Here is a 72089-nt window from a genome sequence, read left to right as displayed (position 1 = left end):
AGATGTGAAACCAACTGCACACGAACGGAGGAAGCGCAGCAATACACAAGGGCCGTCTCCACGTTTCAGGGAGCGTGTGCCCAGTGCACAGCAAGTACACTGCCGTCCCCCATTTCTCTGTAAACACGCTGTTCAAGTACTTTGGCAAGACATGATAGTTTTTGTTTTGTTTTTCAATTTCGCAGTGTACCAACCTGAAAAACCTAATGAAAAAGTAAGTTTAACTTCAGTATTAATATGCTGAAGTTACTTACCGCAAGTGAAATTTCAACACATCTAACTGATCTGAAAGGCTTGACTGGTATGTGGGAACAGCCTCAGTGGAGTATTTGTAACAAAACAGTCTTTCCTAGTTGAGCTGCACACCCAAATCCAGCCCACACGAGAAGACTTCTATTTAAATAGTCTTAGTCTCATGATGGCTCATAGCAAATCCCCATACAAGACGGAGATGAGAATCACTTCTCTCTTAACACAGGTGGGTTTAGAAGATTTCTTTTAAACGTAGAAGAACGGCCTGTGTATCACTGCCTAGCTCTAATGCTATCAACAGAAGATCTCTCCAAACGCTTCACAGACAGCAAGCTGCTATCGTTATCGGCATTAAGATGGCAAACTGAGGCCCAGAGATGGCAATGAACTGCTACGGTCTCGTGGCGAACGGAGAGCGACCTGGCGCCTTCTGCCCACTGCCTCACACGCTTCAGCGTTACTATAAAGCAACCCAACCTCAAGCAGGAACCAAACGCAAGCAGCTGGCCCTGTACCAGCCCCGTGCTCTGTACCTGCCCGCGTGTCCCTGTTGCTACAGGGCTATCTGTCCTGCCCTGCTACTGCTGCAATGCCTCCAGCACAGCAGGGCGAGCCTCTGCTCCGTGCTCCGCTTGGGTCGGGAGAGAAAACCCAAACAGCTGTGCGTGCAAAGAAAATAAATCCTTTAGAAAAAATTAATTTAGCTCAGAGCTGGATTAATTCCATGAGAAGCTCTTAGCTAAGAAGGTCACTGAATCTGGATTTTAATTTCCTACTGTGTCCTGCTTCCTGAGAGCGCTCCCCCCCCCAATTTCTTTGAAAACATTACAGAATTTGCAGTCTAAAAAAATATTACTTCCAACTTTACTGTTTCTCCAGGTGGCTGAGGAATACAGTCAAGCCCAATAGTTTAAAATGGTGCTGCTAAAGGCAATACAAACAAGAATAAGCAAACAACTCCCCCTAATCTTTCCAATGCTCTTTACATGATGTTTAGGGACAATGCCACAGGTTAGCCTTCAAAAAAGATGTTCAAAATATTAGGGGGAAGAAAAGGTTGTTTGGATGCATATTGTTTCTCAAGAACTTTGCCATATCTGAACTTTACTATGCACCAGACATTAAAAAGTGGGGAAAAAAAAGAGATAGTAGAGCTAGTTGAGAAAAAACAGCCACCACTCTTCTGTCATGTCTCATTTTTTGTGCTTAAAATGGGACGCAATGTTTCCTTTTGAGAACCCTGCCCTCCTGGCCAACCCTCTTGAAGAACAAAGTTGTAAACGCTCCCCTGCACAGCACAGAGGCGTGGAGATAGATCAGGATATAAACTTCAGCTCTTGCAGCTCAGGACTTCCCTAACAACAAGCAACTGTCATGCTGACCCCAGGTCCTGATGCACTGGGATGTCAGAGCGGGTCCCAGATAAGCAAGGCTCTTGGTGCCTGATGCCCCACCACCCGGTCTCCTGACAAACGCTCCCAGCTGCACTGTAGGAGACCTGCACTGAAATGGGACCAAAGCTCTGCCGCTCTTCACCAGCGCAGAATACACCGGAGAAATCAGACCAACTTGTCTGGAAGCGTCTCTGAGGCACGGTTCTCCACACCACTAAAACCTACCAACGCTGCAGCACAGTTAATCTGCATTTATGACACCTTGGCTATCTTCCTTTGGCACCGGCACCAACAACCAAGGACGGCGCAGCCCAATTTCCCTATTTATACGAAAAGTCTGACAGATGTTATTTCAAAACTGCGGATCCTGGCAACACCTTGTTACGACCAGGAGACAGATGAGCGCGCAAAGCGCTCGGGTAATTTCTCTGATGCGGTCCAGGCTCTCTCCTCACCCCGCTGAAGGCCACCCCTGTTTGGCAGCTAGCTCACGCCGACACCCCGAACACATCAGCAGAGGCCCCGCTTGCCGAGAGATCCCCCGCGCCGACAGGCCTGCCGCAGCCGCTGCCGTACGTGCTGAGCTTGCGCGCCCATTGTTAACGGCACACGGCATCGCTAAGCCGGCTCAGCGCCGGATTAACTCTGACGTGCAAAAAATAGATTTTTAAGCTGTCTAAGGTGAGTGTGTGTCTAGTGGACAAGGATGAACGTTTCATGCTGGGAAGAGACCAACTACTATAAACTCTTCCTATTCTCCTGACGTTTGCAAATGACCAAGTACTGAGAAGCAAGGCAGGAGCAAGGAGTTTACACGAGCCAAGAGGGACTGCACAAAGTAATAAAAGCTCCAAAATCAACAGAAATTCAACTTCACAGTAACACTGTTCTGCTACTTTTCCTAAAGCTGATCCCCTGATGCGGGTCATCTGAGTACGTAGCAAAAAGCAATCATTCCTCCTGCTCACTGGAAAAAATTTTCTAGACGCATATTTTATCAATGGAAAAAAATTCCTGAAATCTAAGATGCCAATATAAATTCTGAAACAGCAGCGGTGACCTATAAAACCCAGAAAAAGTAAATCTAGAGCACAAATTAAACCATTTAGTCATCCAGTTTTTACACATTGAACTTGTAATTCAACTATGCTGAAGCACAGCCTATAGATAACTTTCTCCCTGCATGTAAGGTTTCAAAATAAAATTGAAAAACGAAACAAAACTAAAACAAACCTGCTCAAAATGAATTCTGAAGCTTCAATTTTGAAATTAAACCTAGAATGCAAGTAGTCCCTGAAAGGACAAAAATAAACCACGGATGAATCTCAAAGAGGAACGCAGGTGTCTGACACTAGACAGGAACACTTATTTTAAAAATTGGCCATTTTCGTATTTACAATTAATTTTTAATAAACTGGAAGCTGCTCTCCAGAGTCCACTGACAAGGCTAGTGTTGGGGGAAAAAAAAAAAAAAAAATCACTGTTCAAGTCTAAAAGAGACAGCCACAGTTTTCCTTTAAAATACCATTCCTCAATATGAAGGTAAGCTGAATTTTGTAGGGAAAGAAATCTCAATCGCAAGTCAGTATCTTTGCAACTGAGCTTCTCCTTTGTTTCCCATGAAATAAAGTTATTACCTAAGGGTAAGTAAAACATTTACTTTTAAAAGTAAAAACTAAGACTGAACCGGAAACAAATAACCAACCAAAACAATATGGGTTTGTCAAAAGCACTGCAGTATTACTCTGTCCTCCCACTGAAGTTTCTTAAGCTTTTAAAACTGCTAGTTTTCAGTCTGACACAAAGAGATCTCTGTAACATCCAGCGTACTGGAAGGACTGAAACTGGTATTTAGATGTCCACAGTGCCAGTGCTGGAGAAGTGCACGTGTAACACCTCTCATGCAGAGACCTCCAAGCAGAGCTACGCATTACCTCCATTTCACAGCTGAGATGGGAAGGTCCGTGTTTACCCGCGTGCCCCACGCCACTGCAAGCAGCCTGCCAGGATACAACACCCAAACTTAAGCGCTGTGGTTTTATTCACCGAACCCCAGACTAGTTTAGGTGCCACCCAGGTGAGGGCCAGCTCAGAAGCGGTCTCAGAGCTCACCTGGTGAGGTTCTGCCCCTGCGTACTCCTAGGGATGGACAGTCCCTGAAGACACTCTAAGCAGCCTCTGGATTAAGCCACAACATTACCGTATCCTACAGAAAACTAACAGTTACATAAGAAAAGATAATTTCTCTAAATATTTTTGCATGCTTCAGAAAGTTCAGTCTTTTGGCTTGAGTAAGAGTGATCAACAGACCACACCTGCCTCTACAGCAACCTAACGCCAACTGCCTCTAACAGAGCCTCCTGCCCCGACTTTAAATGAACACAAGGCTCGCAAGAAGTTTATAAAGTTAGAATTCCTTGGGAAAGTCTTTGTTCCCATTATACTATAAATAATTAGAGGATATGTGAATAAATTCATGCATACACTTACACGCATTAATGACATACAGAAATATTTGAAAACACAAACAAGGCTAGCTGTTCCATAAAACTTCCATTTCTTCTTCAGGACTTTCTCCCCCACCTCTTTAGCTTATTTCCTGCACTATTGATCTTTGTTTCCTCATGTAAGTTGAGGAAAATGCAAAAATAACTCTAGAATCTGCAAATATTTACTCTTCCATGTTTTGAAACTAACACAGGAAGCAAGATTTTGTCAATTTTTTTTCTCCAGTCCATTTTCTAACGCATCAGCTACTATTTCTTTTCCTCTAGATGGTGCAAGCTCATCTCCACAGCTCAGGGCAGAGGATGATACCCAGCTCCTTTAGTTTTACGTGCTGTGGGTGCAGCATTTATTTTTGGAGTCAAAGCGGCAACAGTAACTTTCAAAGCTGCTACCACGGAGTTTATTTTTGGAGTCTCCCTGGTGGAATTAACTGGAAATGCGGCTTGCACAGCAATTATTCACGTAGCTTGTGCTGTTGGAAGAAAACTAACAGACTCATAAAACACTTATTTATTCCTCAGTAACTGCCTCACAGTTTTCAGCAGCCACGTTCAAACACAATTCGTGTATATACTGAAAGCTTCTCCTCCCATGAGTTATGTCTAGACTGCAGCCACACAAGAGGCTGTATTTTCATATATACATACACACAGCAGCTTTAAACCAACTGTACTCCTATAGCTGCAAAAACCTCAGCCAAGCCAGCAAGCCAGTTAGTTATTTACGCAGGTTCACAGAAGAGCTTCTCAGTCTCCTCTTGGCCAGATCAGACGGCAATGCAGTACTAACAGCCTTCAGTCTGGAATCGCGTAGATGAGTTAGCTGCATTTATGACCACAACGAAGACCTGTGCTCTGCAACCTACATACAGACCCTTACTGCACCTGGATAGTTGAGCTGATTACACAGAAACACAAAGAACACGTTGTTTTAAATAATTATTTTAAAAAGCAGTAATATTACTGCTTTTTTGTGAATTTATACTTTATTAAAAATGAGACAAGTGTGCTGGATAATTTTGTAAATTGAAAGGTTTTTTTGACCTTTAAATTACTGATCTAACTACAGATGAGGACAGCAGCAGGCAGCAGCTGCTAAGAGCGGCTAGGTAAGCTACGGGAAATGAACCGCTGCTCAGCTAGCAGTCACCAAGTCAGCCTAGGAGAGAGAATTTCAAGGGCAGCCCCCGAAGGGCTAGCGCTGCGGCTGCTGCCTCTCACCTCAGCACCGTCAGACTGCACTTCGGACAGAGCGAGAAGGAAGGTGGGAAAAGTTACGAGGCAGGCGTTACTGTTTGCTAACAAACAGCTCAATTCAGCAGAAAAATTATGTGACCCTGAGAAATTTTTTTTTTTTTTTAAATTGTGTATCAAGCTGGACAAAATCCCAGTAGGATTTTAGATGTCTGATTGCAATTCAACTTTTAAAATTGTTTCAAACCCAAATTCAATCTTTTAGAATAAAGCTGGTCATTTTCTTCTTCTGACTTCCTACATTTTTGAACTAGCTGGTACATACTGACAAAAAAATTTTCTATGGTCCTATCCATTCAAAATTTGAAAACAGAGGAAGGAGTTTTGACTAGGTTCAATTCAGACACAGGAGCACTAACATACAAACAAGCTTGTACCCGTAGCTCAATCTCAGGACTTGTCACAGAAGCTGTGCATGTAGCCGAATGCAAGAAACATTTCATTAAACCAAATATATACTTCGAAGATTTCTCTTGACACCAGGAAAAAAGAAAAAAAAAATCATAAACCCCTTCCTTCAACCTAAGAACAACTGTCAGTCTCCTTTACTGGAAAACATACAGGCTAAAGTCGCAAAAGGAAAAGGGCAGCCTCCCTGGAGGTGAAGGCTGAGCAGAGATGGTTTCCCTCTCTCCCCACCCCCCCATCTACTGGTTTCACATGGATTTCTACCATTCATACTTCCTTCAGATTCAAACCTGTCTGATTAAAAAAGTCTGAAGTACTAGATTATGCCACCCAAAATTGCAAATAATTAAAGTATCAATACTGCACTTTACAGTAAACTGAGTTTCTTTGCCCATCTCTGCCTGAAGTCCTTTTTTCATCAGAATACTTTAAACTAATCTAGGTATTTAAAAGCATCTAAAAATGATACTTGCTACAAACTAGCACAATACCATAACTGTTTGTCTGTCTTTTCTGGTCTGTTACCGTACTATTTTGCATTAAATTTTAAAAGCCTAACAAGGACACTGGAAGCAGTAACTGGGAGCAGAAGGTACTTTCTCTTCCGATCACATTTAGAGCCATGAAAGACAGACTAAACCAGACTTCACCTCTTCCAATACCAACCTCTTGCTCATAAGATGACCATCAAATGGACACAAATTTCTGGAAAGAGTCTGTCTCACTGGTATTCCTCAAAACATCTCTCTACCTGTGAAAAGGCTAATACATCTTAAATACTAACAGGCAAGAGGTGCAAGCTCTTCCAGGAGTCAAAAAAATATCCTTTAACTCATACGGAAAAAAGCAAGAGTCATAGATAGGACTGAGCTCAGTTCTACAACTAATTCAGCCACTGCATGCTCAGAGATTATTACATGTAATTCTTCTAATTTTAAAATTATAAATGAGATTTAGTATTTTGCAAATGAAATTTAAAATACTATATATTTCCAATACGGTTTGTGAATCCGTAAGTAACACTCTACTTCATACTATGTTTGTTTTTGCGCAAGTGCCTGAAAGACAGTAACAACGGCACTGATTGAACTGTCCTTGAAGATGGCAAGCTATGGAAGCAGAGACCTTATTTCATGACAACAAACACTGTGAATTTGCAACGGCTTATTATTTACAATTCTGGCTATTAATTAATTCTAAAGTATTAGTAAACTGATTCTGTTTAAATTACAGATAAGACTATTTAATTAAAATTAATTAAGAGTTAAATAATTAAACAAAATGTTTACTAGATTAAGTGAAACATCTACTTACCTTCAGTAACTGAGATTCTTTCAGAAAGACCATGCCCATCTATTCCACTCCTGAGATGTGTGAACCCCACGGGGTGAGCCGAGGCCGTTTTGGCCAGCCATGTTTCTCAACTCCCACACTCCCACCACTGCCTCCCCCAATGGAGGCAGAAGAATCAATCCTTCACCAATACTGCCTCCAGAACGTGAGCTCCAGAGGCAGAGAGTGGGTCACACAAACCAAAATTTAGCTGAATCCCTGCATACAAGCCTCTCCCCCGAGAATCGGGGCATTCAAACTAGTTTTTACTAGAAAATATTACATAGTATCATAACAATGTCCAGGGTGCATGGATGGGGCAGTACCACCATGAGGGGCAGGAGGTACTCAGCATGACTGCAGGAAACGCTGTGGGAAGAGCAGTGCATGATTGGTTTTGTCTTTCCCCTTTCTAGCAGATAAAACCACCGTTAAAGATGAACTGGTTCAAGGGGTACAGAGAAAAATCCCCACAAGTCAGCGCTCAAGGTTCAGAGCCATCTACTCCATCAGTATTAGATTACAAGATCCCAGGAACAGAAACTTCTCTAGTTGGAAGACAATTCCTGCAAAAAGGCCTCAAGATTCCCTTATACACAACTATGGTACGCAGTATTAAGAACAAGTACTAGGATGGACACAGCCAATATTGCTCTGTCATAGATACCCCTGAACAACGCACAGATGATCCTAAATTTTTCAACACAGGAGGCCTTTAGTAACTAATGCTGAAGCTTCACCAGGGCTTAGATGATGATGTAAGTGCCTAGAGAGCTTCCCTCCTTGTGCACAAATAGCGAAGTCTGGTAGAAGAGTAGCTAATCTCAAGTGCTACTCACTAACAGTTACTTACAGATGTCTTATCCTTTGCTTCATACACATGACCTTTGTTTTGGGGATGATTACGTTGATTTCAAAAGGTATGAATACTGGGGAGAGAAACTTGAGTACCAGAACTGCCTTGACTAGATTACAATGAGCATGGTCATGCTTGGTTCCACCTGCTGTTTCTGATTTCTTCTGCTATCAATGAATTAACACACTTTTTACTTTTGGAGACAACAGAATTAAGCGTATCACTGACAAAACTCCCAAAATATGAAGTAAAAATTTAATCATCTTTCACCAGACTTAAGACCTAAAGTTGGCCAATTCCACATTCATTAAAAAAAAAAAAAACAAAACAAAACAAACCTTTCATGGACATTCATAAACTCATAAATCATGCCAGCAAGCAAAATTTTTGAAGACCTAATAAGGAAAACCAAGTTAGAATAACTATAGTGAACCAGGCAGTTCCAGAGAACCGTGATTTAACAAGAGGGAGTAACAGAAAAAGCCAACCTGGCTCCTGTCCTGATGACAAAAGGTGTTACTGCTGTGTTGTTTGCCATGAACGGGATGACAAAGGAATAGTAGGCAGACAAATCATTTCAACAAAAAGTTTACTAGATCGAGTGAAACATTTAAGGCATAAAGAGGCATAAAGACTTTCACCCTTCAAGCCAGAAGATGAAGACCAGGCAAATTTTCAGGTTTAGGTGGTATGCATTTGCCATCAGTAGTTTGGATGGAAATACTTGAATCTTGCTGCCATGTCCAAAGCATCAAAGTTACATGGAAAAAAAAGAATGACCCTCTCAAAGGCTTTAACTTACTCTGCTGTCAAACTCTTTCAGCGTTTCTTATCAGCAATGAAATAATGTTTTGTCAGTAAAGTATGGTGACTAGAAGTTCCAAAATGGTAAAATAATAATTCTTGCAGTAAACTATTACAGGAATCTTAGGGTCGTCATCCATCTCATGATACAGACTTCAGTAGTTCCTGTTCAGTCCTTTCATAGGCTAACCCCTGCAAACTCTTCTGCAACTAAAAGCATACAGAACATACACAGAAATGTTAACAAGGGGAATGACCACTGACCAGTTGACTCTGGATGCAGGAAAAAAAACAAGAGCCTTTGAAGTCGTGGATACAGACATTACTAACACTGCAAGATTTGGGACCAAAGGACTGGGATCAACAATAGTCACATGAATAAAGCAGAATGCTGATGGGTGCTTTAGTGATGCTAGCTGTATGAAGCAGACAGGACAAAAGGACGTCTGCCTTTTCAAGGACTTATTGACTACGACTGATGTCCACACAACCGAGTAGAGTAATGCTCCCGCTTCCCAGCCTGTAGGTACTTCGCAATTTATGGACGACAGTTTACTCTTAACTACAGGACTTGGAGCTGGAATTATTCCCAAAATAAAGGAGGATGTTCTCAAAAGATATTTACTGAAACTTCACTAGCAGGAGACTGACTACACCCTACAGGCTGAAAGCAGAATAGGGGAAATCTTACCAGAAATTTGCACTCTACTCTTGTTGGGAGGGTTGTTTCTAAACTATTAGGAACAAGTTTCTAGAAACCTTCTTCTACTTTTTAGCCTATTTATTCAGTACCTGCTTTTCTTGCATCGGAAATATTTATTAGCTTAAACAGATCTTCCGCCTCCACGGTTTTGTCTCCAAACCCTAGAACAGTCATATTAGTCCCCATCAGCCTTTGGAATATGGGGCAAAACGTACTCAGCTGTTTTAGCCTGCTTCTCCATGTCCTCAATCATAATTCTTAATCCTTTTCCGCAACAGCATGGGTGGGGTTTTTTTTTAAACACATTTGATCAGAACAGTTTATTCTCAGATCGAGATTACATTTTAATGAGTTGTCTGGCAACAATTACAGGTTGGAGAAGTTTAAAAGACAAGTCCTTTAAAAGAAGTGTGAAATGCACTTGCCATACAGAAAGCCAAAGCTACACAAATAATCAAAAGAAGGTCTACCAGTCCAAAAAAATTGATATTGAATGAGTAATTCCTGAACAAACAATAAAGTTGCCTGCCTCAAGGAAAAAGCTGGACTAGTGAATGACATCAACAGGAAGCAAGCAACATTATCTCTTCCTATCACTCCACTTGTGTTCTCAGTTCATTGTTTTGATAATAAGCACTCTGATCACAAGTGGTCCTGATAGTAACATGCTGTCCCTCAGCAAATAACATACTTCCACGTTTGCATTTGGCCTGTTACGCTTTAATAGAAAAATAAAGGGAACATGGCATTTTCAAATCCTTACATCACTTTATTTTCAATGATATAATGAAAAAAAAATATTTAGGATCCAGTAGAAAAATACAGCAGGAGGTGAAAATGTTAGTTATTGCTGACCAAAAGCCATTTTTACCTATGCCACCTCTAGGACTCCCTAAAGGCCAACAGATTTCCATATGCTGGTAAGCTCATCATGTACAGTGAAAAGACAGGAGTCACCATCTCAAGCTGCAGAAAGGGAAAATTTCAACTGGAGGTTAGGAAAAAAAAAAAAATTCTTCAATGGAAGTGGTAAAGCACGGGAACAGGTTACCCAGTGAGATTACAGAAATCCCATCCTCGGAGGTTTTCAACACTTGACCAGCAAAGTCCCTGAGCAACATGATCTAATTGATGTTAGATCCTGCTTTGAGCAGGAGGTTAGACTAGCTGATCTCCAGAGATCCCTTCCAAGCTTTACAACCTTATGGTTTCCTTCTTAGGTTGCTTACATTCACTAGAATCTCCTGCACTTTATACAAATGGGTTATGGTGATTGCACCCTGGTAAGTAAAATTGACCTGATTTAAAAAAAGATATAGTATGAAGATAAATTCCCAATTTACAGTGTGCACAAGAATTTTGTAATAACACATGAACACTTCAAATTCTGTATACCAGCTGTTTCGCAACTTCAATGAAAAGACTACTTAACAATAGCACTTAGCTATTACAGAACCTTCCAAAGAAAATAACAGGTATTTGTTGACTGTATTATCAAAACAATTACTTCAAATTTTCAGAATGTTCAACAATGTAAAAATAAGAATCAAATTCAAGCAATTTCACTGAAAAATCATGATGCCAAACAGATTAACAGAAGTGCAAATACGGGGGGGGGGGGGGGGGGGGGGGGGGGGGGGGGGGGGGGGGGGGAAGTCAGACTTTATTCCAAGTCTGACCAAATAACAATGAAATTGAGGTACACTGATCTCTAACAGTAGAAGCACTACCAACTGCCCATAATTTACCAAATAATAGTGCTACTTAACTGGAGAAGATCTGCTGCAACTGATCAGATAAAGGGGTCAGAAGAAATCTGGAAAGAAGATATGCAGAAGACAGCTTTTTTCCTCCTGCAAGTATAACTGGTATCAGGAAAGTATGCGGAGAACACTACAGAAGGCACCAGCTATGTGCCAGCGAGGTCAAAACCAGAGCAGAGCAGCAGCTAAAACAGGAAGCGTTACCTTCCAACAGATATGCTCCCTGGCATGCCCGCTGCATAAATGAAGTACATGAAAGTATGGCTGGCTGGAACATTTTTGAGGGTAGAAAAGCATCCTAGAGTTCTTTCCTTTTCCTCTTGTCGTTCCTTCCACCCTGTTTTCTCATCAGCCTTAGTGCCACGGTGTCAAAGCGTCTATTATTCTCCCAACGTGTAAACACGCCTGTCTCTTCCTTTTTAAAAATCCACATGGTCCAAGTAACTCTAACAGCCTTACTCTAGGTCATGCATCCATGTCAGCTTCATCACCTACATTAAGTTCTGTTTAAATTACTTAAAAGGGGGGGGGAACAACAACAAAACACCAAACCAAAAAACCCAACCAAAACCAACAAACTTGCCACCACCACACTTTTGCCAGCCTAAACTCCATTGGTAGGGCTTGCTTTAGTTAAACTGCAGCTTCAGACATAGCTATCATGTAAGGCCTGCTACACACAGAAGAAAAGCATGTGCATTTTCAGAAGTAACTGAACTATGTGCAGAGCTGTGCCACTCTTAAGTCTTGCAAAAACTTTTAAACGCTAAGTGTTCAAGGGGTATCAAAAGCCTGCATAAGGCAGTATTAGATGCCAATAATAAAATTAACTTCTACTTGCATGAGAACCAAAAGGAAACAGGGCATTTCTATTTTGCGCACAATATTCTCTAGAAGGAGCGAATGGTAAATAGGAAACCACACTTGATTCAAAGTAGGTAGTTTAATAATTTAGACTGCAACAAACTATTCAACATACCAGGACATAAATTCCTGAAAGAAAATGGGGCTGTGCATGACCCATCCTTTAAAAGCACATCATTAACGTACACTAGTTACTCATGCGTTTTCTAGACTGGACAAGAAGTGTGGAACAGACAAGATACTAGCATGATAAAAAAACAATTAAGCTTTAGTTAGATTTCTACCTGATTTAAAGCGTCTTGCCATCCCTGCAACTACTATAGACATCTGTGACATTCAAATTCCTCAAAGAGACTCTGCACTGAAGATAAATTATTAGGTGTATTTAGTCATCCCAGTAAGAACTCCACTGAAAAAAGTCTATTCTTCTTTCACTGGAATAACTGCTTCTGAACTCCCACCAGAAAACTACAGAAATATTTAAAGGAAATTTAAAAAAAAAAAAAAAAAATAGTAAAAGCCTACAATGTTTAGGATACTAAAACATTATATATAAATTATGAAGCTCATAATTAACTACTTCGCTCACAGCTAACTGCTGTGCATCAATGACATGTATGTATCAAGACCAAGAGAAATAAGAACAATGAAAAAACAACATACTCTATCCCCCTCCCGCCCACCCTCTTCTGACTCCATTACCTTTTTATTCATCTACCCACCCACTGGTCTTTTGACACAAATGCACAAGGAAAACCAAAATATAAGAGCCAAAATAATTCTACAGTAAATCACCTGTGGTTCTCTCTTTGTATCTACTACTCTTCCACCTTTCCTCGTCTTTATGACTTTTAGAGAATAAACTCTTTTGATATTTTATGTACAATGAACACACAGCTAATTTTAAAAACATAGTACAAGTAACTGCAGTTTATAAACCAATCTACAGAAAAGCTAAATTAATAATTACGGCCCTCCTCAGTATAGGCATGCCTCCAGTGACAAAATCTTGCCTTGGAATCATCACATTATAAATACATCTACTATTTAGTATCTCGAATAAATTTTCACGGAAAAAAAGTAAGCCTGTGACAACAGGCAAGTGCTTTGCCAGGAACCCAGATTCAACCAACCGTTGTTCAGACCCCACTGTTGCTACTACAAGGATGTGGGTTTTGGACCACCTTCCTTGCTATGTGTGATTTATTACAAGCTATATTTTTCACTTCAGAACGCTCAGGATTAACAGTTACTACCCTGGCACTGGTGCCATTAACCACATATTTTCCAAGTGACTGAATCAGGGTCTTCAAAACCACACAAATACACAGTGACATTAACATCCTACTGCACCATGACATTTTTATTAGAAAAGTCATGGTCAGAAAGTTTTGCTACTTTGATTTTTGCTTTCAACTTTCTAAGATAACAGTTCAAAGAGAATTGGATTATTGTACAAAATGTTTAAGAAATCTTAGGAAGGTTTTCAATGACTGGTTTAACTAAATCTGCTTATTCCACCTACTTTTCCAGAACTTTATCTTTTTTAGAATGGAGCGCTCACTATCTCACTTCAGTCTCAAAACAAATCTGTTCTCCATTGAGAGAAAAAAAATACAATAAAAATCAGCTTAAAATAAATTTATTAAACAATACAAAAATAAGCATGCTGGAAATCGAGATACATAAATAACATACAATGCAAATGAAAAATGGAAAACGAGACAGGAAACTTAACAACTGAGCCAAAAGGTACAACACAAATGCTAAAATAAAATTTTTAAAAGCATTTACATTTCTAATGAAATGTTAATGATGCTGACAAAGAAAAACAAACAAACAGCTAAAATGCTTGAATATCAAGAATTGCTATTACTGTAGCACAGGTGAACACTAAAACCGTTGCAGACTTCAAACATTCAATGACTAGCCTCTATCACCGCAGTCTTTCAGACCCGCTCACCAAACACAATGCAGGCATGGGTAAGTCGGCATGGCAGACCTAACTGTGGTCCCAGCTATCTGCGTACCCTGCCATGAACAAGAGCCACCTGCAGACATGGCAGGCCAGAAGAAGAAACTGTGAGTGTAGGCAAGTTACAAAGTAATTGGTCCAAAGCAGTCTCCTCCTGACCCCTCCTAACTACAGGCTGGCTTAAATTCTGAGACAGGCTTCAAAAGCATATATTACAAAACTGTAATATATATAGCTAAAGTAAAGATGTGTAAGCTGTACCCTAAATATTCTTATTATGCATATTAAAGATCTAGTAGTTTCCTTAATTTTGTATTTCCCATGCAGGACTTGCCTCTACCACAAGTTTTGTATGTAACTGACAAACATAAATAGAGTAAAGATTTTTATTTTCAAGTTGAAACCCAGAGGGAACAATTTTCCATCTTCAACCATGTTTTTAGAATTAGCTTCAAATAGTACTAAAAATCAGAAACTAACGTGTGTGGAATTAGATCAAGCAAGTCCTGCATCATACATTTTCCTTTTTCAATTAAATCCGTAATTTAACCAGCAACATATCATCACTGTAAATACTTTTCATTAGCAGCACAAACACATTATGTTCCCTTTGCAATTGAGGGTATTTCAGGTAAAGACATGTAGTTTTGCGGGATCTGAATACTTGTTATGTCTCTGTAACTACTAGTTTACTGTAAAATCCTCAAACAGGTGAGACATTTTTATAATTCAAGACTTTGCCTTTACTTATTTTACTTTATTTTCAAGATAAGCACTGACAAACCTTATCGTGATAAGATTATAAAACAGCCATTATTCAGCAATTTGTGACTGACATTTATTACTGACATCTGCACCACAGATTTACCTCTTCATCCCAGTAGGACTTCCAATTTACTGAAAATTGATGTTCTGTATTGTTTTGCTTAAACATTTTAATCCCAGGCTTCAAAGACAGGAAGCCCATCCTTTTAGAATACGCTGCTAGATGAAGATTATTTAGGGTTTAGTCAGAGCTTATTTCAAATGTTTCTGCAAAACTAACAATACCTAAACAGAGTAATTAAGAACAGCTTGCTTTCTCAGAGAACATCAGCTTTGCTTTATGCATCTTCCTGAATTCATAAACATGCAGATGGGTCAAAAACCGGGCAGGAAAAACCTAACTCTCCCCGTATGCAAAACTGACATATGAACACACTTTGGCGTTTTAGATGAACTACAAAGGGAGAGGGACTGGGGGAAGGGGCAGGGAGAAGGTGTGGAGGTGTTACTAAGAAATTATCTGTCATCGTCTCTTAAAATCCTTGATGAGCTAACACCATTTATCATTACTTGGACAAGTTTTCCACAGCTTTATAAACCAGGACGCTGCATGATGTGTACTGGGGGTGGGATGTATCAAATTATCTGCAAACTTATAAAGGGGAAAACTTTATAGAAAGTAATTTTCTAAGATTTTTAGCATCATTAAGAATCTAATATATATTATTAGCTATAAGTGTCAAGAATTTAGCAAGTCTGTGCCCTCTGTTCAGCACTGCTTATTGAGCCTGTTCGAAGCTTACATACACCATTTCAAGCTACACCCTACTCAAGACACTCAAAATTATCAAATTATGCAGATGAACAGATGCAGTTGCCTGTAGAAGAATGCAAATCCTGTTTCTTAGCAAGCTGACAGAGGTGCAAACTCACTATCATTTTAAAAAGTAGCAATTAATGATAACTTTTAAAAAATTTGCTCACGTGTAAATAAATGAAACCTCTGATCATATATATGAACATGTACACACATTAGCGGTTGAAAAATAAGTTAATTGTAAACAGTTTTAGTACTATCTACCCATCTGCTTTACTCTGAATATATTTCCTGCTCACTACTCAAGTTGGTTACCACTCAAAACCCAAGATTGCTTACATTCCTCTCTAGGGTGGAGCACAGCATTATTAGTAAGGCAGACTTCTGAGTCATAACTACCAGCTGGCAGTACAAGCAGCTAGCAAGACACTCAAAATAGTCTGGTAAGAAATCTTTCTGCCGCATTAGTTAACTTGCAAACAAGGCAGGGTTTCTCCCCCCCCTTCTCCCAGTCCTCCCCAGCCATTTTTGCTCTGTTTATTTAAATGTTAGCATTAGTAATTAAAGGTCTGATAAAAAAAAAAAAAATATATATATGTAATCTTCACTAGCATGGCATATCCAAAGGATCCATTTCTGTTCAAAGCAATTTGAAAGCTCATATTAAAAAAAAGGATATGGTAATAACATGACTCAGAACCTATCTCCACTTAATATACAATTATTTAGAGATTCATGAATTTGCCTTATTTTGCTGACACTATTTTACTTTATATTTTAATTAAAATTCTTCTATCTTTACATGCTGACCCTGATCAGAGGACACATCCTAAGTTCTTGCTGAGCTCTAAAGTGAGTTTTACTTAAAATTCTCAGACAAAACCAAAAATAAAGATATACACAGAAGTGGTATATCTTTGAAAACATTCAGATTTACCTTTTTCTTTTTTTTAAAGTAAATGTGTTTTAAGTAACTACAAAAGTCAGTTAACAGTTTTGAGTTTTGTTGTTTGCATGTGCCTCCCCCCCCCCCCCCCAACTTTGACAGTCTTTTTGGTATAGCATACAGAATTTACACAAAATATATATAAATGAAACACCAGGCAAACAATATTCAAATCAAAGTTAAATCTAGAGATGCTTGAGGGTTTTTAAAATGAAGAATTTAATGAAACTAGAACCCATTCGTTTAGTTTTGCTCTCCCCGACCTTCCATTCTATACACTACGGTTCTGGAGATGTCCTCGTTTGATTCAGGTGACACTTTTTTCCATACTGTTTCTTTTAAAGCAAGTTCTTGCTGGAGATTCTCATAGTCCATTGGTCCAAAGGAATGCTAGTTGTTCAAGCAACATACATTATTTATTAGTGTATTTGAAGGAAAAAAATCCCTACCTGCAGTCAATGCTAACAGACTCAAGTTTTTCACCTCTTCACATAAACTGTCATTTTCTCTTTTCCAGTTACAAAAAATTGAAATTCCAAATTGGGTATTTTTTTAGACGTATACATGCAAATAGAAGCACTTTAAAAATCATTCTACTGTACCTTCTCCTATTGAAATCTTCATGCCTTAGTTAAAACATTAATGATAATAAAAGCAAAGAGGTTTTCCTTATCTCAAGCACCCTCGCACTTTTATCTTTTGCACATGTAGCTGGAGTGGATTCAGTTCATTCCCACAGATTGCTTATACTGCTTCCTTAGTAACAGGCACTTGTCTACAGCACTATAAGGCCTGAATTCACTGCCTGTGCAACTCTTAGCAAGTCATATGGTCTCAGAGATACCACTGTGAAAAAATGCTAAACATACATCTCATGCACTGCAGCACAGAACAGAAAGGCTAAGTCCACCAGCTGGCCAAATCTTTAATAAAGGCAACCAGTACAGTAAAACTCTGCAACTTTTATCAGACACCATACACTTAGTCTAGCAAGGGAGATGAACTGCATGAAATGGAGTTACAAATCTAGTATGAAATTCTACTATACAAAACCCTGTGATAGTGTGGTCCACACAAGTAAGTGTCCACTAATAACGTAAACTAACTAGTTGATCTGAAAGCTTTGATGCAATACATGTCATTGAGCAGTTTTGCATTTAGAGAAGAACTTTCCATATTCTTCTGATGTCTACAAGCAATACTCACTAAACACACATATTAACTTACCCGCTGATCACCACCTTCTCTGCGAGGATCAAGCTTTTTTGCAAAGTGTCTCAAATTATCGTAGTTATGGAAATTGCACAAAGAAACCAGATCCTGCAAATATGTAGAGAACATACATTATTATTCACATATGATAATCAAATGCATATGAGATTATAATAATACTACCACTTATGTTTTACATCATATCCTAGTAACTTAAACCAGTAATAAGAGAAGCTTATTTAAGAAATCAATACCAATGTCTGTAAGGCCCTTTGAACATAATACAATGATATGATTAAGTTCTAATAACACCTTTGAACTCCTTTTTAAAGAAGTACAAAACAAGTAGCAATTTGCAAAATATCTATTTAATATATTTCTACTCCAGCTGTATGAAACACTTCAGGAACAGGAAGAATAGTCTGGGCTAGTCTAGCACACAAAACTTCAATCAAAAGGATGAAACAAGAAAAGGTGTGACATAATGGATTTTAATTCAGTTTGAATTACAACATGAAAGGTTATAATTACAGAACTTTGCTATGCTGTTGTATTTTTAAAAGTGAATGTAACATTCATGTTACTTGTATGCCATGATCATCTATCAGGTTTTAGGTCTCATAACACAGAATAAATGCAGTAATCCTTCACCTACCTGTTGTTCTATGATTTTATATTTAAATTACCAAGACTATTTTATATGAAACTTTAAAGTATTTCAACTAGAATTAGTAACTTCTTAGTACTCTTAATTTGCAGCTGTACAGATGTTAGATAAATAGAAGTATGAGAAGTTTTAACTGCTGCTCATCAACAGGAACTAAACCCTTCCATACTGTAAATCCCATGCTGTTGTCGATAAGCTAAGCGAAGACTAGTCATACAAGCATTCACCCTAGGAACTGAAGTCCATCCACACTAGTATCACTGCAGCTTAACTGTCATCACTACTTTTAAAAAAGGGGGGGAAGAAAGAAGAGCCTAGTTATGCCTTCAACTTCCAAAGCATTACCAATAATCTTACATTTCCTATGAAGCTCTAGAGAGCCTTCTAGTCTCTTTTTTGAGACTTTTTTCCTCCCATTTATAATTAATCGGTATTACAAGGTAGTTTTAGGGAGAAAACAAAAAAGGAAGACTTTTTTTACATTCTCCTCTTCTACAAAACATCTTTATTAATCATTACAAAGTACTCTACAAAATCTCTCCCGCTTCTAATGCTGCTATCAATAGCCCTTTCGAAAGCAAGAAACAAAGCTAGGAAGAGCCTGCCCAACAACTGGGTCTGATCGATAACGACATGTTTTATGTCAGCTTATTTACAAAATTGGTTTAAAAAAATACATCCGAACAGTAATATTTCATTAGAATCTCTTTCTTTTATTGTAATGAAATAAGAATTGCATTTCCAATGTTTTGAAAATTGTTTAGTTTATGACTGGAGAGGAAAAGAAGTCTATAAATAGAGCTCTACAGCTTCTAACGCAGTATACAAGAGACCAGCTCTTTCACTACTTCATGAAGCGTTCCTTTTCAAAGCTTTTCCACAATAAATTTCTCCACACTAAGTTTTCCACAATAAGTTTCTGGCATCATATTTTCTTAATGCTCACTGCATTAAAGTGTTATTTATTACTAAAATGCAAGTGTCTCTTCTTGGACTTTCACCCTTGGATCAGGTGAAACTTGCTATGTATGGAAGAGTAATGAATCACTATTTAATTCACTTAGATCTCAGCTATACTAACTGAAGCTCAGTAAACATCAACTGCAAAAGAAAAAAAAAACCAAAAAAATAAAAAAACCCCACTAAAGGCAATGGTGCTTACATGACAAAAGTGAATTCCTTTAACGCTGTTGCCCATCTTGTCCAAAGGAGGCGACCAGCACATCAAGCCCATGACATTAGGAACAACCAGAAGAATCCCACCAGCAACTCCAGATTTTGCAGGAAGACCAACCTATAGAATAATTAGAGAATTACTGTCCTCCGCAAACATTCTTCACTATTGTAACACAATGCATTAGCATTTTACTGAAGATTATTATGCAGCATTTATAAAATGTAGATCTGGAAAGCACTGTAAGCTGGGAAAGCATTATTACTTCTCTCTTTTTAGACAGACAATAACCTGAAGCACAGTTTGTGGCAATCCAAGGTACGCGATCATAAAGTTATTTGCTGTCAGTAACACAGAGAGTCAGTAATACAGTGGAAAAGATAATTTAAATCTGTTATAAAAAAGCAATTATGACTAAGCAGTAGCACACAAGTGTATCTGTCATGAACAGTTTGCAACAAGGTAGTAGTACAAAGCTATATACATAAAAAAAATCTTGACCAGAAAAGGTAAAAAACAAAAACCCAAGAAAACACAAGAGTCTGTACGTATTTACAATCTGGATAAAGGTATTGCTTTTTTCCAACAGGAACTAACACAGCACATATCCTCATAGCTCTGTAAGCAATAACGTTTAGGTCATGCAAAGTATCATAATCAACTTTACGTGTATGCAATAAGGAAAAACTAAAAATGCTCAAAACAAAATGCTGAAAACACAAATAAGATGCAGTACATCTTGAAATACTCACATGTAAGAAACATACTGCTGGAAAATAGAAGCATGGTACATATGCTGTGTATGACAGCCACTTTTACAACACATGAGGACAATTCATGAGCCTGAGTTAGTGAAGAAAAAGCTACTGTCTGCAAAGGCTTTCTGCTATCCTTTACTCTCATATAGCAGGATTTCTTCTGTTATGCTGTTTCCAGTTACATCTGCAACATGACCTGTTTCTCTCATGAGCAGCCTTTCTTAAGGGACAGTATTTATGTTTCAACACGAAAATGATTCCCAAACGTGAAGTGGCAGAGAATAGTAAGTGCTGTAAGGTATGTTGTACTAGTAGTGCCATGAATCCTAGGTGAGATTTTCCCACATGCTGTGTTCAATTTCTAAACAATTCATGTAACACCCTTCTCTTCTCCCCCAGAAGCAAGCAAGCAAGCCCTGGAACATGGAAAACAATAGCACAGATTAATCTTCCTGGTCAGCTATAATTAATATCTGAAAACTACTTACATGGAAGGCAAACTGCCCTGAAAAGTCATACATGCCACAGGAATGCATTAAACTCAAGGTATTCCGGACTGCTTCAGGACTCAGTACTCTTTCACCAGTGATTGGGCAAAAGCCACCATTAGCCAGAGTTGCTGCCATCACACTTGCTGATTCACATGTTACTTCTATTGAGCAAAGCTTATGAAAAAGAAATAGAGATTATAAGAACTGATACTTCTAGCACAGTAAGGCCAATTATAGTAGGATCAACAATATGTCTCTATAGAAATAACATCTCATAAAATAACCTGTAGCATACATCCATTACAGATGACGCTAGTAGCATCAATTAATATGGTCTGAATCTTCCTACTATAAAGATCCCAGCGACAGTGTTTGTAAGCCCTCTTAATAGTTTGGGACAGTATTTTTCATGGGTTAGTGTCTCTGCTTGACTCCTCCCCCCACCCCCCTTATGTTCCTTTGAGAGGAAGAGGTCTGGAAAACAATCTCAGTATTTTTGCATCTGCTTAAATGGCAAAGCCACAGAATGACTGTTTTTTTCAATTTGAGTTTGTTTTGTGTGGGGGGTTTTTTTAAGCCTTAGAAGACCCCACACATTATTAAAAGTACATTTTAACGCTACAAACTCTAGCACATGCAAGTCTTAACGCCAGCACTTCCTGCTGATGCAGCCTTATTTCACCTTTCTCTCATATATACTTTATGATATATTAATGATACGACCACATGATAGTTTCTCCCAGGATCCCTGCTTCAGTACAGACTATACATACTTTGGTGACACATCAGGAAATGTGATATGATGCCATCACCTGATGCTGCCTCATTTCTGCAGAAACCAAAAGATAAGCTGGTTTCAACCTGAAGCTGAAATGCTACTCTGAAAAGTAAACAAACTAGTGCTTGTATTCTTGCTTTTGCCAAACAGTCATTACATGATACTTCATGAAGTTACCTAAGCCAAGTTTGCATGAGTAGTTACTACCTGGAATTCTTATTTTCCGGGTGCCAAACTCAATACATCCTAGTCCAATCAACTGGAGTTGCAAATCAAGAGATTGTCAGAGACGCATCTAAAATGGCAACTGTGTTTTAAACATATGAAGTATTACATAATATCACCTACTTTGAAAAAAGTGTTTCTAGGTTCTCAGTTTAAGCACCTGCATTTTGTACCTTGGTTCTCTAAAATGAGATTAATCCATCCTCACTTTAGAGAGATAATAGGAAAATAAGCTTATTCCTGTTCAGAAAGTTCCCAATTACAAAAGGGAGGAAGGAGCATTTCAGAAAACCCAAAGAAAAGAAATAACTAGCCTTTTAAGTAGAATCTGAGTGTTGAAAATTAAGTGTTGTACAGTGAGAAGAAAAGAAAACAGAATTGCCGCTCGTGTATGAGCTGCCCTTTTTCTGAGTACGGAGTGAAAAGGGGATTTTGCAAGGGGGGGAAAAAAAAAAAAAAGAATGACACATAGTCATGAAATTAGAGATCATAATGCACGAAAATGAGGCCAAATTAAAATACATCAGAAAAGTTAGTTTTGGCATTTCTTAACTTATGAATAGCTTTGCACTCAGAAGCATATCAGGACTTGAGGCAGTGGGATAGGAAGCATTTAAAAAGCATGTTTAAACAGTAAATTCAAATAAATTATCAGGTTTTTTCTGTAATAACAGAAGTTCAGAGTAGACTATTAGCTTGTACCTAGTTTCCAACTCAACAAGAGGTCAACTAAGGCTAATCACATATACCTTACTTCATAAACAGTCATTCGATCTAAAGATTAGAGCAGGTGCATCCCAATACAAAAAAAACTCAGATAAAATTTGTCTTTAAAAAAATATTATTTATAATTTGCATAAGTAAGAGCAAGTCTCATGAATCAAAAACAGATTCATTTTGAGAAGTAAACTTTGGATTTTTTTTTTAAACTATCCCAGATGGACTGAATCAGTAACACAACTTGAACTGCCTCTTGAGAACTATATGCAGCAGAGCTGAGTTGCGAATGTTTTAACATCAGGAAACCCTTACTGCGGAAATACCTCACACTTGCCAAGTTCTCATTTTGTGACAGTTGCAAAACTTGCTGAAAGTGAAAAAGAAAAAAAAAAATGGAGGAGGGGAGAATATATGTGACTAGATTCTTTGTTTTACTCATAAGCACCGAATCAAACAAAAAGGAGATATTCATATTTCATTTATAACACTACCCTTGAGCTTACAATACAGCATGCATATACTATTTTAGTTACATATGGAGTTTAAAAGTACTTCACAGTACAATAAAGAGCAGCAACCAAAAGAAGCAGAAATATTTTGTCAAAACTCACTGAAGTAATACAAGACATTTTAAGCTTCTAACTACTAGTGTTTCAAAGACTATTGCTAGTTTGCATTAGCAATAAAGGCACCTAAGTACATCACCTAAACAAAAGCAAATCTGGATACATCAAATGTACATCATTCATTTCCAGAGTTTAACAGAAGCTGACAAGTTTAACTATGAGCCATTAAAGCCTTCATATCTATGAACAAATCAGCTTCTACTGCTTACAATAGTAATTCTAAGTCTATAATGAGTCTCAATTTTGAAGTCAGTTACCTGAAAATAGAAGTCTAGTATAGCAACCATATCCGTGCCTTCAGGAAAGCACTAAGAAAAATAAAGAGAGTCTTTAGGTAAAATTTTTTTTTTTTTAAATATCGCTTTTAGAGAGACATGAATTAAGCTATATTCTTGTCAGCATATTAAGCATTAGGCAGATTTTAAATTAAATATTTACTTAAATGTAACAAGTAGAAATATTAAATCACATCAGACTTAAAAATAACACAGTGCAGTGAAGTGAATAAGCTGGGTATTAAAATATTTTTCAGTACAGCTTTCAACACCTTTAAGTCAGCAAACTGCAAAATGCATCCAGGAGTTTTATAAAGTCATCTGTACAGCACAGATTATGCATTTTATGATAAATAAAACAAATTATCATGGCTATGATACAGAAAAAAGATTACAGGTGTTCTATTAGAATGGCATAAGTATCACACTTTCTAAATGACAGCATTTTGAGTAACAGTATGAACACTTACACAGTATTAGAATAGTTTATGTCATACTGTACATTAAATAAATTTAAAATCTTCACAGACTGAAAAAACCCCACCAAACAGTCTTCAAAATACAACAAACAAAAGAGATCAACCTTTTTTTCTTTCAAGTAATAGCCGATCGCAAAGTTTCTATCTCCACTCTCTCTTTCGGACTGGAACCTTAAAATAAATAAATAAATTAAAAAAAAAAACCAAACCACACACCAACACGTCAAACTTTCAAAAAAATGCTGAACTTCAGAGACGCATAACGTAATTCAATAAAACTGCATGTAAAGGATACATTACTTCTGAACACAAACATTCTACTAACAGGACAGAGGTTGCCATAGAAGCTCATCCCAGTACACCCAGTTGGAGTGAATTAGCTTTGACATCCGAATATACACAGTACCGGTTACCTACACATACATAAGCTGACTTGGACATAATGCAAGAAAGTGTAAGGTCCTACTCTTGGAAGCGTTTCTAAAAAGGCCATAGTGGAATGAAATATCCCACAACCAGCCACAGTGAAAGGGTCATTCCCTGACAACACCGACCAAACTAGAGAGCAGCCTGAGGATCAAGTTGCAGGTCAGGTAACGACCAGACTGATGGCTGCACTGTTCATCCTGATGATTAAGTTAAGGATGAAACCTAAAGGAGGAATCTGTATGATACAAGGGTAGGTAATTCTCTCCTGTCTCGTTCCTTCCACGGTAAAGACTTTTACGTTAACAAAGCTCAGGAAAAACTCTAGTTAGCTCATTCTGCTTCTCTACCCATGCATGCCAACTAGCAACCTGAAAGCAACTCTGCTATATGGAATCTTTATGATTTTCCCAGTGCTGCCTCAAAAAGGTCTCAAGAATTTTGGAATGCTGTACATTGAGTTAATGAGGGGAACTGTTTTAGAAAAGAATTTAAGTATGCAAAATAAAAAAGCATAAAGAGTCCCAATCGTATAAAGTATGCTTTCTAAACATTTGATACGCCACCATCAATGTGCAGAGTTTAATTTTTAACATGAATGCCAGGAAGATAAGAGTTGCACTTACAGCCCTCTGCCATAGCACCAACAGAGCACCAAGACAGAATAATGAAATTTGAAAGACTTTTGTTAACCAACACTTTTATGTGAGGTTTAGCCACACTGATGTCAGAGACATGCACAACTTTAGTTCTTGTAAATTTTAAGCCAAAGACACCCTCTAATATTAGGGATGAAATGATGGTTTCAATGAAAATAACTAAACTTTGCCATAAGCTCAATATGCCAACTATCAGTTGAGGCATCTTCCACCTAACTTCATTAACTAAATAAAAGAATACTTACGTAGCATTACTGAATCCAACATACTCATTACCAGCCATTTTATTCATGAATTGCATCACCTGTTAGAGACAGAGAGGAGGGGGGGAAAAGCATGCTAACATTTTCAGACATTAAAAAGCTGTAACTGATGAACTTTCAATCCAGCCTTACCCTAAATCTTGTAACACAATTTTACCAATGCAATCCAAATCACTAAATGTTTAAACAACCAAGTACAGATAAAAAGACAAAACATTTGAAATTACTCAAATTTCACTTGCAATTCCCTTGCCATCTTGAGACTTTTACCACTGAATTTAGTTAAAAAAGGAATGTTATAACATTAACTTACGTAGTCAAATTTTTCTGCATTATTTGCTCCTTGCTGCAAGAAAAGAAAAAATAATTTACAAAAATTGTTAACATAAGAAAGAACTTAGTTCACTTAACAGTATTAGGATTTTTAATGCATATAACTAAGGTATGAGGCTAATTAAGAATAAGGTACTACAATCATTTCATATATTAATGAAAAAATTAAAGTGTTAGATAAGTAAATCTTTAATTATTATTTAAATTAAATAATCCTGTAAAAGTCTTATCAAACACCTGTATGTTGGAAATGAATTTAAACTGAAAAAGGTATGCTTTATTTTAAGTGCTCTCTATTCAACTTTACGTGTTTAGCGTAAGTAAATGTAGTAGTTAAAGCAAAAAATACAAAAGTAACTACAATCAGGATAATTATAATGAAAACACTAACTTTTTATAGATTAGTAACTCAAAGGTATTCTTATATTACCAACAGAGCTGAGCGTAGGAAAGTTCAGGCTACTGAAGTTAAAATATTTCCACAGCTAGCGCCCATACTAAGAATTTAGATTGAAGACTTAAAATAAAGTGTTACCCCTTGCTATGAAAATAATTGCATTTAATCAAAAATATCTGATTTGATTAATATCTGATTCATGTCCTACCTATTAAATATTAAACAGAAAAATAGAATTTCACATCAGAGAGTACATCATTGTGCTAACAGTGTAAGGAAAAATCTAAATCCAACTTAATAAGGATGCTAGTGAAACTTAATTCTTAGGGTTGGTTGGTTTGGTTTTTTGGGGAGGACAAGGGGTGTTATTTGGGGGCTTCTGCCCCCCGCCCCCCCGTTTAAGAATATTCTCAAATTTAATAGCTGCCAGTTAAAGATGTATTAATTCTTTACAGGTCTCTGACAGGCGACCTTTCACAAATTCCTAGAGCAAGACATTGAAAGAGGGGTGGGAGGTAAAAAATATCGCATGGTCTACTGGGGGGATTTTTTAATTTTTTGAAGTAGCCAAGTAGAATTTTTTGAGGCAGTTTAAAAAACAATGGCATCACATACACAAGTGGAAACAATGTATCTAGAGAAGATGTTTTTATAAATAATTTTAGTATCAAAGATACTCTATTTAGATAACAAAACTCTGTTTAACATATCTCAAACAATTCAAGACACTACTTGCACTGTGTTTAGTATGGGAACAGGGAAGGAAGTGGAAAAAACTGAAGCTTTATATCAACCAGTATTTTACTTAATGAAATGCGTAAAGCCAGCCTCATTTCCTACTCTGTATGTGGATTAGGGTGTTGCAGATAATCTTTGAAGCCCTTGCATCAGCTCATCTACAAGAGGATGTGCAGTCATACATATACGATCACTAGCTGAAAGGAACACCACGCTGTTTTGTCAAAATTACGCGCCAGTGGTTACCTTATGCTTAAAGGCTAATAACCTTACTCTTAAAGGCAATAATCTCTAGCTAATTTGCAATAAGATAAAAAAATTCATGATACATTTCATCAAAATGTTCCTGTATAATATACCAGAACACAAGTCTTAAAAATTTAACTCCAAATCTGTTCAATGAAAAATAATTAAAAGAAGAAATTACCAACTTCATTGAACTGTTGCAGTTGTCAAAATATTCCATAGATCCTAATGCTGTAAAATATGTAACAACATTTAAACCACAAAAACCTTTTCAACCTTTCAAATGCACAATGAACATCTTTTTCTGGGAAAGTGGGTCAGCATTAGTTATGGGATGCTGCATTGATAATTGTATGGTTAGACATGTATAATAAATTGAAACAAGTTGTTTTGTTAAAAAAAGAAAGAGGGAGAAAGGGATCATGCTTTCTGCAAAAATATAAATACATAATACTTCACTCTTTTTTTTTGTCCAGTTGAAAAAAAATTCCTAGTCCAACAAAAACCTGGCTTTACTAGCAGCTTAGAAAATCGGTGGGCAAAAGACTCAATGCAAACTTCTTCCACATCAACTTGTTATAAAAAAGGTTTCTTTTTAAAATTTACATCTAATCTCATATTTTGGGAAGAAAATCTTCTGTATACTAACTCAGATGATGCATTTTTAGTCCTTGATGTTCCACACACTTGTATAGGTACTTTAAATCAAACACAAAAGCATTGTTACTGAAATTAGACTGCTCGTATACCTAAAATATTTGCCTACATAATCATATGACCAAGACCTCAGTAGGGATAACTAAAACAGAAAACTTTGCTTTCATACACATGATGACTAAAAAGCCCAACATATTAGTTTCCCTCTTTCAGCAGCTGACAGACGTATGCTGCTCCTCCTAGAAAGCTGAAGAGACACAGAGGCAACACACATTCTAGGATTAAAATTCAATTGCAAATATAAAAACCTAACATTCAGAATACTGAGCAATTTTTCCATAATAATTTAAACAAATATAAGAGACAAGAAAACTTCCGTTCTTGCACAAGTGCTTCTTATTTTTAGCTTGATTGTGTAAGCCTATCAGGTTGGGGGCACTGCAACAATATTTCTTAAAAAGCATTTTTATTTAAGTTTCGATGCAATTCATCTGTCTAGAACACCAAAGGAAACGTTCCATGCACTAACTCCACAAACAGTACATTTACTGGAACATATGTTCATATACACACTTACTGTATACATGCTTGTGTGTATATACATATGAAAAAACACTTCTAAATGAATACAAAATGAAACTGAAAATGTTAAGATTGAAGCAGTTTGATAGGCAGAAAATTCAAACTTGCAGAAGACAGCTCAATACAATTTTGTAAACACTTAAAACCACAATGGACACTATGGCTGTCAATCGTAAATTTGAATTTTTTGACTGTGTCAGGTTTTAGTGATCTTCCCTTTTTTTTTTTTTTAAAAACAAAAAACAAGGTACTTTCATTATCTGTATTTCTACTAGAAAAATATAAGTAGTTGCATAGGTTCCATGCCTACGTGTACACAGGAAAGAAGAGACCCATGGATACTTACCAGAGCTTGCAACAACAAAATTAGGCAATATTTATTAGATAAGTAGTTAATATTAGCCACTTTTCATTGATCAACATTCAGTGTTTATACAATTAGACCACATAAGCTCTTACCATGTGTCTCTTGTTAAAATAATTTTTCAATTTTGAATCTAAGCCAAGCTAATAAAAACATCTGGATCATGAGAAGTTTATAATCTTCTAATAACAGAAGATTATTTAAAAATTAATTTCTGCGATTTTTTTAAGCCAAATTTATAACCTAACACTATACTGTGATGAAAGCATCCAGGGGGAAAAAAAAAAATCATAACAGTATGTCAGAGTGCAAGAAAACATTTTTTTTACATTTGTGCATTTTACATTAACTTAACTATTAATGTCTTTATTTTAGTTTTCTGTACTTACACATGTTTTTAATTTTATTTGTTAATCTGGGCCTGTTCTGTGAGAACTGGTGTCTTGACTGCTTAGCGTGCCATTTTCAGCTCTGAAATACTTGAGAGCACACTGTCACAGACAGAATTTGACCCACTAAGACCAATACTATTACTATTTCAAATACATGTAAGAATTACTTTTGTGTCCTTCAAGTATTAAATACTTGCATATGTGACCACTGAATACATGTCATTTCAAATATCACTACTACATATTCTGTGTCAAATAACATCCAATATATTTGAGTTATAATAAAAAGCAAGTGCAGAATAACATGAACATACGTTCTATCCAAAATTAGTTACTACAAGAAAATTAATAACCCAGGAAGAGAGGAAACTTCACCAAAATAAAGACAAGTATCTGGCAGAGAAGATCACAATGCCAACACATGTTTTAAAGTGGTATGTACGTACTTTTACACATCAGCCTATCAGGAAGGATAACTGGAGTGGGCAGCATAGAGCAATTACGCTAAATCGTACTATTTATTGTAACTATATTGTCAAATAAACCCAATTAACCATGCATTTTCCCACCCCTCAAGTACTAGACCATAACTGTATAGGTTTCCTAATAACTGTATCCTGACAGCAAACAGACACTTGGCACAGCTGGACAGGTTTTTCCATCACTCTTTGCCTCATTTATTTTATGACATCAGCATATTTAGAAAGCTCTTAAGTATATCGGATACGCCTCTTTATGTTTTATACAAAAAAGAAAAGCTTTCATTGAATTAAGTTTTTTCAGGGTCAGTAAGATCAGCATTTTCATTTTCTTGTACACCAAATTTTTTGCAAGGACTATGAATATTGCTATGCCCCTCCAACATGTCTAAATGTTTCCCCACATTAATTCATCACCATAGAATACCTCCCTTCACCGAGCATTCAAGGCTATCGTCACTCTCTGTGTAAGATTCTGCACGTGGTTGTCAGCACCTAGAGGATTTATATACACTGTATTTGCCTAAACCTTTGCTGTTATACTAGGAAAGCTTTTATCTACCGATGGAATCTTGACGCATACAATAAAAATTACTTAAGATTAATCCCTTGTCCTCTGGTGATTCCTTCCACAGCCATCTACCACCTTCTACATATTTCGCTCTGAACCCTTCCTCTTCATCTCATTTGCACCTCTAACGCGCTACCCTCCCCAGTCAGTAAAGATATGTGGAAGTGGGCAATTGCTGATGCAACCACTGATAATCCTGGAGTTGACAAGCTTTGAGAATTGAGTTTAAGGTTTAAGAAAAAACAACAGATCAAAGCATTAAAATCTATCCATACTACAGGTAATAAAGACTTTTCCCAGTCAATGTCATGTACAAAAAGCTGCGTGGTTACAGAGCACTGAATCTGTACTAAATCTGTACAGGAGCTGAATCTCCTCCTTTCAAGCACCTGTATTTCCTTGGAGACGTGGAAGAATTTACCATTTTATCTAATACCACTTTACCACAAACTCCTGCAATTGCCGCTACAATTTTCTTTTGATAAGAATTATTTGAAAATTGTTATAACTATGTAATTTATATAACTAGTAATAAAGGTAAATGGCTGTACAATTACAAACAAGGGAAAAGGTCCTTAGGGTTTTTTGAAAGTTTTATTTCATTAAAACTGGCCCACAGGATGTCCTTTTACTAAAGCATTTTTATTGTAGATATATGCTTTAAATTGCTGGAACAGTCTGTGAAGTGTAATGCAAGTACAGTTAGAACAGAGCCATGAGTTAAGGCACCAAAACATAAATACATCTTAGTTCCAAGCACGTGACAGTAGGAGAATCATTTCAGCTGGTAAAAATACGACACAGTCATGCCTAAGTAAGCCAAACAAATGTACAACTTAACATGCACATACGCTTTATTATTTATTATTACGAATAGCAAGGACTAAACATAACATTACAGTTTAGGTCTATGCTCTGTTCCAAGGTGCGTATACCAAATTCTTAAGGCAGTCAAAACTGGTTATGTGATGCTAAGAACCCTTTTTTCCCTAAAATGTTAACATATTACATATTCTGACAAAAAGATTACTCCAAGCATCATCTCTTATCCACAAGTAACCGTAATTTGTGTCAGATTCTAAGGGCAGTTGTGTGCAAGATCATGCAAACTAACAGCTGCTAAATTCAGTACAATGTATGTAAATTTTGAAAGACTTCTTATATCAATTTCTCAGAGAGAGATAAAATAATGAATATCAAAGGAGGTCAAAGCATTCTTAACGCTGAAATACAGCAACAATCTCTCCATAGCTATCAACATGCTATCATTAGATAAATCTGTCATACATGGTGAATTCGACCATGTGTAATAATCCCTTCATTTTCTTGGACTCTAGGAGCCATACTCAGTCTTCAAGATACGCAAGTAACACCTTAAATAAACAGAATGAATGCAGAGGAACTGAGGGCAAAACATGGGTTAATGAAGCCACCTTTTCCAGAAAAAAATTAAGTCTTAGATTAGATCAAATATAAATGTGAATTATTTAAATCACTGAATAGTTAGTAGGAATACTGTTAAGTTGCAGATTGTAAAGAAGTTATTTCACAAAAAATACAACTATTAAGTAACTTTGTACCTGTGACCCTCTATGTAATTTTCTTCAGAATATGTTTAGTTTGGTTAGTTATTCAAATGATAAATGGTATCTTAGTGGAAGCAGTACATAAAATAATCTACATTTTAATCACACTGAAAACAAATAATGGCGTGTGATAAGTAAGATATGCGTCCATAGACGTGCAGTTACCACATGCAAAAATGTTAGTGCAATGCAACACTCTTCAGAAGAACATTACAGTAAAAAAAAAAAAATTAAAAAAACCACCCAGCAAAAACAATCCCCCAACCTTCTAACAAATATCACAATTGCATGCAGTAAACAAATCCATGTTGTCTATTCAGAAGTACACCATTTATCAAGAACTACGTGCCTTCTGCAAGAGGCACATGCTTGTGTTTTGCCTTATGACCCGTAGGGCATGTTGTAGTAGGACTAACATTTTGACATTTCAGACAAATGTGTTAAGTCAGATTTTAAAATTCACTATTATCCAAGTGAATTTCAATGCTCAGTCAACCTTTAAAAAATATTAAATGTGAATAAATTTACCTGTCATACTTAAGGCCATTTTCTTTCACCTACAGCTATTAAAGATAAATGTCTTTAAGCAGGAGTTCTTACACCTTCTTTAAATATAAAATAACAGAAAATCATGATCTAAGTAATTTTAAAATCAACAATTTGGAAATAGGAGGTAGGAAACACACTGTAGCTAACGGACTTTGAAACATAACCAAGAAAAAGGCTGTAAACAAGATTTTTAGACCTCTGAAGTAACAGTATTAAGTTTTCTACTTCAAAACTCCAAGGGACTGACATGTTCCCCACAATTCTAAGCAGGTACCCTTAGGGGGGGGAAGGGGGGAAAAAAAAAAAAAAGTTTTTTGTAGCAGTGTCTACCAAAAAAAGGCAGAAAAATACAAGTAAAGTATCTGGCAAACATTAGCATTACATTAGCATTTATAACTTCAAGAGATATATCCAGCTATTCTAAGGAAAAATAAAACAAGTCTCAAGATCATGGACTAAAGATATTAAGTCATTATTCAGCTATGGTTTACTCAGCGAAATATGGGTAACTTTCCAAACACATTTATTTAAGAAAGCACATTTAACATCCCAACAGAAGTTAAACATAATTTAGTTGTACAGTATGTTAATAGCGGACAAATTCAGTATTAAGACTGACGTGCGAATATAGCTGCATTGCTCTTGTACAAATTATAGTATCTTCCATTTCTTCTGCACAGCAAGAAATACTCTTGTAACTTAATGCTATATAAGAGCATTAGACATTCAGAAACATATTTCTGAGTGCTACAAAGTATATTCCTGAGGACATACTCTTAGCATTTAACAAGCATGAGGCAATTCTCTCAAGAGAATATAAAGTGTTGTGCAGTTAAAGAAGGAAACGAAACTAAAAACGGTAAGGAAAAAGAGAGTCTTTCAGCTGCACTGTTACTTTTTAAAAACTGCTAGTCTAATACTGCATTTGTTTGGAAGTGTTACTATTTCCAAAACATCAGAGCTTGTCTACCTGCTAATGAGTAAACTGCCATCAGATATTGCACACATAAAAACAGTTCAGAATCTGTACAAGATACTTTTTCTACATTCTGTTAAAATACTCTGAGAGACACTAAAAATGAACTTTTTACCTTGATTAAAGACGTGATCACAATTGCTCCAGCATTCACCATAGGGTTATGAGGCCTGTCTGTGAAATAAAGTTTTCAATTACAAATATATCCCAAGACACATTTGTCAAACAAAACCAGTCAAGTGTTTAAGTGAAAAGTGATAAATATGAATGTGTGACTTAAAGCTATGATTATGGAACATAATCCTAAATTAAAAACTGTAATCTGTAATTCAACATTATATATATTTTTTTGTAATTCTGAGCAAAGTATTTTACAGCTTAGAACACACTTAGCCTAATGCTACTTAACAGTCCAGTAAATTAATCGGTTTGGCATCATTTCTTTTCTTGAAAATTTTGAATCCTCTCCAGTGTTCCAATATTTGATCAATGCAACATTTGCAAGTGGAACAACCCCAAAAGGACTTTCCAATTTTTCCTCCAAGTTACCAAGTCTCAGTGATTTTAAAAGTGTTCAAACAGGTCCTTTAAAAAAAAAAAATTAAAAAAATAATTCCAGTTCTTGAATTTCCTTATTGCTGTACATGAATACAAAATTCTGACTCTTTTTAAGACTCAGAGGTTTCTATTGGCAGCTTCTAAAATACAAATAATTTACTGATCCTCACTAGAATTTAACTTTATAGTTGACTTGCATACACCTGCTACACCTAAGTTTTTCTTTTTATCACTAATCTCCATATATTAACAGTATTTTTGCATTCCCAGTCATTCTTGGCTGCTCATGTGAATGAATCACTTTTTTTTTTTCTTTCTTCTTCCTTTTCCAAAAAGCCTTCCTTATCAGCTGTCTTACTTCTCCCAAATACAAGTTTTCATTCATCAACATCTACCTCCTACAATTATCTTTTTTTTTTTAACTAACATTTTTGCTGTGCTTTTTAGCTAGGATGTTGATTTTTGAGGGTTCTGATATCTGAAAACCTCAACCAATTTTCAATACATTAATATTGTGACAGGTTTGAATTCTTCTTTTTATTTGCTGTTACTTTGTTTATCTTCAAATTTGAAAGAATATTCACTTAAACACACAAAGTGTCCACTATTTTTATATATAATACGCATACTAAAAGAAACTTGAGATGATTGCTTTCTGGAGATTAGTCTGATATTCACAGTATACACACACACATATTTTCCCATGAAAATTACACTGGTCATGGTCAATGGCACTTAGCCATCTATGACTATCAGAATCTCCAAAACCTAATCTTCTCAAGTTCCTTTTAGTATTTTTCAGAAAGTCAATATTAAAAGGAACTTCAAAAAAAAAAAATCAAGTTATTCTATTAGTGAAAAGGCAAGACCAATACCTTCTGTCCAAAAAAGTGAAGCTCCCCTAAAATACAAACTTAATGTCTATGTACTATTTTTAAAGTTGTGCCATTCCGTGTGTCTCTGAAACAGACTCACAAATTGTTCTGATTTCATCTGATTGTACTTAAGATCCACCTATATCGAACGTGCTGTTCTACTCGTGTTAATAACGCAAGCAACTTGGGTCAAATATATTTGACTTTTGATTAAAACCAGATTCTGATGTGGCATTTCCACAGCATCCTAAATCTGTCTCTCCTTAGTGACCAAAAACCTGAACACCAGTCAAAGATCTTACAAGTTAAACAACTAATCACAGACTGCTGGTCAGAAGGGATGTCTGGAGGTCATCTCCTCCACCCTCCCACTCAAAGCAAGGCTATTGCCAAGGTTACATCAGGTCAGTCATGCCTTTATCTAGCCGAGTCTTGAAAACCTCCAAACATGGCAAATCCTCTACCTCTCTAGCAATCCTGTTCCTCCTAGAGGACGTCTACCCTAACATCCAACCTGCACCAAGCCACAGTGTGGGGCCACTGGCCCTTGTTATATCGTCTGCCACTACCAAGAAGAGTTACACAAATCTCCATCTTTGCAATTGCTCTTCAAGAGTTTTAAGTGGCTCCCAGGGGAGCCCCTAACCTACCCTTTCAACTGCTCCTTGGGAGTTATGTGCCCTGGACCCCAGAGCACTTTGGCAGCCCTCCACTGGAGCCCTCTCTAGTTTTTCAATATTCTCCTTGAACTGGGGATCCTAACTCCGGACACACAGTCCAACACAGCACTGGCCTCATGCATAATCAGACCACACTGTCATCTCCGTTTCTTGCTCCAGCTATGCTTCTCTTTTTTACAGCTTCCCCTCGTCAATATCAGGTATCATTCCAGTCCATAAACACGTGTCCTGGTTTCGGCTGGGACAGAGTTAACTCTCTTCTTAGTAGCTGGTGCAGTGCTGGGTTTTGGATTTAGTGTGAGAATAATGCTGATAGCACACTGATGTTTTAGTTGTTGCTAAGGAGCGCTTATCTTAAGCCAAGGATTTTCCAGTCTCCCATGCTCTGCCAGCAAGCAGGTGTGCAAGAAGCTGGGAGGGAGCACAGCCGGGGCAGCTGACCTGAACTAGCCAAAGGGGTATTCCATACCATGGAACATCATGCCCAGTATATAAACGGGGGGGAGTTGGCCAGGAGGCGCGGATTGCGGCTCTGGCATCGGTCAGCGGGTGGTGAGCAATTGCATTGTGCATCACTGGGTTGGTTTTTTTTTCTCCCCCCCCTTCCTTTTTTTTGTTATATTCCTTTTCATTACTATTATTATTATATTTCATTATTATTATTATTGTTAGTATTATATTTTACTTTAGTTATTAAACTGTTCTTATCTCAACCCACGAGTTTTACTTTTTTCCCCCTCTTTCCTCCTCCTCACCCCACTGGGAGGGGAGAGGGGGAAGCGGCTGCGTGGTACTTAGCTGCTGACTGGGGTTAAACCACGACAACACGTTAACAACTTAATCATATACAGCCCATTCTAAAAGTATTTTTATAAAAAAGTTTTGCTCTTGATTCTTCTGCACATCTCTATGGTTTCATTCTGCCACACAGTGTAAAGCAAAAAAAAAATTCCCAAACCCCACATCACATGTATATTTGAATAAAAAGGATGTATAATGTTTATTTAGCATTCAGCAACTCAAAAGCTTATCAATGTGCTAAGTCCACACGCAGAATATACACTCAGAAACTCTACCGCATCTCATTTCCTTAAAGATGTCACCACTTACCTTCAATGTCACAAGGCATTCTTGGTTACCTTTTCCTCTACTCTGGAGATTCCTGTCTCTCACTGCTTAACATCTCAAACTACATGTACCCGTTCTGGCCACTTTACAACCAAGACTCCTCCATGTGCTGCCCTCACAGGAAGAATGGCAAGAACCTCCTGACGAAATGAAACATGGACTTTCCTGAATGTGCTTCTGAAATGAAGTTTTGTTTTGTTCCCCTCTTGACGAGTCAGCAAGGAACAATCATTGTGGGACCCTTAACAGCTAAGGGGAGGTACAGCAGTCTGGCTTACCACACAGTAACAAAATCTCTTCTTTGAGGGTCTCTCCTACTGCTGCCTAACACCAGCACATCACAGAGCTGAGTAGGACACCTTCCATTAATCCACTGCTGTCTCTTCTAAGCAGAATAAACCCTGTCAGGGTATCCAGGTCCCAGGAAAGCAGTTTTCACTATTATCTGCATAGCACCAGATAATACTATCCAAACACTTCCCATACACAGATCTCTCTAACTGACAGATAACCCTCCTGTTTTGCCACAATAGCTACAGGCTTCCTCGAGAGGTGGTTGATGCCCCAAGCCTGTCAGTGTTTAAGAGGCACTTGGACAATGCCCTCAATAACATGCTTTAACTTTGGTCAGCTGCCTGAAGTGTTCAGGTAGTTGGACTACATGATTGTTGTAGGTCTCTTCCAACTGAAGTATTCCATTCTATTCTACAATGAAGAACCTCTCCACAGACTTAAGACATACTGGCCTTTTTTAAGGGCCAGGATGCCTAAACAAAATCTTACATTCTGAAAGATTCCTGCTAATTTCAAAGAAGAGATGTCTTCCACTCCCATCAATAATACTTCCATTCCCAGGTATTTTTTCACCTCTTAGGGATGTATAGGTTCTGATGCTACATTAATTTTTAAAGAAAGTCATACATAGTCTCTTTCTAAAGCAGCAGCAACTACTGATTTACCTCACAGTGGGTGCCATCACCAAGGGGATTCCATATTGTACAATGTCAAGGAATGAAGATTGATACTATAACTGCAACTGTTTGCCAAAGAGGTGAACAAATTCATCTATTAATCTTTAGAAAGAGGTATCAAACTCTGCAAAGCTAAGTGACATCACTAAAAACAAAACCACAGACATACACTCTTTATATACAATCAAATAATAAAGGCAATGATCTGTTCAGACTGAAAAAAATAATCTTTTACACAGCTTCTCTGCAAGTCTCTTATATTGCTGTATCATCTCATACTTTGCAGTGAATTCATGTTTTTATCCTTAATGAAAAACACAAGTCATAATAATCCTTCTACTTTAACTGGGGTGCCCTAATTAAGTCTAGCATTGATTCAACAATTTGTCTTTTGCATAAACAACCCACCTAACAGCCTCTGAATAGTAAATATATTCTTCACCGATACAGCGCTCTGTTTTTCCTGTGGGAAGGAGATACTTGTCTAGAACAGCCTTTTACATAGAGAACTGCAATATATTTAACAGGTATATCTAAATTCAAAATAAAAGAAAGTATAATTTTAGTTACCTAAAAATCTCTCCACTGGACATCACTATTGAATGGTGAAAACTATGTATTTTTTAATACCTCAAAACTGCTTGACAATTAGCTCGATTGCTCTAGCAACCTGCCATGCAATTATGCCATACACGAACTAGACCTTTCCCCTAATAAGCTCAAATGACAGTGCTTTTCCTCTGCCAGTTCTTCTGACCTTTTTGTATATCACTGGCCCTAGGCCTTTCTTGTACGACTGGCTTGCAGTCTTCGAGCACAGAAAGCAGAGGTTGCCACACAAACAACACAGGCATTTTAATACACAGAACAGTTCATCATGGCAAGTTCTTTCCGAAATGACATCAAAATGTGTGTGTCCAACACAAAAACTTAAAGAAAGAATTCCATCATTGGTTAACAAAATCCTTCAGCAGAATAAACAATTTCCTGGCAATCTCTCATTCAATTACCATGCAACACTTACTACTGGACTAAGTTCCACAAACAATTGTATTACTGGACTAATTCTACAAATAATCATCATCAAGAGAAGGTCACATGTATGGATAAGAGATACTAACTGTACATATATACAGGTATTGTCAGACGTTGCATCATGAACTCAATAGGCATGAAAAAACCTGCAAACTGCTCGATGACCATAACCAGGAAAATTATTCCTAATCATGCCTATTTCAGACACATTTTACTATGTAAAATTCCTGATCTACTTCAATCAACTAGAATAATCTGAATTGTTCAATGGGCCATATGTTCCCTTAAAACTGAATATTCACAAGGCTGAAGAAGTTTCCAAATTTCCACTGCACAGCACAGATCTTACTCAAAACATACATGATTCTTAGTAACACTTTTTTGTTGTAAATTGGCATTTTTAGCTATGATTTAAAATTTTCTTGTAATATTCTCCATTCTTTCCAGCTTGAATCTCAATACCGCTAAACAAAGAAATGGAAGAACATCCTGTTTTAGGAATCTTTAATGTACTAAGTATAAAAGATAGCTTCAGATGCATGTCTAACCAGTTTTCAAATACCAGCATATCACTTCAAAAAATCCTGATTACAAATATGAAATTCAACTATATCAGAATAATTAGAAAGCAAATAGATCAAGTATCTGTATTATATATATTTTTTATTTTCAAATCTGATCTTCAAAGTAGTTATGCATGTTCGAACTGCCAAATACTCTGCATATCCAAACTTCATACGTAAATTTAAATCTACAAGTGTAATCCCTTCTTCCCTCCTCTTCCTTCACTTGCAGAAACTCAGCTTCCCTTTCTCTCCCTATAACAGAAATGCTCCTATTTATTAGACTTCTACCTTCTGTTTTAGTCTTTCGTTTAAGGACTGTATAGATAAGAGGCTGTTCAGGTTAGTTCTAACACATTTTTCTCATGTCAGTTATATCAGCCACACAAGCACATACTTAGAAATCTTAATTTCTATCATGTGAATTAGTCTTCTCTATTAATTTCATGCACACTGGTCAAATTTTCAATAATCCCAATTCTCTTATTGCATAACAGTCTTATAAACACTCTTAAAGTCTAACAGCAATGTAAGACCACAGCCTAACAGTTCATCTTCTCTCATAGTTCAATTTTAAAAGTAGCACTAAAAAGAAGAAAATAATTACTATACTTCCTATCATTTCATTAAAAATAAAAAAAAAACAGAACACCTATATTGATTCAAAGTAAAAAATGGGCAATTTTCAGCACCATCAAAACTTTTTTTTTTTTATATGAAAGCTTTCTTAGGACATGAAAGGCAGTCTTCTTCACACTGTACGACATTGTATTTGGAAAAACTAGGAAAGCAAAAACAAGACAGCAAAGCTTGACAAAATGCTTAATTCCCTCTTGGAGATATATACGCATGTTGGTATTTCATTACCACTTAATAGAAAAGAAGAAATAAATTGTCAAGATCTGTTTTATCTGTAAGTTTGGAAAAATGATTTTAAGGTATGCACTAAATATAATTATGTAGCATTAATAATATAGATATCTAAGTCAGAACTCAATTTTGTGAGTCCTTGACAAAAATATCATCCAAGCCTTATGCTGTTAATTAAATATTAATTGCAATACCATGGCAACAGAGACATTGTCTGTTCTCTTACTGAGAAAGATCTGCTAGAAGAAACATTTGTGTTTCAGAGATAACATCCAGTATTTCCTCTAAGGCTACATAAGTCATCCTTCTCGGATTTTTAACATAATGTTTTTAAAAATAACGTTTTCATGCTTGAGAATTAATACAGTATGAGAAAGAAATAATCTAGATAAGTACTGTATGAGAAATTCTTGCTAAAGCACTCCTGCCACAGGAAAAAAAAAAAAAAACACCACCACAACCAAAAAAACATTGTTTTGAATCAGCAGCCAAATTCAGTTTAGAACAATCTGTGGGAAGATGTGTTCAATTTCGCCTTCTGGAAACTAGCCAGCCCTGGCCTTTGGAACGAGCACTTGCTTCTCAGAGGGCTGAGAAGGGAAGTGATATACATGTTTCTTAAAATCAATTTAACATCTTTGATTCTTTCATCATCGTTTTACAGAAGGCATGATTAAGGAACACTTGCTACCAACTCAGCCGAATGAATATACATTTCAAATACCTGCATTATCAAAATTCTTTGTTTTTTTCTACAGCTGGATAACTAGAAAATAGAACAGAAGTAATAAAGCAACTTTTACTAGCATGCTAAATTAGGCAAGAGCGAGCGACAAAGGATAAGCCTACCTTGCTGATGGCAAAATATTTTGGGACGCTGTCTAATAATAAGACTTAAGAGGATACAGTAAAATGAAATGACTCAAAAAACTGTGTAGCTTGTTTTATAGTTTTCTAAAATTGAGTGTTTGCATTATTAAGTATTATATATCTCTTACCATCTTCATTCAGGAACAATTTGTTGAATCTTAATCCACTAGGCTCTTTACCAACATATCTGTGCACATACTCTGTGCCAAGATCATTAACAGCAATAGCGTATTTCAAAGGCTTTACACAGGACTGAAGACAAAATGGAACTTTGGTATCGCCAACAGAATGCCTGGGAAAAACACAGATGAAGAGCTTTGAAATTTCCTGTTTGCCAGCTGTGGCAAGTAGAGTGTTAAATGCTTCATCTATTCTTCAACATACTAGGACTATTAACAAGAACAACCAAAATACCAAAAGCATATTATTACTAAGTCTCATTTTAAAGAACATAACAAAAAGATTTAAAGGTTTTAACAATTGCCTTCATAAGCTAAGCATAACAAAGTCAGTTGCTGGTGATTACTGCAGATGTAACAAAATAAAAGCAAGTTCAGAAATGGGTTTGTACCAGAGCAAAAAATCACCTCAGACCTCTAGTATCACACTTTACTCAATTGCAAACCACATACTCAACAGGGTACAGCTGACCTGAATATAGCCACTACACATATTTATGTCTATATAAACAAAGATGAGATCCAATTCAGTTTTGGAATTCGAGGGCAATAATTAAATAGCTGTATTTACATTCCCTTTGATAATGGCATAGGTATTTTATTACAATTATTAGATGTTATCTTTTGGAAAGTTTACTTTCAACATCTAATTCAGACTGCATCAAAGAATGACTCATACAAGCAGCATATGCCCCATCTAGAGCAAAAGGCTCCAAGCAACCACTTGTCTGATGGCAAAATCAGAAGTGTATTTGCTTCTTTTCTGTGCAGAAAACGTGAGAATGTTTCAGAGAAACTCACAAAACCATTTTGGCATTATAAAAACTAACGTCACACAACATTCAACATTACAAAAATTAGTGTTATAAAAACTTTCATTAGTACATGTTATAATATCCAAAACAAAGCAAAATGCCAATTTAAAATATTCAAAAGGGACAATATTTTTACTTTTGAAGCTGTTTTACTATGAATAGATTATAATTCAGACACTTAAGCAGGAAGCTGAAAAATACTTCAGCTCACTTGTACAGCTCTTCCTCTAGAGATTATAGCGCATATGGCTAATACGAAACAAACATACAGATCGTAACAGATCACATTAAAACGAACCCCAATCCATAGTCACCGTAAGCAAGTCTGATGCTCCCTCAGGAATGCCCCATTCACCCAGGACATACTCAACACCTAAAAATTATGGTGCTCAGAATACGCAGTATGACCATATCAAACTGCAGGCCAGCAGAGACATGCAAGCTGATGAGTATCTCACATTGTCTAGTCACAAAGGTACACACAGAATAGTTTACCTTACTTCTTGGCTAGATGGTGTGAGATACTCCTTTACATTTAGGCTCATAACTGTTTCTGCTACACTGAGTTACTAACAAAGAAAAAATAAAAATAAGATCACTCTAACTATATCTAAGACCTACATACACCCTTACAGGAGAAAGTTTAATAAACCTGAAAAGCAAAATCATGTTAATATGGATCTGAATTTTTTCAGTGACATATAGTGATCATATAATAATGCTACAGTAAGAACATTAAAATGCAGAAAAGGAACTAACTTTTAAGTACATCATGACCTACAGAAAAAGTAATATAGCTTGAGGCACGGGCACTATTAGACAAAGCTCTTCAACTTCCACAGATTAATACTACGTAAGCATTGTCTCTATCCTGTCCTTTGGTAATCACCAAAATTACCCACAGCTTCATTATTGTGTTTGGATCATAAGTGCAATATAATCCAGCTTTAAATATATTATTTACAAATACAATTTAAGCAATATTTTATAATAACAACAAAATAATTGAGCTTAAACAGAGAAGTTGAAAAAAAGGTGAGATGACCAAGTGGATTTTACTTCTTAAACAACTCCAATAAAGCTTTTTCTTTATTAAACCATGAGATATCATGAAGTGCTCTACGTGTCAGATAGTTTAAATAATTGAAACAGCAAAATCCAGAAGTTAGAATATACCTCTGTCCATCCACTGTGCAAAGTGACACACCCCACAAATCAGGGCTGAACTTGGCCAGTTGTGGAATATAGTCAGCAACCTATCTCAATGTGAAATAAAGAGAGAGACATTACAACATCCAAAATATTTAACTATATGTTAATATATGTTAATTAAAATAAATGTCAATGGAAAGGAGACACAAGGTACAACTGAATTATTCCACTAATAATCACCTAGTATATCTAAAACTTCATTACAAATTATTATATGCACTAGATCATTATCAAATAAAACATTTTTTCAAAGTACAAACTTCAGCACATTCTAAGAGCAATCTCTGTTCTGTGTCATGGCATGTTAGGCATTTTCAAATCATATAAAATTCTAGCTTGTAACAAAGTTCAGGGTCTTTCAATTAGTTTATTGAAAATAAGCACTACATTACTAACATAGGTATGGTGTTGACAATTATTTGTCACACAACCCAGCCAGTGGTGTGGAGTAGCATAATTCTTTTATAGACTAAGTTTAATCTGACAAATTATATAGCAGTTTTACAGTTTATGTAAAATAAAGAACAACACTTTTCTCATTCTAACCTCAAAACTGTAAAAGATTGTTAGAGGTAAGGAACTGTATTTCTAACACAGTTTACAAGTTGCAGACATAACTGAACTTCCAAAACTATTTTATCAAGTTATCAGTTTAACATTTTGCTAAAAATGTTAAGAAAAATCTGTCTACTTAACAAACAATGTATCTGGTTAATATCAAGACATCTATAGAGGTTTGAAGTTGAATTTACAAACAGGTTACCTTTCCTCCAGATTGTTTTTTAGCACTTTCATATAGCTCATCAATATGTGAAGTAAACGACATAAAATCTGGAATGACAAACTTCCTCCTGAAAGCTTGAGTAAGCAACACAATATTACTTTGTACACACCTGCAAAAAGTTAAAAAAGTTTTAGTATTTTGACAAAGTACTGTCAAAAAGCCTACTTAGGTAGCAATTACATGCTATTTAAATAAGGACCATCAATCCCTTGAAGTTATATGGCTACAAGAACAGGTCTTTATTAGAAAGACTTTTCAATTTCCCACTTCATAAGTTTTATTTCTAAAAATTTTTTTCAATTGTTTCATTGCATTCATTTTTATGCCTTTTAACTTAAAGCTCTTCTTTGAGGTTTCAACTGTGAGGTTGTACTGCAAGGTACTATCAATTTGCCTTCAAGTAGCATCTAAGCTTGCAAAAGGGATCTAAGCCACCCACTTCTTAGGATCAAGAGATGTGAAGGTCATCTAACCCAGCCCTTGTCCAAAAAAGTGCTAATTTCAGAGTTAGATCGGACTTCTGAGGTTCAGGGTTGGTTTCTCTCACTTCCGACTGGTTTCACCATGAACCGAGTGAGAACGCTGCCAACAGACCAAACTGGAATGAGTTTCCACTCCAGTAAGAACAAAACCCTGTGGAAGTACTCGATAACATCTTCTAAACTAAGTAAAAGTTAACAGTGAGCAGTACTGCAAGTCTCTTGCTTCAAACTACCACCAGTTAAGGAATCTTTGCTGCCTTTTAACCCAGAACACAGTAACATTATCGTCCACACCCTCTGAACATCAGCCCATCTGGTACATTTAAAAAACTGATGAGGTAAAAAGGAAAGGACTTATCTAGAAGGAACAGAAGAAGGTAAGGATGAAAACACGAGCTGAGACAGGCTGCTGAAAGTGGTGTGTCTGTGGGTGGGGGGTGAGCAGGAGCAGGAGCGGGAATTGGGAACCATTATCACGTCAGTTGAAATATGACCTGATAAAGGCTATTAACAGCCCTATCCTAGCACAAGGAAGAGAAAGGGAGGTTTAACACCAAACAAACAGTTTTGTTAACACATTCACACTATGCTTTCTGGCAGCGTTGACAAAAGCAGAAACATACTGTTGATACAGACAAAGGGAAAGTTAAGAACATCTAGGTCCATACTACAAAGGAGAACTTATCCTTCCAATGAAGACTTATTCAGAAAAGTAAAAAATTAATTTTTAGGGAAATATTTTCACTTGGAATAGATACTTCCAATAATCCCATTATCAAAAGTCATTATCAATTCAAAATGAAGATGCACGCAGACCAATGAACAGACAGAATTATCTTCCCTTTGAATCCCCCTCTCTTTTTTTAAACCTTTGGTTCGAACTCCTTTGTACTTAGGAGACTTTATCCCAAATCCAACTGACAGCCATTTCAAATGCTGGTAGGCACTACTCTCCCAAAGTGAAACAGTAGAGGAGCTTCCATTGCACACATTGGCATCTTAAGAACTACTCTGTCTGTAATATGCTTCTTTGTTAGTGTATGTTAAAATTGCGACTGAGTTGGTTTTATTGCAATTTGTCATGCTTATCCACTCCTTTTTAACATATCTTGCAAAAAATCCTGGTTTTTTTTGTTCCCAGCCACCTCCAATTACAGTCACCTACTCCAGGTGCAACAACGCCTTTTGAAAAGTAATTAATAACATTTATGGCAGCTATGCGTGCAGAAGGAATAACAACATAAAATGCACTAGGTTTAAACTTCAGATGCACTTCTACATTGTCTGTACCACCTGGACAGCATTACGTGCTCTTGTAAGAAAAAAAATAAAATCTGAAGTTCACCTAAACCTATTAGAACAACTCAATAAAAAGTGTGAAAAACAACAAGAAGGCAGTATGCACTGAAATACAGTCCTCTAATACCACATTATGTTTCTGAAACAGGAAGGGCATTTATACACTTACCAATTTACATCAAGTCTAGGATGCTCACTTCAATAATTCAATGATTTTAAGCTAGAGATTGAAACTCACTGCAGAAATAGCTATGCTGGTTAAGGACATTACCTATTTCTGCAGGAAGTTGCTGTTCCCAGACTTCTGCCAAGGTCAGTGCCTGGGTATTTATCCTAGTACTCCTTAACCCAGGCAAATCATATGAATTCACAGACTAAATTAAATACAGGGGTTCAATTAATCTAGATGGGTATTCGGAACAATTACTGCATGGACGAAATAACAGGGGTCTCAGTAAGTGCCAATTAACGGGGCAGTAATATTTTCAGTCAACAGAGGACACTAGCCTTGACAGCCTCTCATATTCTGCAACTGACATCTCTTCCCCACTAGAGTTTCTAAATGGTTTATGTTCCAGGTAACCCTTTGGAGACAAATGGTCTCAGGCTCAGGAGAAGTGGAGCAGTAGGAACAGATCACAGGGAGGAATTTAAGTAAATGAATATACTGATAAATAAAAATGTTTCTACAGTCAAATTTTATGAACAACTTAGTCCTTATCTCCCACATACTTGAGTAGTGTTCAGGATAGGTACACTAATAACTTCCCACCTCAAATTCTTCCATTTCTCCAAATTTTATGATCTCACCCTAAAATATTCTGTCTTGCCAAATCCCAATCCAAGCATTTGTTCCCCCATTTGAAAACATGTCTTTTCAAACTGTAAAACTCCCCTGATACATTTGGGTTAGGAAGATTAGGATGCAAGTCTTATGATCTATAATAACTTTCAGTGACTTGTATAACCTGAAAGTAACAGTTTGGGCGGTTTTTTTGGACACTGAATCTTTGGTCTCTAGCATGAAGTTAGGATCACTTTGTTTCCCTTATCATAAAACTTGTTACATTTATCCATTCTTTTTCAAGTTCTGGCTCAGATTGCTGATTATTGCTTCCCTACACGAAGCAGATACCTGCTAAAAACACAGTCTGAACTCCCACTAATTCTGAAGAACTGTTCGGCTATCTATATAGCTGAACAGACAGCTTTTTTCCTGTTTAAAAAGCTACAGTATAAGCATTACAGAAAGGAATGTGAAACTTCATTTCCAACTAGCAAGACTAGGTCTGTAGCAGTGTTCAATATATTTAGACATTTTAGAAAAAAGTGACATTATTTTGACAAATGACGTATTAATATTATAACATAGTGGAAGTCCTCTACATGTTCTGTCAAAAGCTTTCTAATTGCTCAAATAGGACGCAAACATTTATTAATACCTGGGTTAAGCATATCTAAAATGAAAGTTTTCCTCAGGATTTGCTACCTAGATTAAGAGAGCAGCACAGCCGCTTGGCAGCAAATAGATAACCCTGCTTGAGACCCAGCAACAGACTGTCAGGTTGATGCTTAGAACATAACATACCCAGATTGCTGCTTCCTACCCGCAGATCAGAGATTTGGCTAGCAAGACCACAGTTCTAGGTCAATAAAGCAGGACAGACAGTACCTTGTGACAAAGGCTAAGTCTACAAAGCCAAGTAAGTTATTCTGAAAAAGAATCGGGTTTAAACCTCAGAGTTATAACTGTTACTCAGCAGCTATCATCTCATTCAAGCGTACACCATTTTCAAAATAACTCAATTCTGATTGCCTCCTGCCTTTCCTTCCCCCCGCCCCTCCTATTGACCAAAATATTGTTAGTTAAGAAACAGGGCTTTTCGCAAGGCTTCTATTTTTCTGTTAGGAACAAGCTGTGAGTTAAAGGAAAAGCTAAGAGGGGTAGGAGGATTTCTTACAAAGATTATTAGAATTTTTTCTACAAATTAGCTACAATGTCATAGAAACAGATCTAAAAAAATAGGATATGTCAAAATGTGCACACTTCATGAGGAAGATTAGCGTGTACAATCTTCCATACTTGTTAAGTTGCCTAAGTTTCATCTAACAATAGTTAGATAGTACTACTACTACTTTATTAAGTAGCACCATAGCTAGGGTACCAAAAAAAAAGAAAAGAAAAAAATTCACATAGCAAGCTAACTAGCATGCTGCACTGCTTTCAGTAAGCAGGCTGTTCTCAGCGAGGTATCATTCATGCTCCAAAGACCATGTGTTATGTTATATAGATGCAACATGAACAGTTAATTCAAGAAATTTGTCAAGCACTCTCCCTGAAATGCGCACCAGTGAAGCCTTCAATTCAAGAAACTCTAGAGATGAATGATTAAAACCCCAAGTTGTTCCGCCTGTAACACAGATTTTTTTCCAAATTTTTATTTATGTAGAGAGCACTGTAAAGCAAAAAAAATCTTCAAAATAAAGCAGTTTTAGTCAAATTGGAGCCTAATGTTTAGAACCACTAAAAAAGTGTTGAAACTTCTGTTACAGAGATGGACAGTACAGATGCATGAGCTAACATATTTTACAGGTAATTTCTACTGGACTTGATGGATTTAGTCAAGCTTATGCTATCAGTACTCCACGTCACTTATCCTTGATGCTTTATTTGATCTAGCAGCTTTTGATTAAAATTCAACAGGAGAATTACAGCACTGACTTTTATGTTTAGGGAACTGAAGCTTCAAAGTCCTGAGGTAAGCACAGCTGAATAGATAATTATATTTCACACCTTAAACACTTGGAGAAGACTTAAAAATACAGGAACCTTGTACAAGTCTCTACACAGCAAAGGCAGTGTGCCTAGGAGGAACTGATAACTGAAGTTTGGGGGTTTTTAACTTATAAAAAAGGTTAACACCTGTTGCTGCAAAGGAAAATCTGCTACGTGAAAAGAGATTCACCTCTCCACCCTCTGTATAGTCTTTATGGTCAAAATTCTTCCTACACAAGAAGCAACCATGCAAGCTTTCTAAAAATTATCATACTAACAACCGCTCCCCTAACACAGAGGATCAAATCCTAGAGATGTGACATAGAACATAGGCTAATCTTGCTAATTAGCAATCACTTGTACTTTTTTTAAATATAGAACCCTTGCCTAAAACATAACTCATAGTCTACTATTACAAACAAGCCTTCTAGTATAAATGCAATGCATAATAGCAAAAGCATTTCCTTTCCAATCCAACCATACACCAGGAAGGTTTCTGACTCTCTAACAATTTAGTTCTTACTGTGCTGACAAATAACCAGTGAAGACCTGGTCTTGAACTTAAATACAGGAATAAAGTCAGTCCATGTTGTACCTTTAAGAAGTATCCCATATTTGATTGAGTTGACTGGTTTGTTATTTTGTCACACACACAGACAATCATTCTTTCTCAATGTACTTCCAAAAATGTTTATATATATTAAAAAAATATATAACATATATACTTTATGTATATATTTACATAGTTTATGTAAATATATAATATAGTATAAGCATATACTGTATAATATGTATTTTATATACTTATATGTATATAATATATATACGCAATTATAGATGTAACCACATCTTTTTTATACACATCTATATTTTAAATTGTAACTGAGAGGAAATAGCACTAAACAGCATTAGTTCACAAATTCAAAAAATGCTACAGAACAACAAAAATGTACCAATTTTGACAAAAGTATACTCTTCATGAAAGAAGCAAGTTTTAGATATTATGTCATTTACCTGTAAATAGAATAAAAATATAGACTCAAAAATAGTCTACAAATTTCATTTCAAGATTTAAGAGCCTCTAAACTTCCAATCTTTTGGCATGCAAAAACTGTAAGTAGGGGAGCAAAGGAGTGTGCTTGGAATAAACTGAAGGCAACCTGAACAGTGCTTACGTTGTTCGGCTAACTGACCACAGATTTTTCTTAAAAAAGGCATCAGTAAAACATGCCACATAAATCTTTTCCAAAACAGACCAAAGCAGTGTCTACAGTCCTAACTGCTCTCATCTCTACATATCTTGACATTTAACTTCACTCTATTTTTCATATACTCACTTTTAGAATTAACTACATACATACTCTGAACATCTCATTACACAGGAGCAGCATCCTGAACTTCAGATTAAAAACTGATGATGCAGCAAGAGAGAAGTTTTATGTACTCCTACTAAATACTCCATGCCGCATTAATTATTTATTTGGCATCTGACCAAGAGTTGCAGTATGGGGTCAGATACACATGCAAACAACATTGATATATTAAACTCTTGTGGAGATCACACAATCTGTCTGCTGCATGACACCAGAGAACAAACTCATATGAAAATAGCATCAGTAGGAGTGTGTGTTTGACTCCCTTTCTAATTACGCATTGATTTATATACCTTATGTCTCTCCTAAGACAGCAGTCAGTAACACACGGACAACATTAATTCAGAATTACACAGTTACATTATTGACAGGAAGTTTACTTTTTAAAAAGGTCTTTGTCCAGCATAACACCATCTGAAGTTGTTTGAAGGGTCAGTCTTAACATATCCATGCACTCTTTCAATCGGGGATCAGATGTACGTAATCCTGTAGACTTGAGTGCCTATTACAATAAAACAATAATTACTAAAATGAAAAGATATGCTATTACAATCAAGTTCTCTACTGCTTGGTCTCATTTATCAAGGTAAGAGATATCTGCCACTGCATTATCAACACAGAGACATTTTGACACCTTATTGATCCTTCTGCCATTTCCTTTTGCCATTTTGGCTGCGTCTTATGTCAAAGGATTAATGTCATTTGAAATCCACAGTGGTCCATACGTTTTACACAAGTGCAAATACTACTCAGCCCTGCCACAGACACATAGGCTTTCAAGCATACTCTTCTGCACAGCAAAGAAGTGAATAACAATACCAGTACAGTCATTCTCTTACTTAATTACAGAAACAGTGTTGGGGGTGGGGGGAAAGTTACATTCCTTGCTGCAGCTAACCATGTATAACAGAAATTCTCTGCTTTGTATTCTTGCATTTAGAACGTTAAAAAAAACCCTTGTATTAGTTAGCTTTCATACAGCACTCTGGAACAGTAAACTTACCGTAATGAATTTATGAACTGGTATTTTTTCTTGTCCTTCTGCAATAGTATAGAAAAGTAGATCTTCTAAGCTAGGAAGGAGACCTTGCTTCACTTTACTGGAGGAGAAAAAAAAAAGAAAACACATGCATAGGTTAGCGCATATTTTTATTTATACACGTTTGCATTATTCACAAGGAAACACATTTTCACTACCAATATAACTGCTACCACTAATTTCAAAGAACACTTTTATCAGTGTTAAGCTTACTTCAGCTTTAAGTACGAAAAAAATGGTAATATTAGAAGTAGCATACATATACTTCACAATAGCAAACATTCTAAACAGCAACATAGTCATGTTTTTATTGACATACATTTATTGCTAAGATTATATTTAGAAATTTTTTGGAGCAGATTCATCACATTTCCCTCTTCTTGATGTTACAGAGGATAGACATGTTACTTGCACAGAGGATAAAGTACTGATAAGACTCAAAGACCTACATGCCTCATAATAAAGCTGTAAGAGCAGATTGACCCAACGGTTCCACAGGCAAGAGAAAGAGATGACAAATGCATATTATTTTCTTCAAAATAGTCCTGTTTTTAGGAACTCCTAGGAGTCCTAAAGCCCTTGTCCTTCTAGAAGCTTATGTAAGCAACATCAGCTACAGTGAAAGCAAGCAAAGCCATCTGCAGCATAATACAGTAACCAGAACCAGCTCAGGCACCAGAAGCAGTAACTCTCATCATGCGTACTTAGCGAAGTTAACGTGCAGTGTAGATACATCTTTAATAGTCGCTATGTTTATCAATGTAAATACACTAGCTCTCCAAGTATTCCATGTGTTAACTATTTTACTCTGAGATATGCTTCCTATATGCCTGCATTTTTTTGTAACCTACATCTCCATTTTAAGTGAAATGTGAAGGAAACCTACCAGATTAAGCATCAAGATTCCTTCCAAGAGAGAAAGCTGTAATACTGACAGCTTTCCGTCAAAGCCTTTGGAAGCTCTCTATAGGTTTAACCTCAGAGTTTCGCCTTTCCTTGATATTCCAAAGCACCCTGCAGCAGGCAGGAGCAGAAGTCCGTACTCAGCTCTTTACACTTCCCCTGTAAGTACGGCATCGTAGCATACAGCTGGCATGTACACTTCCAAACTGCTAGGGGCAGTGATAGAAAAGGGCTTCAGATCAATTCTTTTAGTCCCCTGAAGTGCTTAGGTTTGTTTCTAGACAAAGTCAGCTTAGAGAAAGCCAATGTTCTGATGTTTGACAAGCAAAAATAAACAAAACCAAAACAAAACAGTTCTCTAGTAAACGCAGACATAAACTAACTAAAATGCAGAGTATGCAGTCTTACATTATTTTAGCCATCAATTTCAAAGCTCAATCTTATAATCTAGTAATACTGGCAATACTTTGTTACTATACCGTAATATATAAAAGTTATAGCCCAAAACTAGAATGTTCAGTGGCAATTTATCTAGTTTTATACATGTATGCATGTGTGTACAAAAAGCAGGTCTAAATTCTAGTCATGAAAGTTTTCACAAGTTTAGTAATTCTTTGAATATCAGTACTCAGGGTTATAACTAAAAAAATAAAATACTACAACTATGCACAGACCCTAGGTAGGCCAATGCAATCTTACAGACTGACATTTAATCCTCCCTCCTCTCCCAATACTAGCTTACTCTAGCTCAACAACAGGCCAGATTTATGATTATTTTTAATAAAAATCTGATTATATCCAAATACCCTTTTAAATTTAAGACAACCTCTAGATTGCACTCGCCTCCCTCCTTTCCTCATAACTAGCAGTGAAAACCAGTAGTAAAAAAATCTCACTTCTCATTTTCCAATTCATTTAAAACACTGTACTTACATACTAAGAACAGAAGACAGCTTTGTAAGCCAACAGAACTTTCCTTGTCTTCCAGTCTGGATTTTTTTTTTTTTTTTTTTTTTTTTAAAATGATGCTGGCTGACTAACGCACAGACAGGCTGGCAATTCAACCAAGACAAATGCTTGCAACTACCTCAAGCAAATTACTGAACACCCTTTTTCCTAAAGAAAATTCAAGTCTTCCATGCAGCACACTGCGCTTTCAATCTTCTGAGAACAGTATGTCCAGTCAAGCCAACAGAACCAAAACTACTAACACACCAATTAGAGCTCCATCCTGTATCTGCATCCTAACTCTGCAGCTACGTACTTCTTTAAAGCTATGCTGAGTTACATAGTCTACACCTCTACATTTTCCCCATTTACAGAGAGCATTTAACTAAGCTCCCCAAAGCATCGAGATTTCATGTTTTAAGGAACGTCTCTGCTACAAGACTTGTTACTGGATTGCTGAAGGTCTGACAGAGGAAACTTCCATATTTCACTTTGACAAAACAAGCTGGCAAACACATTGAGAAATTTTATCTGATAAGCTATTTAACTACAAGTTTCTGACCTATTACTCAGAATTTTACAGCTGTTCCAAATGTGGAATTTCTATCTGGAAGGGTGCAGAAAAGAACTTCAGACGTTTGACCAAGATTTTTATCTGCCTCTTTGTAAGACTTTAATCTGTTAAAGAGACGTGCACCTTTCACGGCACAAATTCTCTCTTGACATAGTTTCCATATCTTTCACATCTGCTGCTGTTCAATATCGGGTCAGTCAGCCTAATTTAACAATGGATCGGCACTGACTGCCAAAGCAAAGAGAATGGCATTCAATGTATTTACAGAAAATTGCTCTTTGTCAAATAGTCCATCTTTTGATAAAGTTTATCAGCTAAATAGAGGTGGAAAGGCTTGCTCTGCAGTTTATCAGGTCAGTAATGTCGGTAACTAATGTTTGCTTAACCTAAAAGCTACGTTTTGGCACCGTGAGCACACTTAGCAAGACACTGCTGTTCAGTACATGTTGTAAAGAGCTGTTTTTCAGGTCAGGGAACTCGCAATTTCCACAGTCAAATTAAAGTGGAAATTCCAGTTTATTCCATTTCATGATACTTATATCCCTTCTTTAAAGAAAAAAAGAATTAAGCACCAGACTACGACACAACTAGACTTCTTCAGTGGTACTCTAACCTGTGGACTAGAATACTGGCGGACGCTCCACACTGCTCTTTATATTCAAAGAAAAAAAGAATGCAGGAATTCCAAGCACAAGGACTTTGTGATCCATATCGTTCCTTCCTTCAGCTCTTCCTTTTGCATCAGTACGATGCTTATACCAGATTCCATGGAGGATTTCATTTTAACATAAGCTGAATTATAATTTCTACAACATAAAAGAGATTAAATTTAAACTACAGTGAAACATTCCTACTTTGTGCTTCAAGATGTAACTGGTAAAATGCAGAACAGGACTTGCAGAACAACAAAAGATATAAAGATATGATACTGCTAACAATAGTTTCAGGCTCATTATTAACCATAAGACATCAGTCATAAAAATATGAGGTCACAACTGTCACAAACAGTCCCTCAGGGGTCCATATTGGGACCAGTACTATTTAATATCTTCATCAATGACATAGACAGTGGGATCAAGTGCACCCTCAGCAAGTTTGCAGATGACACTAAATCCAGTAGTGCGGCTGACACGCCTGAGGGACAAGATGCCATCCAGAGGGACCTGGACAAGCTCAAGAAGTGGGCCCATGTGAACCTCATGAGGTTCAATAAGGCCAAGTTCAGGATCCTGCACCTGGGTCGGGTCAACCCCCGGTATCAATACAGGCTGGGGGATGAAGGGATTGAGAGCAGCCCTGCGGAGAAGGACTTGGGGGTACTGGTGAATGAAAAGGTGGAGATGAGCCGGCAATGTGCGCTCGCAGCCCAGAAAGCCAACCGCTTCCTGGGCCGCATCAAAAGAAGCATGACCAGCAGGTCAAGGGAGGCAATTCTCCCCCTCTACTCCACTCTCGTGAGACCCCACCTGGAGTACTGCATCCTGCTCTGGGGCCCCCAACATAAGGAGGACATGGACCTGTTGGAGCGAGTCCAGAGGAGGGCCATGAAGATGATCAGAGGGCTGGAACACCTCTCCCATGAAGAAAGGCTGAGAGAGTTGGGGTTGTTCAGCCTGGAGAAGAGAAGGCTCCGGGGAGACCTTACTGCGGCCTTTCAGTACTTAAAGGGGGCCCGTAAGAAAGATGGGGACAAACTTTTTAGCAGCGCGTGTTGTGATAGAACAAGGGGTAATTGTTTTAAACTAAAAGAGGGTAGAGTTAGACTAGATAGAAGGAAGAAATTTTTTACAATGAGGGTGGTGAAACACTGGAACAGGTTGCCCAGAGAGGTGGTAGATGCCCCATCCCTGGCAACATTCAAGGTCAGGCTGGACAGGGCTCTGAGCAACCTGATCAAGTTGAAGATGTCCCTGCTTATTGCAGGGGGGTTGGACTAGATGACCTTTAAAGGTCCCTTCCAACCCAAACTATTCTATGAAAGCTGCAAGGGCTGCAACCCGCAGTTGGTAGCCACTCTATCTAAAACAGGCATCTTGAAGAAGTTGTCACCATACTACAGATAACTCATCTCCAACTAAGTCATATAAACACCTGTAAAGTCCCTAAATAACTACTTTCTGTCCACTACTTTGCATAGTTAGACAGTGATCCCATTAACAGTGGTTGGTAACCACTTACCTGAGAACTTACCAGGATTCAGACAAAACTACGTCTTTATAAACTTAGACCAAAGATGGACATATTTTAGTAGACATCAAAGGCTTCATGGTAAAAACAAGAACTGTTGCTTCAAAACCTTAGCCTCTAAGGAAGTTACGAAAGGTCTAATGAAAGTGCACTTCTAACAGTTTCTTGCATCTGTGAGTATTATATCCACACTCCAGCAGGAGTAACAGTGAGATTAACCACTGCCTGGTTAAAGAAAGAAAAATTAATAAAACACTTCCATTAACCATTTGCTATATTCCCTGTACTAGTACCCATCACTACTGCAATTTAGCTATACTTTAAAAATCAGGGTTGCTCACATTTTGCTTCTCCCTCTCACCTTAATCAAGGCCTTTGTAATTTAGAAATAGCTTACACTAAGATAAACTATGTTTGATCCTACTACTGTCCAGCATAAGGTGTAAGAAGAACAATGCACACTTGTACTGAAAGTAAAAGTGAACAATGCACAGTTCTATTGAAAGCAGAAGTAAACACTATTAAATATTATACAAGTTTATAATTTAGGACTGTACTAGGTTATTGTGTTTTAATTATTTAGGCACGAACATAGACACAACTGCATTTTAATCCACAGCCTTCATTAATCAAAATTACCAGTCTACGACTGCTCTGCGTTTAAGCTCAAATATTTTTCCTTTCCAAAATATATTAAGTTTCAGGTGGACGCACAGAGTGAAGGCTGGATAGGAGGGATAAGGAGGTGGTGGAAGATGTTTAGGAAAAAATGCACAAGGGGATCTGGTTATGCAATAGGATACTAGTTAATTCATCAACCACAGACCTCATAATTTATTCCCCCTATGAGGAATTAAATTGTTTTAAGTTTCTGTATAGTCTTTGCACAAAACATTTTAGGTTTTCACTTGCAACTCCTACTGTCTGTATGCGAGGACTGTTAGGCAAGCAAACAAGCAAGAAAATCTTAGTGCTGTCTTGACACTGTAGGTTATTCCAGTATCCTAGAACCATTATCTTAAAACCAAATAGAAAAAAATAATCCCCCAAAACAAACAAAAAAAGAAAGCGTAAAAAGGACTATTGTCTTCCCAGTTGGGTCCACAAACCATCCGCCAAACACAACTCAAATGTTATATACTGCTGGATGGCAAACTGCTGGAATCGGCAGAACACAGACTGCACTGACTTAGCCCAGTTGTCAATTTAGTCCAGAAACCTGTCTTTTGAGGAACTTCACTTCTCTTCTGAACCCTGCGCTCTGTCTTAATATAGCAATGATTTCCACATGTAAGGTGCCATTTACAAATGCTTAAGGAAGATTTCGATAATGCTACATTAAGAAAAATAAGAATGAAAGTATCCAGCAGCCTGGCTAACGTGCCACCAGGAATTCCTGCACAGCCTGAACGGAAAAGAAACTGTTCCCAGCTTTTTCCTTGTTCCTAACTATATACTATATGTTTTATATAATTGTTCCTTGTTCATTTTGCAGTAAGGCTCAAAGAACAAGCATCTGACTTTCAAATACATCCTTCTGTCAAAAGCCAAAAATGATTAAAAGCGTGTAACTCGTTTGTGACTACATAGCTTTACCAGACATGTTAGAAATTATAGGATTTCCCTAATTGATGATAGCTGCAGGAAGCTGTTATAAAAGCCCAGTTTAAGAAAATGTTACCTCTTTAGTAAATCACCTTTTCAACAGCTTCAAAAACCCCTCACAGTTGGCCTACTGGTTTTTCCTAAGTTCTTAATGGTACTGTCTGCATTTCTCATTGAAAACGGAAGTACAACCTTTATAAACCACACCTACTTGAGCCACAGCTGAATAATTTTTTTGTTCCAAAACATTATGTATAGAGCTAATTCAAAGAGGAGACTTCATATATGTTCAACAAGAGTATAAATACAATAATAATACACATATTATTGTGTATTATATTGTATATCGTTATATAACCTGACATGCATGCATTTTTTAAGGAGTCTGACAGCAGAAATTACAAGTGATGCCTTTAAAGATGACTATATCCCATTGAAACAAAAGGCCTGAAACCAAGCTGAGTAGCTAAGACATTTGGCGGGAGAAAGGGGAGAAGAACAAGAATATAGCTTGTTTCCCCACCTGCCATGTTGAAGGAGCCCAAGTTCATGGCTAAAAAAACCCCAAAACCACAACTCAAAAGCAGAACTATTAACGAGCTAAGGGCTGAAGCCTTCCCGACTGGCCTTGTGGAATCTTTTCCTGACTCCCTCTTAGCATTAGGCTAACAGAGACTTTGCTCAGCGTTAAAACAAGGTACTCCTTTCTTGGCCTTACTTCCTCTGTCTTTTGCTTTTTTCATCTAGGTAACAAGCATAGCAAGGCCTGGTAAAGGGGCTTGGTTTTAGATTTTAATGATGCCGCCCCATAAGCGATGCAAAGATGACACATGGGCTGCCTATGGGAAAGGCACGGGGCATGTTCCAAACACACGGAAAGGAGATGGGTCTTCATGGGGCTTGCAGTTAAGCTGTCAAACTTCTTGTAAAAGGTTATCAGAGATACTAAGTGTACCCAGGTTCAAACAAGCAATGGGCAAACTGTCAGATGGGGGGGGGCGGGAAATGAACAAGACTTTTTCAAGACCTGCATAATGCTGAGGACTAAGAGAGCAGAGTGCTAAGGAGAACCATCAGTCCATTTACCTCGTCATTATACTCTATCCCTAGTATCCGCTACTGGTCATTACCAGGGACACAAACTGGAGCTGATACACCTGTCCCTGACCAACTTTTTTTAAGAATATTTCAGGTTCTAAGTGAAGGAATATTAACTTCATAAACATATAGTCTTATCATTCTATTACCTCCATGTACCTTTATCACTTAGGGACAAATCAGGACCTCTTGGCACACGGACACATACAGCAGCACCTATGAACATTTGTACACACCACTAACCGGTGATATCATCTATCCTTAACTGCAATAGATGTAGACGTGGAGAAGACAGCGTTGCAAAACTTCCAAGGCAGAACTACACACCACGTATGTTGCCTTTAATAATTAATGTAAGATGACACAGCTTTCACTTATCTTGGAAAACATTTTATGCAAGTAGCAGCCCTAGAAAAACCACTAACGCACGCTGCCTCCTCTGAGCCAGAACTCAGGCATCCCCCGCACATACCCACAGCCTTACGTGGGAGGGACGCCAAGCCAAGTGGAAGCTCAAGGCGTGGACAGGACCCCCGGCAGCGGCGAGGGCAGCCCCGAGAGGCACACACGCTCCCCGCCCCACGCGTCTGCGCTTCCTTTTTCCTCCGAGCCCGCCTTTCACGACCCGCGGGACCCCACCGGGCTGGGCAGCCCCGCACCACGGCACTGGGCGGCCGCACCGAGCACCCACCCGGAGGTACGCGGCAGCCGGGCCCGCCCCGCGCCGCGCACGCAGCGCACAGGCGCAGCGCGCCCCGCCCCGCTACCGGGGAGCGGCCGTGACAGAGCCCAGCCCGCCGCGGTAGGGCGCCGGGAAACCCCCCCCGGGAGAGACGAAGCCTGCGCGGAGCGGCGGCCCGGCCCTCGCACCTGCCGGGGAAGCGGCCCGCCGGCCCCCGCGCCCCACCGGGGGCAGCCCGGCCCGGCCCGGCCCCCTTCCGCAGGCACCACGCGTGCGAGGGGGAAGGCGGCGCTCACATGGCGCCTCCGCATCCTCCGCCGCCCGGCCCCGCCGCGGCCCGCGCTCCGGCACGCCCCCGCCGCCCCCCCTCGCACTCACTTCTCCCCCCCGCCGCCGCCTCCGGCCAGCTCCTTGCCGCCGCCGTGGTTATTGTTGTGGCCGCTGTCGGCGGGGGGCTCGCCGGGGGGCGGCGGCGGCGGCGCCTGCGCCCCCTTCCCCGGCTCCTCCAAGGCTCCCTCCGAGCGAGTGCACAAACCCCGCGCCGAAGGCGGCGGCGGCGGCGGCAGCCCCGGGCCGCGGCGGGAGGCGGGCGGGCTCGCGCCGAAGGCGGCCAGCGGCGGCGGCAGGCGCCTGGGGCCGGCGCCGGGACCCGGGCCGCCGCCGCCGGCCGCCCCCGGCGGGCCGAGCAGCAGCAGCTCCCGCAGCAGCGCCGACCGCCACAGCCGCATCATGCTGCGCCACTTCCCTCCGCCGACTGCCCCGGCGCGGCGGCCTGCGGCGCCGCTCGCGCCCCGCCGCGCCCGCCCCCCGCCCACCCGATTGGCGGCGGCCGCGTAACTGTCAGGCACCCGGCGTGCTCATTGGCCAGCGGGGACGCCACTCCGGCCGGGCCACGCCCCCGGCGCGGGACGAGCCGCCCGCGGGCCGCTGAGGTCTCGGCGCGCGAGGCCGGCGGCGCAGCGGGGGGCGAGGGGGGAGTGCGTGGGGACCCGCGGGCGGGCGGGCGGGCGGCGGGGGCTGAGGAGGAGGACGCGGACGCGGGGGCCGGTACCGCCCGCGGCCGGCCGGCCGGGAGCGGAGCGGAGCAGCAGCCCCCGCAGGCGGATCCGTCGCAGGGCCGGGCGGCGGCGCGTAGCGGGCCGGGGCAGCCGTCCGCACCGAGGTCACCCCGCCCTTCCCGCCGCCTCCATTTTCTGTCGACCCCGGCTCCTGAGGGGGGAAAGTTTGAGTAACGGCCGCCCCCGCGCCGGCAGCGCGGGAGGGCCCGGGCCGTGGCCCAGCGGCGGCGGCGAAGGGGCGAGGCCGGCACCTGCGGGGCGGCGGGCGACGCCGGGCGCGCCCGGGAGTCCCCGCGGGCCCCGGGGCGGCGTGAAGCGCTCCCGGCGGCGCGGCGCGGCGCGGCCCTCCCCTGCGGCGTGTAAAGGGGTTAGAAACGGGTTGGGCGCCGGCGGTGTCAGGTTTAGGTTGCCATGGATACGGGCGATCTGTTAAAATTTTTTGGTTTTGACTATCAATCAACTGCACCGCCGCTACCGGGACAGAGGAGCGGGCGGCGGGCGCAGTCGGTCACCGATGCGAGCAGGATGCTCCCGCCTCGGAGCCGGCCGGGCGGTACGGCCTGCGTTAGCCACCCCCGTCCTGCCCGTCGGGCACTGTAGGAAAAGGCTCGGGGAACAAAAGCGTGTTAGAAGCACCCTCAGCGGGAAGAGTAGTTCCCAAACTCTTTGGGCCAAATGCTTCTCTTAACGTGCCGATCTACTAATGGGTGTCCGTGCACTTGCAGTAAAAATGTAATTGCCTAGCTCATTGCCAAAACTTGCTGTGGAGGCCAAAGCGTACAACTTTAAAAAAAAAAACAACCCAGACAAGAAGCAAAACACCTGGATGCCTAGATGAATTGGGCGCGGCTGTTCTTCACGTTCACATCGTCAAACATCTAATCAGAGTGTGAAAATTTTGCTGCTGCTCATCTACAGGTCTCAGTTTGGGAACCACCGATCCATAGTAATGCAAAGCCAAAGGCCAAAGTGGGAAGAGTAGCAGAAAATAACTGTACAGCTTCAGCGCAAGGTATAAATGTCACTCCTTACATACACTTAAGCTTCTGTCACAGCATCCCGATATGCTGCTTGCTGATATACAGCATCTTGGAAGTCACGGATTTTGCAGTTACTTGGTTAAACTCTTGGCTCATGTAACCAATTGCTAAATTTGTCCTAGATGAGTGCAAATCTGTATTAGTAAATTGTATCCATTATGGGTAACAGTAGAAGAGATCTGTTGTCATCCTACTTCATCAGTAATGCCAACATGGAAACCAGTATTTAAATTGCTACTAGCTTTCTCACTTCAGGAATCACAATTTTCTGAGCAAAAATGTAAATACTTCTGGAGTTCTGAGTCTATTACTGCTAAATTTCCTTGTGAACAATTTCCCCATGCATTGAGGTTTATTTCTTTTGATATGTTTATTATGTTTGGGGGAGGTGGGGGTGGAGAAGTTGTACTTCTGAGTTAAAATGATCTTGCTGCACACTTTATTGGAAATGTTTTACTCTGAAGATACTGATATTTTATTTTCCACCACCCCCCGGGTTGAAAGTTTCAGCTGTCTAGGCATAGTAAATTGCTCTTAAAGAACCACATAAGGTTCTTTACCCCCACAGAGGAGGTTTTGTTACCGGTTTTCCATGCACTCTGAGCTAATCACTACAAACAGACATTGAGAATAGCCTTTGCTTATACTTACACTGCAGCACAAATGCCCACAGGAGTTCCCTATGCTAATAAATTGTCACAACAGCCATGAGGGGTTTTGGAAGCAGATCTAAAGATAGCTGATAACCTGTGCCTATAAAACGAGCCTCAGCGCACCAATGGTTTTCCTTCCCACTGAACAAGGAAACTTGAAATATCAGTGTGGGATGTGTAATCCTGTGCTGCAGTTACTTCACATACAAAAATGCAAAGTACCTACAGTTCTCACATACTTAGTACGTTACTGATTATATTTCCTGGAACTAATTCTGGATTTCCATTTGCTGTCTTTTTGGCAAGCCGGTAACTGCCTCTTTTATCCTGCCACCCAATAATAATATTTCTCATTTTTTAAATCAAATTTTAAAGTTTTGTAAAATACTTTAAAAATAGAAGTCTCTCAAGCACCTTTTCCATTCTTTCTACAGGGGCTACTGCTGTAAGGCCAGAGACAGCAAGCGCGCTTCCAGTATGTGGATTTGGTCACTAATTGAACACACAGTTCTGCAGACACTTACAAGATTCCCTGATGATTTTTAGTGCCAAGGTGATATTTTTGGTGTGATAGCTGCGCTCTTTCACAAGCCAGCTGTTTAGCAACTGACCTGGTTCAAAAACTTGTCTAATTCATCTCTTATACTGTAGGGGGGGAAGAAGAGGAAGAATGCAAAATGTGATGATCTGGATCTTTCCTTTTAGTGCTCTGGTTTCTGTTCAGAACATTGCAAATAAGGTTGTGGGAAGGAAAGGGAAAAAAAAAAGTACTACATTAACAAAAATATTTGCCTTTCATAACAGTGCCCCGTGTTACACATTCTTGACCCTACATGAACTCTTTAATTTTACTCATTTCCTTTTTTTTTTTTACTTCATATGCTATTGCCTTATTCCTTTATTTAACCTGTTAGTATCACCTTCACATCAGTAATCTCCCAAAATGAGTATTCTTCAATAAAGCTTTTCTTAAAACTCACTTCAAGAAATTAATCCTCAACTTCTCTCCCTGGAATTTCCTTTGTGTGTGTTTTAGCTCCTCAGGGCAGAAAAGGCAAGCTGCTCTGTGTGTGGAACTACAAATACACGGCTCAGGAACAATGCAAAATGATAAATATAGTTTCAGATTCACGAAGTTCAAGGGCAATAGTGACTCATTCCCTATTCTGAGAACTTCTGCTGCATATTTCAGGCCATCAGTCCTTGCTCCTACTATGACTAAGCCTAAGAAGTTTCACCCAGTGATTCTTTCCTCTCCCAGAGGCGCAGGTATACTAGAGAGTCTGAACTGAAAGATGGAATCTTTTTTTACTTTTAAAATAAGCCATTAAAAAAGTAGTAAAGATAATATCAGAAATACATCCATTTGCTTGTGAAAGGTGTTATACATTAAACCCGTTAAACCAACTCTGATTTCTGTTCTGATCCAGATGTTAGACTGGGCTTTCCCATACCTCAGAGAAACCCCCTTTAGACTTCCCTCTTGAACAGGGTGGTATTACTCGTCTCTTGGGAAATAGCAGACAGGCCATCTGCTCTGCCATTCTGTGTTTCACACAGTACCCCAAGAGAAACAGAAAATTACAAAAATGGTTTCCAACATAGTGCAAAGAAATTTGAAATTAAAATTCCCTACAGCTTTTATTTTGAGTTGGTTACACAACCGGCAGTAACCGTAAGCCAACGATTCTCTCTTTAATTTCCACAATTATACATGTACATTTGTAAGACAAAAATTATGAGAATTTAAGACAACATGGTTCTTCTGTAAAGAAAAAGAAAAAAGTGAGTCTTTCAAATAGGCGTTATTTTTAAGTATTTCCCTTAAGCTGTGTTGTAGCAAAATATTCCTAGTACATCCCTCTAAAAATAATCCATATTTCAGAGGTTTTTCTTTCTAAAAGGGGCGTAGCAGGGTTAATCTTCTAGGAGAAAGGGCTCTGAAAAGCAGGTGGAAAGAGGTCTTCCCAGTTCAAGCACATACACTGATAACAGCTTTCAGGAAGGTTAAATCCTCCCATCAGATCGGCAGGGCAGATCTCAGATAAGCAGCAGAAATTAAGGATTATCTTGACTACGACACGAACTGTTTACTTTGCTATTTTAAATGGTTATGTTGGCTCCATTTCATTTGTTGCTGGGCAATGCTTGCCAAAAGAGAACTGAGGACCAGACACTGCAATTTTGACTCCAGTGTTCCTACCGATTCTAACAGCAGTTCCTAAAAATACATTTTTCTTTTGTGAGGCTAACTTGCTGCAAATTTGGGTAACATTTTGATATCGATTCAAATGAAAGGTGCTCAGTCACGAGAAACATTCCCTGTTGGATTGTACAGAGGATACGGAACAGCCTCCTCTGAGCATAGAAGCGTAAGTAGTCAATAAAGTTACTATTTAATCTAAGAAAATGAAAGTTAAAATGTTTAGGCGTAATAGCTCAGAAATCCAACGAGGAGGAAAATATTCAGAGGAGTAATTTACCTGGAAGGTAATAGTTGAGAGAGTGACCTCAAGTGACAAGCAATAGCAAAAATTCAAAGTCATGTCCCCATGTAGTGCATCAATGAGACCATAGCTCATTTCTTATCACTTATTCCAGGCAAATAAGGGCAGTGAGGAATTAATTCAAAGGAAAGCAACAAAAATGTTTGGAGGATTTGCTGAGACTGACATGAAGAGAGACTACAAGGGCCTGGGACATTTCTAGCATGATTAAGAGACAATATATGATGTTTTCTACTGTATATGGCAGAGCAAGCAAATAATAGGTTTATTGAGGATGATCTGCAAAGACTGGCACAATTTTTTCCCATTACTCTATTTGTTAACCCGTTTCCTTTCCTCTTCGCCAGCGAGACAGAACCATTGTTCCTCATGCACGTTATCGGTTATAGCACTTTTCAGATGCAAAATTCTTTACACATCAGAACATTCACCTTCAGAAGCCAACAGCTTACCTACCAGAGAAGTATCCTCTGCTGCACCCAGCACGCTGCATGTAATTTATGCTATAATACACCTAAATCATAGCGTTACAAAACCCATGCATTCCACCCACAATCATATTTAATGCTTAATTCTAATGACATCTGCCAAACTGCAGTCCAGGTCTTGACAGTACAGCAGGCCAGGGAGTGGGGGCGAACTTGGATCTTCTGTTTGTGCTCCCGATCCTCAAATATCAGCCTTGGTAACCTTGTGCTAGCAAATAGAAACAAGCGACAACATCATCTGGCTGCTCCGTTGTATCCCAGACATCTGTGCCGAGCGTGCATGAGAGACCCTGGGCACAGAACAACAGGCTGCTCAGGTGAGTCCGTGAACTCACACCTAGGTGCTTTTGAGAACGGGCACGTAGGACACGTAAAATTGCTGCCTGCGTTTAAGCAAAGGTCAGAGCACTTAGCCTGACCACAAGCTGGCTTGGCACATGCAAAGCTACGCAGTGCTGGGCGATCGCTGGCTGACCGGTAACACCTGCATGTGCCACCCCATCCCAGAAGCGATGGAGGTGACAGTGCGCTGCAGCTACACCTCGTCCCAAGCTGGTCGCTTTCAGCTCTGAATTCCAGCACCTTACGAAAAGGCACTGGGAGAGATGCAGTCTTTCAGGCAAAGAACACACAAGTGAATCCTGTTTAATGGTCCTATGTAGGAAAAACTCTCTCTCACACATCTGGCTTTGCCCTTTCACAATTTGAGGCTGAAATTACTTGTGGCCATGTAGAAGCTTAAGCCTACAAGGACACCCAGGCTTAGGAGCAGGGCTACCCATCCTGGAGGAAAACAAAACAAAACAGGGTAAAATCAAGCAAGCAAAACAAGCAATCAGGCTATAACGGAAGCTGTCTTATCATAAGTGGTAATCCAAACAGTTAAAATGTCTCCAGCCTCCAGAAGGCTCCTCTGGAGTACACAGAAACCACTCTGATCAAGTGCAGAGAATAATGCTAGCACCAACGCAACTCCAACACTTCTGAAATGGCAAACTGATCAGCAAAACCACACGTTTCTTTCTGCCCTGATATTTTTGGCACCTTCTCATTTCTGTTGCCGCACTGAGGGAAGAGGAGCGAATGCTTCAGGTGATTTAGGGCTCAGCCTTCCTTTGCGACCGCCATGAGTTGCAAGTCTCCTTACAAGTTGCAAAACTGTTTAAGTCTCCTGTTGACTTAAAAACAAACACTCCCATAAAGACTAATGGGAAAACATCCAATGTTTTTAACTCCTGAAGGATGTAACCTTGAAGGAAGATTTTTCTTTTTCCCCTATCTAATTCTCTCTTTATAAAGACTTAACTTTCTTAAGGAGGTGAAAGGAAGGAGGCAAGGAAGCATAGCAAAGCAGATACTCTTGGTACCAGTGGGCGAGCCGACACGTTGCTGGTGACCGCGGACACGCTACCAGCAGCACTTCCAGTAGCACACAATGTACCATCACACTCCAAGGGTATTTAATATTTAGACAAGGACTTTTGAACAGTTCCACAACAGTAGGCCAGTGGGGACTGAAGATTTGCAAAACTGAATCCAAAGATTAAAAAAATGGAGCAATCAAGGTTGTAAATTAGCCTGGATTAAGCATATATTTTTGCTAATAACTAGTTTAGTGCTTAAATGTGTGTATGTTCATCCTAACTTCCAAGAAGACAAATATTCCAAATTCTTGTAAGGTATTTTTGGTGCATTTGAAACGTTTGTGAAAGTGCAAGATTTGTGTTTCTTTACAGTTAACTGCCGTCACAGAACATCTTCACATCATCTTTAACCGCCCCATAACGCTCCATCTTTTCAGACAGGGCTTGAAACAACTCTCACTGAAGTGAGGAGTTGATGGAAAAACACACAAGAACAGAATCTCTACTTTTTAAATAGTATTTTTAGCCCTCAGCATAGTTTCCATAGCAGTATTAGACCCAATTATGTGGGCTTCTGCCTTGACTGACTGGGTTGTGCTGCTGAAATTTGGAGCGTTTCTAACATTATGTGATCTCTGGTGGCAAAGTCACTCATTCCCACGCACATGCCGTGGCTTGTCACCCCCTCAGTTGTCCCGAGACAACTATTGAATTGGGTCACGCTGTTAACTGCGTGAGTGAAACAACCTGGGTTAAAAATTGATGAGTGATAATTCTCCTCTTCGAGAAAGAGGAGTTTCACATGATAAATCTGTGAAACACGTCTTGAGGAGCTTTGAATTAGATGTGCCATAGGATGGCTCAAAGGAAGAGCAGTAGCCAAGAAATTTTGATAATTTTGTTGCTCTCTGTATACTTGGCCTTGTACCACAGGAAAGGGATGTCGTCGGACAACAGACTTCACAGCCTTCCTGTCACAGGCCATTTTTAAACGATGACCAAGTGCTTGGATATTTTGAATATTTAGATAAAGTTTCATCTGGTTGCTTGGTCACCAAACAGAGCTTCAGGCAATTAGATATCCTTATAATAAAGCATGAAGCCAAACCAGTTGTCTGCCTGGATAATACGGTTATATTGATTTTAGGAAGAAATATAAGCAGTTCTGGAATTACTAGAACATCCTTTATTCTGTCACATACTTGCACACAAGGTAACCTTGTAATACCTTACAGTAATCACCCAAAACATCATGGGCCTAATTTGAGAACAAATCTAATGGAGCCTACCAGAAGTCCATTTGATACGATTTTTTTTTTTTGTCTTCAGGCTCTTTGCTATACATGCTGCATTAGACTAAACTCTCGTTAGACACTTGAGGATCGGCTCTGCTAAAACAGAGTCAGAAGAACAGTGGAGTAGCTGAGCAACGAGACCAGAACCAGGCTATGTTAGGGAGGATATTTTGGGCTAAAAGGACTTTAAGAGAACAAATGAAAAATGAACTATGTCGAGTATTTTGGGCCAGAAGGCACGCAGAACAGACACATGTAATTATTCACGTATCTATGGTTAGGAAAACATCACCCAGCCACCTTTCTATTTCCTCCCCAGCTTTGACTTACTGCATCATGTCTGTGGCAGAATTACAAACTCTCAAGATAGGGCACATGTCTTCCTATTAGTCACGTTTAATCAAGAAGTTAATTTGGTTTATTTCTTGGATTTTCATTATGTGTATTCTGATGCAGTTCTTTTGTTCAGTTTATCTCACCTTGTACATTTCTGCAAGTGTTTCCTCTGGTTATCTATCTTCTAAGTTGTACCTCTTTGTCTTTTGATTGATATACTTTAATAGAGAAAGTATGATCTAAAAAAAATAGTTTGAATAGTGACTCGTTCTGCTTTACCTATTTGTTACATTGTTTAATATGTCAACATATTTTATTAGTATTAAAGGTAAAATTCAGAGTTGAAAAAGCACAAGCAGTAGAATGTATTGCCTCTTCACACAGCAGTATGATTGAAGGGAAAGGTAATAACTGCTCAGTGTGGCTTAATCTACCTTGGTGTAAAGCCAAATAAATTCTACCCTTCGAAATAAAAAGTAATTCTTAAACTACCAGTAGTTGTTAATGATTATTAGTACTGTAAATAATCAATCAAAATCCACATGCTAGTGAGTAATAATCATCTACAAACATCCTGAATATAGAGATTATACCCTTTATTTTAACAGCTAACAGGGAAAAGGTTAATTTACATCTCAATACTAATTTGCATAACAAGAACCATTAACTTCTGAAGTTAATGAACTGATACATCCACCAGCTCAGTCCAGTGACCCTGTACTTCGGGAAAAGCAGAAGGATGTGTGTGGTGGAATGCTGCTGATCGTTTCCTGAGAATTTGGCCCGGTTCCGGATGCCCAATGCACCCCAGCTGAATGGCGTTCGGCTCTGCTCAGGATTACCATCAGCTTAAGTTGTTGTTTGGAAAAAGAAAACCACGAGGAATGGTGCTCTTCCCACGTAGTAGTTCTGGAAAAAGATTGCTAGCCTATTTTTTGCATCCCTGAATAGATTGCACACAATTGGCTCGAACACCGTCTTTTAAATATTACAGGGAGGAGAAAAGGAATGAGCACCTTTAATAGCATTACAGCTGTGCTTTCTTGTCTGCTTATTTCTGTCCCCTGTACACTTCTAATGTTTAGGCAACATTTATTGGCATGTTGATACTTACATCTTAAAAACTGGAAGAGCATCGCACGCATGAGATGAAGGGTAGTCTCTGGATGTCCACCCAGAGGTGACTACCCTTGTGTAGTCACTGGATGGCTGTTACCCGGATGGACAGCCGTGAACCACATTCTAAGTCAAGTCCTGTTGAAACTCAACGTAGGGAATTTTGTGCTCCAAAAAGAGCAACAGCAGAGCAGACTGGCTTCAGGCTGCCCGTAGCAGGACAAAGCTGGTTTCTCTGTACCTCTGTTACCTACTGGTCTTCTGAGTTCAAGGGCATGGGTAGTAGGCAGCTGTGCTGCAAAAGTTACAGGTGTAACCTTTGAATGCATATTTCAGAGTTCATGTATAAAGTCAGCTGGCTTATTCCAGCTGGAACTCGAACTGCTTAACCTTCAACTCTCAGAGGCTTTCAGATGGGAGCTGCAAACGAATGGAGAAGATTATTTCCAAACGGTCTGGCAGCCTGTTACACATTATCTCGAAGTGGAGTGGGCAGAAGGATGGCAGGGTGCTCCGACTCAAGCAGAAAGGGATGTCCTAGGAAAGAGTCAGTCCACTGGGTCACGGCTTGCGTGCATGCAGAGGTTTGGGCAAGTTTGTTAAAAGGCCATGTGATGACCAAAGAGAGAAGTCATTTGTATAAATGCGTTCCTCAAAGATATCAAGAAGCTGTAGGAGATGCTAGGCTTCCACTGAAGAGAGCTAGGTGCTTGAAATTCTTTAGAATTGAGCTGCATGAGAATGAAATTCTTTTTAACCTCTTCTCTCTTCCTAAAGAGATACATAGTTTTTTACCATATAATAATAGAGTGATGAGAGGAGAAAAGCAATGAGGCATGATGTTACTGGTAATCATGAGGCACGTAGCATTTTTAACAATGCTAATTAGTTTTGGTTTTATGCAAAAAAACCCTATGATCTATGTTCCATGAGTGATTCTAGAGATGAACTATGCCATATTCTACTAAAAAAAAAATAATCCAGAACTCTTAAGTGCAAACTTACACAGAAGAGCAACCATTTAAAGAGGTATTTTTTTACTAAGCAAATAATCTGTTTACTCTCACTATTGTGAATCTTTTCAGTTTTTACTCACATTAGTGCAGCAGATTGTACTCACCTTTGCAGGGGAAAGGTTTATTTCCGTGGCATTTTATGCATCCTCAGTAGAACTGGCTACAACGCAGGTACATTTTAATGGCACTGCCAATCTGTTCAGCTTTTGTGCGACACGAGGCAGCGCGCGGGAGCACTGCTCCTGGCACAGGCGCAGCCATCGGTGCTCTGCGTGCTGCCCCCAACACCGGGGAAGGTGGGCTTTCGGAGCTGGGGCTGGTGTCTTGAGCAAGTAGGAGCAGAAATTGTTTAGCAAATAGCCAAACACGGAGGCAAGCTTATCATTTTTATAATTGTCTTTCAGAGCTAAACCTCACTTAAAGCAACTGTTCCGAGGACAATAATAATGATAATAATAAAAGCAGCAGCCTTTAAAAGCCTTTTCTGCCATGAGGAAGTTAATCTTTCATGAAACCTGGAGGAACAGATGTTACTGCGTTCCCAGGCAAGTAAAATCTGGAAGGAAATGAACACCATTATCCAGGAAATGGAAATGATTGGAAGCAGCTGTAAGCTGGAGCCTGCTGGCTCTCCCTGGCAAGTTCCGTGGCCATTGCTCGTCCCAGCAAAGCGGGGCTTCAGTGTCCCATTAATTCATTTTACACTGTCGGGGACACCCCCATGAAGGCTGGCTGCCGCGGCCCCGCTAGCATACTTGAAGATTAGTTTAGGGAAAGCGCAGATGCTGTCCTAATCCCATGTGGAAGCCATGATAGAGTGCAAACCCCGTATTACACAACAGGGTCCCTTCTCTGACTCAGTGGAAAGGATTTCCTGGATGCCCAAGGCGGTGTTCGGTCAGACACAGGGAGGATACACAAGCGAGCGGGAGCACGGCTCAGTCAGTTACACCACAGACATGACCTATCCAAGCACTTGAAATAAGAGTTACTGGCCCATTTCCACGTTTCTGGGCAGCCTTCCTGCATACAGGACCGACACACTCGTTGTGAGCCCATGAATCTATTTGGCTCTAAATCCTAAGGATTAAAACAGACCCATGCAAGGCTTCCCCTCGATGTTCTCAGGTGTGCACAGCCGGGGTCCATGTACCTGTGCTGCGTGCCGGACTCCTCCTCACCACAAAAACATCCTTCCTAGCTGTCGCCGGAAACGAGTGTTGCGATTGCCCTCACTTCGCAGCCATCTTTTGCGGCCTGGCCGACGGCCATCAGCACTTCCAAGGAGCTGAAGATAAATGAAGCAAGGGCTTTCAGTAATCCGATAGTGCCACAACTGCGCAAAGCAAGCTTTCCCTGCCCCGCTAAATGTGCATGATAAAAAAAGGCTATAATACTATAGCCATAGCAACACAAATGCAATGTCTTGTGTCTGGAAAGAGTTTGCAATAATACGGATGGTGTTATTAACCACTTGCATTTTTGGATGTGCTAAATCGTCCCAAGAGCGCTGACACAGGGCAAGTGGAAGAGATCCTTTTTTGTTCATCTGGAGGTGAACCCTCCCTCCCCCCCCCAAGTTTATTTCAATACTCGAGCCCTGCTGAGAGGACTACCAGCGATCAAGTGCTTCGCCAGCTGCTTCAGGACATGCAGGCAACATCAGCCACGGCATTGAAGAGACTGCACGACAATAACATAGAAAGCACGAGTTATCTTGAGCAAGCTAGTCCGTGCTCTCCAACTGGCTCCAAGTCCCAGCTCAGAAGGTCACATAGCTGACATATCCTGTGAGTCATCCCTGATACTGTGTGTCCAGCATAACTCACGTGGTTTGGCAGCGTCGAGGGAGGTTCCTTCTCCCCTCTTGCTGCCCAGAGTCAATGTGGCCCTACAGAACATACAAGACAGTAAAGCCACCAGAAGACATATGTACAGCAGCTTGACCATCTTGCTAGTCATCATCACCTCCTAGAGTGGCAGCACCAGACAAGATTCATACCACAAACGTCACTTACAAAGCTGTCTAGATGGAGAAGTATGTATCTACACAGCCAAAATACACCTACCTACACCAAAAATAAAGGTTTACAGCGCAGGCCAACTAATTGACCTACACTCTCTGAAGTCCCTGCTTAAATACCAGAATGCATGCAGATCTTAGCCAGATTTAACCAACAGACATATTTACGAAACACTAAGATAGATACCTGGTCTACACAGCACTGTGGAGTCAGGCCCATCAGGTAATACAGATGTCATTCACGGTCTGCACCGTTACACCCTCTGAGTCTACTCCCTAACCAGACAGTCAAAGCACTGGAGACACGACTGGCACCCTGACAGCACTAGGATATTGCCGAGTGACACTCCATCAAATAGGTGCTCAGTCAAAGCCACCGTTCTCCCGCAAAACCACCGTTTCTGCTCAGGCTGGCAGGTACAGG

The 72089-nt window shown here is 39.0% G+C and overlaps 1 protein-coding gene across 1 annotated transcript; it reads right to left on the bottom strand.

Annotated features, from left to right (window-relative positions):
- Positions 1 to 16743: 16743 nt before the first annotated feature.
- On the bottom strand, positions 16744 to 59500 carry GLS (glutaminase). The gene is made up of 15 exons (XM_050899468.1): positions 59148 to 59500; positions 50737 to 50833; positions 50114 to 50235; positions 43783 to 43912; positions 42984 to 43063; positions 40942 to 41105; positions 33379 to 33437; positions 25707 to 25739; positions 25376 to 25434; positions 24150 to 24216; positions 23549 to 23599; positions 20940 to 21116; positions 19682 to 19813; positions 17868 to 17960; positions 16744 to 17030 (listed from the first exon to the last, which is right to left on the bottom strand). Exons 1-15 carry the CDS (start codon positions 59498 to 59500, stop codon positions 16884 to 16886), a joined length of 1764 nt encoding a protein of 587 aa, XP_050755425.1. The 3' UTR covers positions 16744 to 16883.
- Positions 59501 to 72089: the final 12589 nt, after the last annotated feature.

The sequence above is a fragment of the Gymnogyps californianus genome, chromosome 7 (genome assembly GCF_018139145.2).
Source record: "Gymnogyps californianus isolate 813 chromosome 7, ASM1813914v2, whole genome shotgun sequence".
NCBI classification, from domain to species: domain Eukaryota; kingdom Metazoa; phylum Chordata; class Aves; order Accipitriformes; family Cathartidae; genus Gymnogyps; species Gymnogyps californianus.
The sequence above is the reverse complement of the archived record's forward strand: the minus strand, read 5'-3'. Positions and strand labels throughout refer to the sequence as shown.

Excerpts from the sequence above, each read along its gene's own strand:
- GLS (XM_050899468.1), bottom strand. The coding sequence starts at position 59,500 with ATGATGCGGCTGTGGCGGTCGGCGCTGCTGCGGGAGCTGCTGCTGCTC. Across the intron at positions 24,217-25,375 it reads GTTGGATTCAGTAATGCTAC|GTTCCAGTCCGAAAGAGAGA; the intron begins GTAAGTATTCTT and ends ATTTATTTTAAG. Across the intron at positions 17,031-17,867 it reads GAGAAGGTGGTGATCAGCGG|CATTCCTTTGGACCAATGGA; the intron begins GTAAGTTAATAT and ends TTGAACAACTAG.